This window comes from Pezoporus occidentalis, unplaced genomic scaffold (assembly GCF_034315485.1).
Source record: "Pezoporus occidentalis ecotype Australia unplaced genomic scaffold, CSIRO_AGI_Poc_V1 ctg224, whole genome shotgun sequence".
Classification (NCBI taxonomy): Eukaryota; Metazoa; Chordata; class Aves; order Psittaciformes; family Psittacidae; genus Pezoporus; species Pezoporus occidentalis.
Genome location: NW_026914117.1, coordinates 1,553,375 through 1,625,463, shown reverse-complemented (window position 1 = coordinate 1,625,463; position 72,089 = coordinate 1,553,375). Strand labels below are relative to the sequence as shown.

The window sequence follows — 72,089 nt, the reverse complement described above, 5'->3', positions numbered from 1 at the left end:
CAGTTATATTGCCTTCCCTCATGTTTCTTATCAGTTTTCTGAGGTCTTAATACAAGAATTTTGAGTAATTGGTCACAGCTCTTTTATGTGTTTCATCACTGCATGCATCCAAACAGAAAAATACTATATTGCAGATGAACAGCTTTCCAACCTCAAGAATGCCGAATTTCTTTCTGTAAAAACTCTTTGCTTACACCTGCTCAGTTCTGTAATACTGCTCAGCCTCAGGCAACCTTCTGGTAGGTCCCTTGTGTCTGAGTCATAATGAAAAAGATGATGAATTAATTTTGCCTTTTACTCCCCAGGATTTCAGGTGTTAAATTACAACTATTAAAATTATTTCAAACAGGACTTGCCCATATGTATTTTGTTTCTCTAACAAGAAAGGGAAACCATTCCTTTCATAAGTGCATAAATGAAACCTGATATAATATGTCACAAATTGAAAAATACATTCAGTATGATTTCCACCAAACAGAAATATCTTCAAAAACACTCTCACAACAAATTTAATATTGCTATCAGCTCTAGTTAGAGATTTAAGTAAGTCACTCTAAAATCTGTTAATGGGTATAGAGTCCAGGAAACAACATGTACACTTTTCCAGACAAAGCTGCCTGGTATTTTCATCTCTAGCTGAGAGACTCAGAGTAGCTGAAGAACTAGGACTTTGAGACACCAGTTACTCTTAAAACAATATTTGCAGTTTCAGGTTGGTCCACTTCTGAAAGAAGTTGGAGTAGAAAACCCAGCTGATCATTGCCACAGCTGGAAAAATGGGTCACTGATCTCCAATACAATGACAGGTTGGAGCTCTCTGTAATGTTTTCAGATCCTGGTAACATGTGGAAGGAAATAAAGAATTAGCTCAGAGAACTCTCTGAGTACTCTGGGAGGTCAAGAACTAGTAAGTTTGTAGTGTAAATGAAGTTCAGCTGACCTAACTGTCACTCAAAGTCACGAGAATAAAATTCCTTAACACCAATGTAGCATTAAGAAGCAGACATCTATTACGGTGCCAGATGCATGGAGGGTACCTTCACATAATGCACATGCCTATTCTGATAGGTTTCTTGCTTATAAGCATTCATCTCATACATATACATTATAATTCCCAGAAATCTCATACATATTATAATTTATTCCTAGAACTAATTAACATAGGTTACCCACTGGAGCATGCTACAGTTTGAGTGAGGGTCCCAAGGGTCTTTGGGACCCCTGGTGGTTGTATCTTTGTTGATCTTCTGTTGAACTTGTTATCTTCTGTTTATGGTCTTAGGTTGCCCTCTCTTCTGACTTGGTGAGGAATGGTTCCCAGTTCACTGAGCTGGAAAGGCATTTTGTAAAGAGTGCTTCCTAGTTCAGTGAGCTGTCTTGTTCCTTCTTGACACATATATGTTTTTCTTTAGCTAAAGTTTAACTTGGTTTGTCTAAGCTGGTAAAATGAGTCCTCTGCTATCATAACCAGAACTATTCCTTATGCTAGACTTGAACTTACCTATCTTTAGAGCCAACATAACCCTACTAGATGTTATTACTCCAACATTACACTCACTGAAATCTTAGCATACTGCATAACTCCAGATTTAATTTGAAGACCACCATCTTTCCTCAAGATTTTCCAAATTATGGCACAGTACACTGAAAACTGGAGACATGATAAACACTTTTACAACCAAGGAGGTCTTTACATTCCACTCAGATTTATACTAGAAGTCCCCCTCTGCAGTTCTGTGATCCAGATGCTAACCTGGAACACAGAAATTTTGATTAGTATCTCTGCTCCAGTAGGAATTTAGGCTAATAACTTTGTATCTCCTTGTCTTAACTACCCCTTCTGTAGGTACCTTAAAGAAAGGGGGCAAAAATGCTTCCTGGGAACTGTTATATTGTCAGCTGGTTGGATACTTTCAGGCGCATTTACAGAAGTGGCTTCAATCATGTGATCTTAAATAATACAGGAAATCATGGATTATAAAACATTTCACTTCACTATCCTTAACAGTATTTAGTCCAGTTTAACAGATTCCTCTTCACGCTGTTATCTTAGCATTTCATAATACAGTACAAAGTGTGAATTTAATTAATAATTTGATTAATATTTCATCAAAGGCTTATTAGGAAAAATATAAAGGAAAGACTAAATCTAGCGGCTGATCTTAAGATACAAGAACAAGTCCACTTTGTAAAGCATTCACCACTGTCTTTTGTTTTTATTCTTCTGCTCATTTAATTAGTTTCATTCTCCTTTGTATATTTCAACTTATTCTAAAATCACTGTTATGCTTATGATATTTTCTACAGGAAAAATCCAGGGCCATGCAATTAATATTACCAAAACACAAGTGAGGATAAATTCAGTATGCCCTCAAACTCCTAATACCAGCTATTTCCTAATTTTTGAGACATTGACTGTTGATATGGGTTTAGTTGAATCCATTTGGATAACACGTATTCTCTGGTACATAGAGATGCTCTATGTGTTATGCCAACTCTATGTCTCCAGTGAAAATATATTACTAAAGTCATTATTTAATAATCAATCAGATTCTAATCACAATTTTTGTATTTCCAGCCTCTTAAGAATTTATGCTTTTCAATATTTACCAAGTAGTTACATAATTTTTACATAGAAAGTCCCAGTGGAAAAAAAAAAAATGTATACAGAAGCAAGACCTTAATTTCTCACCATTCTAGTTAATAATTCTGTCTTCCTGCTTTATTTTTGCATTGCACAGAATCTGTCAGTTTGGGTGAAGGCTTTCAAGAGCATATATATATATATATTCTCTTGAATATATATTCAAGAGCATATATTCAAGAGCATATGGTTTACAGCATACAACTCATTTTCAAAATCTGCCTAGATGTCTTTTAAATTCAGAGTACAATTTGCATTTGCGATTTAAACTGACAGCTCCTATTTTCAGATCTTCAGTGTGCTTTAAATCACTTTAACCTCACTATCTCAGAGTATTATTTTTCCCTTGTTCTTTCTCTCTTCACCCTAAATCATAGAAGGCTGCTATTTCTTTGAATTCATTAGTCTAGCCTTTCCACATAGCCATGTGCACTCTTAAAATTAAATCCATACTTGATTATCCTGGTGCTATGCCTCACTGAAAATAGGCATAGATGGTGAAGTGGAACAGAAGATCAATAGAACATCTATCTGTGCTGTTAGTAAAGTACCTCATGTACTATGCATATCTGCTGTACGTCAAGCAGCACTGTAAAAGACAAAAAATAATTCTCCAATTGTCTCAAATAGACATTAATCACTTTGCTTTAAATAATCATTTTCACTTGTCACAAAACCACCCAATACTGATGCTAGGCATACAGCTTAGAAACAGAGAAAGATGGATACACATAAACACTAACACCTTTTCACACTATGAACTCACTTTGTATCCTTTTCTTACTGAAAGATTCATTCTCCAACTTAATAGCTGTACACATCCTATCCCATAATGGATAAAAGAACTCCAGAAGATCCTGAAAAAGTGACTCCTAAAGTCTCTTACTCTAAATGACAAAAGGCTCTTCATGATTTCTGTTTCCAAGCCATATCACCATGTGAGCATGACTTCGATCCCAAACTATAGAACCCTTTCTTCCCAAAGATTTGAGATCATGGTAAGAATCAGCCTAAATTATACGTTATGTCTGCTTCTTTAGAATCATGCTGGTTCTACCTTTACCTTCATTGCTTTAAAGGACCTTGGGAAAATACAAAAAAAATTTCTAAATCTTGCAATTTGAGCATTTAATATATCTGCATACATAAAGAAGTATGACACCTTGCATGTTTCGTATGATTTTTTTTCTCTCCCATGAGCCTCTGATACACAGGTGTGAACTCCAGAAACTCGTAATGAGGAGAAAAGCAGGCTGGCTTTGCCACAAGAAAATACCATAGGCAGACTTAACATTTGACTCAGCGAAATAGGGCTGGATGTGCTCTGTATTCTCCTCCAGAATTGTTCTCCCAGTTTCGCACCTTTCATAGTTCACTTCCTAGGTTTGCTATCTGTAGCCTTGTTGGTAAGTGTGCACAGCATTTGACACTTCAGCTGATGTTACAAAATGCTGCAAGGAGTTGATGCCATCTACATTCACAAACATTGTAAAAATGTAAAAAGATAACACTTCTCAAAATAAATCTTTTTGTATCTCGTTATGTACACCTGAAATCTCACAGGGCTTTACCTAACACATTAGATAGCATTTGCTAAGTTTAGAGGGCCAGATTATCAGTAAGAAATTTGATTTGGAGATTTTCAGCAAGATCAAATACATGGCTCTTTCATGTCCAGACTTCAAGCAGTCAGATTTTCAGAAGCTCATTACAGATGGAATCATTTATTCTGCTGAAAACAAATGAGGTTTAAGATCCAAAATCAGTTTGAAGGTCACTGCCCACATTTATCATCTCTTAAAGGTCTTCCCGAAATCCATTAAAACGCAGCTTTTCTAGATGTTTTCTGAGGTGAATACAATAAATGAACACTCAGTACAAGTCGGCACTTCCAGATGACTTATCATAATATTTAAATCATTTCAGTAAGTTTCCCTTTCCCTACCCAAGGCAAAACAGTAGAATGGAATTGGGATGAACAATGTAAGTATACATGGAAAAGATAGAAATGTGGGTTTTTTTTGTGAGATTTTACTAAGAAGCAAACATTTAACTTTCTTATAAGTGAGGAAATCACTGAAGAGTGCTATTAATCATCTCCTCCTAGTAAATTTGCTTTCCTGAAGTACCGCCTCAGGAGCACAAAGCCCACAGACAAAACACTAGAAGTATGAAAGAACTGCTGTAAATAGAGTGTTCAAATAAACACCCAAACTGCACTTGATAACTCAATTTGAAAGATCACTTATACCCTGTAAATATATACATTTTCAAGTGTAATGGAGATGTCTTCTCAAATAAAGTCTGTACATATGTCGTGGTTTAAACCCAGTCAGGTAGCTTGTTCACTCACTCCCAGTGAGTGGTGCCGAGCTGACAACAATCGAGGTCCGTGTCCGTCTCCCCCCCCTGCCTCCCCGCACCGGGGCTCTCCCCTTCCCCGCTCCCGGAGGAACGGGGAGGAGGATCGAGAGAGTGCAACTCCTACGGGTTAAGACAAAAACAGTCCAGCAACAAATCACCACCGCTACTATCAGCTACAACAATGATAAGGGAAAATAACAAGGGAAGAGAATACGATACCACCGGCCAAGAGAAACGAGCTCCACCCGGAAACCCCTGTCCTTCCGGGTCACTCCCAGTTACCCCTCACCCCGGGCATGACGTGCTGTGGTATGGAATACCTCCCCGGCTAGCCCGGGTCAGGCGCCCTGTCTCTGCTTCCTCACAGCCTCCCCTCCTCCCTGGCAGAGCATGAGCCTCACAGAGTCCTTGGTCAGGGTAAACATCACTTAGCAACAACCGAGAACATCGGCTTCACCAACACTGTTCTCAAACTGGAAGTCAAAACACAGCACTGTACCAGTTAACACAAAGGAAAAACATAACTGCTACTGCGGAACCCAGGACATTATCCACCCCTTATTCCATACCATTCACGTCGTGCTCAGATCCCACATTTTTCAATACACCATCGCTCTCCCACATATATACATCCATATACATACAAACCAAGAGGAAAAATCATTTTCTTAGTGCATGGACCAATCCCTATAATGCTGCCGAGTCCATTCGGTCCATGATGTTCAAAGTTCATTCTCTGTTGGGATGATGGCTGGAGGGAAGTCAGGGCCAGTCGCTGGTGACCTGGAGACATCTAGTTGATGGGCTATAAAAGCATTACACAGCAGGCAACAGCATACAATTGAGTTCACTGGCTGTTTTCCCCTAAAATCAAATCCCCTTGAGGTATACATCGGACTTCCCCATCTTCCCGCATTACCCACCAAGTATATCCAGGTCCCTGAGCAAAAGCAATCCCACGAGTGGGTTTGCCTTTACCTGAAGCAGGAATTACCCAGACTGTCTTTCCCAGCAAATTCTTCATATGCACCACGGGAACTTTGTCCCCCTCTACAATATGTAACAGTTCTGACTGGGCTGGGCCAGCCCTGTTGGCAGATCCTCTGGTGTTGACCAACCAGGTGGCCTTTGGTAAGTGTGTATCCCAATGCTTGAAAGTTCCCCCACCCATTGCTCTCAGTGTAGTTTTTAACAGCCCATTGTACCGTTCGATTTTCCCAGAGGCTGGTGCATGGTAGGGGATGTGATATACCCACTCAATGCCATGCTCTTTGGCCCAAATATCTATAAGGTTATTCCGGAAATGAGTCCCATTGTCTGACTCAATTCTCTCTGGGGTGCCGTGTCGCCACAAAATTTGTTTCTCAAGGCCCAGGATGGTGTTCCGGGCAGTGGCATGGGGCACGGCGTATGTTTCCAGCCACCCGGTGGTTGCTTCCACCATGGTAAGCACATGGCGCTTGCCTTGGCGGGTTGGTGGCAGTGTGATATAGTCAATCTGCCAGGCCTCCCCATATTTATACTTCAACCATCGTCCTCCATACCAAAGAGGCTTTAACCTCTTGGCTTGTTTAATTGGAGCACATGTTTCACACTCATGAATAACCTGGGCAATAGTGTCCATTGTTAAGTCCACCCCTCGGTCACGGGCCCATCTATATGTTGCATCTCTGCCCTGATGGCCTGAAGTGTCATGGGCCCACCGGGCCAAAAATAATTCACCTTTACGTTGCCAATCTAAGTCCATCTGAGCCACTTCAATCTTAGCCGCTTTATCCACTTGTTGGTTGTTCTGGTGTTCCTCAGTGGCCCGACTCTTGGGTACATGGGCATCTACATGACGTACCTTCACCACCAGGTTCTGCACCCTGGCAGCAATATCTTTCCACAGTGCAGCAGCCCAGATGGGTTTACCTCTGCGTTGCCAGTTGCTCTGCTTCCACTGCTTCAACCACCCCCACAGGGCATTTGCCACCATCCATGAGTCAGTATAGAGATAAAGTACTGGCCACTTTTCTCGTTCAGCAATGTCCAGGGCCAGCTGGATGGCTTTCACCTCGGCAAACTGACTCGATTCACCCTCTCCGTCAGCAGTTTCTGCAACTTGTCGTCCAGGACTCCATACAGCTGCCTTCCATCTCCAATGTTTTCCCACAATACGGCAAGAGCCATCAGTAAACAAGGCATACTGCTTTTCACTTTCTGACAGTTTATTATATGGTGGGGCCTCTTCAGCGCGCATCACCTCCTCCTCTGGTGACATTCCGAAATCTTTGCCCTCTGGCCAGTCCATGATGACTTCTAGAATGCCTGGACGACTGGGATTTCCTATTCGAGTTCGTTGTGTAATTAGTGCAGCCCATTTACTCCATGTAGCATCGGTTGCATGATGTGTAGAGGAGACCCTGCCTTTGAACATCCAGCCCAGCACGGGCAGCCGGGGTGCCAGAAGGAGCTGTGCTTCAGTGCCAATCACTTCCGAAGCAGCTCGAACCCCTTCATAGGCTGCCAGTATTTCTTTCTCAGTTGGGGTATAGCTGGCCTCAGATCCTTTATATCCCCGACTCCAAAAGCCGAGGGGTCGACCTCGAGTCTCCCCTGGAGCTTTCTGCCAGAGGCTCCAGGTAGGACCGTTCTCCCCAGCTGCAGTGTACAGTACATTTTTTACATCTGGTCCGGTCCGGACTGGTCCAAGGGCTACTGCATGAACTATCTCGCGTTTAATTTGCTCAAAGGCTTGTTGCTGCTCAGGGCCCCATTTAAAATCATTCTTCTTCCGGGTCACATGATAGAGAGGGCTTACAATCGAACTGTAATTTGGGATGTGCATTCTCCAGAACCCCACTGCACCCAAGAAAGCTTGCGTTTCTTTCTTATTAGTTGGCGGAGACATTGCTGTTATCTTGTTGATCACATCTGTGGGGATCTGTCTACGTCCATCTTGCCATTTTATTCCCAAAAATTGAATCTCCTGTGCAGGTCCCTTGACCTTACTCCGTTTTATGGCAAAACCGGCTTTCAGCAGGATTTGGATTATTTTCCTCCCTTTCTCAAAGACTTCTTCCGCTGTATCGCCCCACACAATAATGTCATCAATGTATTGCAGGTGTTCTGGAGCTTGCCCCTGTTCCAGTGCTGTCTGGATCAGTCCATGGCAGATGGTAGGGCTGTGTTTCCACCCCTGGGGCAGTCGGTTCCAAGTGAACTGGACACCCCTCCAAGTAAAAGCAAACTGTGGCCTGCACTCTGCTGCCAAAGGGATTGAGAAAAATGCATTGGCAATATCAATCGTGGCATACCACTTGGCTGCCTTTGACTCTAGTTCATACTGAAGTTCTAGCATGTCCGGTACGGCAGCACTCAATGGTGGTGTGACTTCATTCAGGCCACGATAGTCTACTGTTAGTCTCCATTCTCCATTAGACTTTCGCACTGGCCATATGGGGCTATTGAAGGGTGAGCAGGTCCTGCTGATCACCCCCTGACTCTCCAGTCTACGGATCAGCTGATGGATGGGAATCAGGGAGTCTCGGTTGGTGCGATATTGCCGCCGGTGCACTGTTGTGGTCGCAATTGGCACTTGTTGTTCTTCAACTTTCAGCAACCCCACAGCAGAGGGATCTTCTGAGAGACCAGGCAAGGTGGACAGCTGCTCAATTTCCTCAGTCTCCAAAGCAGCAATACCAAAAGCCCACCGGTACCCTTTTGGGTCTTTGAAGTACCCTCTCTTGAGGTAGTCTATGCCGAGAATGCATGGAGCCTCTGGACCAGTCACAATAGGGTGCTTTTGCCATTCCCTCCCAGTCAGGCTGATTTCAGCCTCCAGCACAGTCAACTCTTGGGATCCTCCTGTTACTCCAGAAATATAGATGGGTTCCACCCCTTGACAGCTTGATGGCATCAGGGTACACTGTGCACCGGTATCTACTAGAGCCTTATACTTCTGTGGGACTGATGTGCCAGGCCATCTGATCCACACAGTCCAGTAAATCCGATTGTCCCCTACCTCCACCTGGCTGGAGGCAGGGCCCCTCTAACAGTCGTCACAGCATTGGACACTTAAGTCGTGTTGAAAGGGATTATTCTTCTTTATCACAGGAGCTGGAGTAAAATCAGCTCTTCCACTCCATCTGGGAAACTGATCACCAGAGACTGAAGCCGTAGCTCTCATGGGACGATCAGTCTTGGCCCTTGCTCCCCTCTTCAGTTCACTCACCCGTTCCTCCAAAGCTGAAGTAGGTTTTCCATCCCACTTTGTCATGTCTTCTCCGTGATCCAGCAGGTAAAACCATAGGGTACCCCGTGGCGTATACCTCCTGTATCTCCTCTCTTGAACAATAGGACGCCTTTTGTTAATAGCTGAGATGTGTGTTGGTACACGTGAGGAGCCGGATAAATCAGATAGATTGTCCTTCAATTGTTCGATGTCCTGGGACAGTTTTTTCACAGCTGAGATGATGGAAGGGGTGAGATTGTCTTCGAACTCTCGGAGTTTATGAACCATTTCATCCACTGTTAGTGGTACTATGTCATTCCAGGTTACTGTTGCCAATGAATGGGCATATGATGACGGTGCATTCCGTGTAAGTTTTCGCCACATGGGTCGTGTACATTCAACTTCATCTGGATCTATAGGTGTATCCCCGTTATTCGGCTTGATGTGATAGATCATCTCTACGATGGCCGATTCCCTCAGAGACTGGATGCCTTTGTCTATAGTATTCCACTTGGCCGAACGACTCGTAACATCGTCCTTGTACGGAAACCTTTCTTTCACAGCTGCCAAGAGCCTCCTCCAAAGGCTGAGGGACTTTTTCTCTCTTGCAATTGCTTTGTCAATTCCCCCTTCTCTAGCAAGTGATCCCAGCTGCTTGGCTTCTGTACCTTCTAGTTCGTGACCATCAGCCCCATTGTCCCAGCATCGGAGTAACCAGGTGATGATGTGCTCCCCTGGTTGACGGGTAAAATCTTTTCGCATATTCCGCAGCTCGGTTGAGGTCCGAGGTCGAGAAGTTACCTCTTCTTCTTCTTCTTCGTCATGTGATGATGACTCCTGATCAGATTCTGGACCGGGTGGTGAATTCATTGGTTCTTCATCTCGCTTCACCCTTTTTGCCTCCTTTTTGCTTGTTCTCTTGCGTACAGGGGCAACTGATATTGGTACGAATTGGTCCTCTGGTTTGGCTGCAGTGATTATCACTGTGGTTTGAGTAGCAACTGTACTTGTTACTGGGGGTGGTGTAGCTACTGTGCTTGGAGCTGGGGTAACCGCGCTGTCTGTTGCAGTTGAAGTTTGAGCAGCTGCTGTACTTGCCACTGGGACAGCTGTGCTGTTCATTGCAGCCAAAGTTTGAGTAGCGACTGTTGCTTTGCCCTCAGATCCGCCGACATTCTTTTCCTTTTGAAGGTGCTGGATAGTGTTGAACAAGGCCCTGTAAGCATAGGCCAAGCCCCAGCACGTTGCCATGATTTGTCCATCTCTGGTATGGCCAGAATGACCACACACCTCATTTAAGTGTTTTACTAATTCTTCTGGATTTTGCAGTTGTTCAGTAGTGAAATTCCAAAGTACTGGAGGGGCCCACTGACCTAGATACTTGCCCATACTATCCCACACACCCTGCCACTCATGGCTGTCCAGCCTCAGGGAAAATCTCTCGGTCCTCCTACATCGTCGTTTGACCCCAGACAAGACCCAAACCTGAATCTGCTTAACTCTTGAAATCAGTAGTGGGTAAAACACACTCTGTATGCGTGTTAGCATGGTGATTCCCATCACCATCAGCAAACAAGTCTCAACAGCATTAAAAGGCCATTCAAAAAATTCAAAACTCTCAAATGTAAATGGTCTGGGGGGACGACTAGGAGGGTAAAAGGATGTCTCCTTCCCAGGTTGAGCACCTGAGAAGGAGAAAAAAGATGTGTAATTGCTAAGCACCTCCATCATATACCTCCCAAAGTATAAAGGTGGTGACCACACTGGGAACGTAAGCCAGATCAATTTCATGATCAATGATTCTATTGTATTACAAGTCATTACCATAAAGTACAATGGGATAAAAACCTTAGCCCAAGCCCCATACTTGAAAAACACTAATACAGCAAGTACCGGATGGACGTAAGATATCATATACTGAAACTGTGAGATCAAGAGGAACAACCTTGAGAGCCAATAAATCAGCATTGTGACGAGTGACTATCAATCCAGTCAGATCTGTTCTTATCTCAACCCTTCGTGCCCCACGTTGGGCGCCAAAAAGAACTGTCGTGGTTTAAACCCAGTCAGGTAGCTTGTTCACTCACTCCCAGTGAGTGGTGCCAAGCTGACAACAATCGAGGTCCGTGTCCGTCTCCCCCCGCGCCTCCCCGCACCGGGGCTCTCCCCTTCCCCGCTCCCGGAGGAACGGGGAGGAGGATCGAGAGAGTGCAACTCCTACGGGTTGAGACAAAAACAGTCCAGCAACAAATCACCACCGCTACTATCAGCTACAACAATGATAAGGGAAAATAACAAGGGAAGAGAATACGATACCACCGGCCAAGAGAAACGAGCTCCACCCGGAAACCCCTGTCCTTCCGGGTCACTCCCAGTTACCCCTCACCCCGGGCATGACGTGCTGTGGTATGGAATACCTCCCCGGCTAGCCCGGGTCAGGCGCCCCGTCTCTGCTTCCTCACAGCCTCCCCTCCTCCCTGGCAGAGCATGAGCCTCACAGAGTCCTTGGTCAGGGTAAACATCACTTAGCAACAACCGAGAACATCGGCTTCACCAACACTGTTCTCAAACTGGAAGTCAAAACACAGCACTGTACCAGTTAACACAAAGGAAAAACATGACTGCTACTGCGGAACCCAGGACAACATATAAAAAATAATTGCAAAGCATAACACTCTAATATCCCATGCCAAGTCAAAGCTAACAAGTTATGAAGAGACTGAAACTTCCCACTCTCCATCCCACAAGCCCACAGGAAGAAGATGCATTCAGTTTACTTTTTCAAGAAATGTTATTAACCTGATCAATCTTACTACTGCCTGTTCTTTCCTTGGCTTTACCCATTTTTGTAAATGAATTATTATCTTCAGAGACAGCATATTATAAAGGTATGTGAAAGTAGTACTGCTACAATAAATCTCTAAGAGATATTTTGCTGTGAAAAAGCCCTAAGTAGTAGGACATGAAAGACAGGCAGCTTCTCAGATGCTGCACCAAGCTTGAATTATTTAAACCAGATGAAATAGTCTAAAAAATGAATTAGATGAGATGTAGCAAGGTCAGAGATAATACAGATGCAGGAAGATGGTTATTAAGTCTCCTTTAATCATTTGAAAAGAATAACTTGATTCTGTTATTCTGTTATTGACTTTTGAGGCACTTCACATTCATTAACTTAGCAATCTTACAACTGTTACCGAAAGCAACAAATATGCCTCTATACCTCATATAGCATCAGCCAGACAAGTTGCACTGAAGGTCTCACTAAGCTAGTTTGCCCTCAGTGGAAAGCTGGTTCTCTCCATAAGGGAACACACTTAGCTGTGTTTCTATGAATATCCTTTTACAGTAATATCATCTCATGGGCTACAATTTAAGACATTAACAAGAAAAAGAAGACCCTTGAGCCAGATCCTGCTGTCACTTGTGCTACTGCCTCTCAGTACTCTCATTTTGTACTTGGGTAGCTCAAAAGCTGCAGCAGCTTTCACATCTCATCCCTTCTCACCACAGAGTAAACAGCTTCAAGTCTCTTGCAAAAAATCTGCAAAGGCAGTACTTCCCTCTTGAACAGGAGGGCTGAGAGAATCAGTCTTCACTGGGTGACATATGATTGGGATATAACACTACTTACACTCCAGGCATTTTTGTAAGGTGATGCAATTATCTACTGTCCCAGTCTGTAAGCCTTATGTAACTGCAATAGAGCAGGCTTGAGCCTATTGATTAGATAATTATTTATATTTTAAAGGTACTTTACTATAGAAAGTCATTTAAAAAAATCCTATTTCTGTGTGGGGGAAAAAAATCTATTTAATATATTTTAACTTAAGTAAAACAACCAGTTTGAGCAAAATTAAGTAATATGTCTAATAAAATAATAAAATGCAATTTAAAGCTACTGTGAGCTGCATAAAATATGGAATAGGAGCTTGCATTTTTTATTGGAGATCATTAATCTTGTTAATGATGTATTGAATATCACTGCGCATTATTAAAATTGATCCTAGCGGTTTCATATGCTTTAGCAACCTCTTTCAACACCTATGTTCAACTGACAGTATTTCTCCAGTCCATTCTCTGCAACATTGAAGGGAATACTGCAGCAGATGTGATTTGTGGCTGGAAATTATTTAAAATTTTCAACATTGTTCTGAACATGAATATTTATCTCTCCCCCTGTATGGGTAAGGGAATGTATGAATACTCCCCTTATCCATATAGGGACAGAATAAGTTACCTATGTATATTAACTGTCAGCTTTGCTTTTTGTATCTTGCTGTCCTGAGTTTGGCTGCAATTTCAGTTTAGATGTAAAGCATTACAGTGATTCATACATACATATACAAAAGAATTTCTGTCCCAAGTAAAGTTTAAACACACACCATATTTCCCTAAGGGTTTCCAGCAATGCAGAAGAACTCTTTGATTAGCTCCTTTCAAAAGAGGTTTGATTTCATGTGCTGCCTTGGCCTGACTGTGGCTTTATGCCTTCCCTACTGAAACTACCTTACAGCCTTCAAAATAGATCTGCATGTGTACCTTCAGCACAAAGCTAAAGGATGCCACCTGGGATAAACTAATACCCCTTCTGTAATAAAGCTTTCTGACATTCTAACCCACACCAGCTTACACTATTCCAAAGACAGTATCCCCATTTTCTACAAAACCACATTGGAATAAATGCCTATCTACTGTGTTTGTTCATTTTTTGCAGACAGCACTAAAGTATGTGATGTGCTGCAATATAAAAAGGAGAAGGAGCACATTATAGTCCACATTCTCCTGTATTATCAACATATCAAATATAATCCAACACAATAAATACAAGCTTGAAAGAAACAATGTTTACAATACAAACACAAATACTAGATGGAGGGCTGTATAATGTAACCAGCGTTCCATATTAATGTAAACCGCTCCAAAAACAAGACAGGCAAAATAAATTTGATTTTAAATGAAAGAGAAAAAGCTGACTGGTGTTTAACGTTTTTGTTATCCAACCTGTCATACATATATTTGTTTCTTTTGAATAAAGTTTAGTGACTGAATAGTAGAAGTGAACATACCTGTACATTTATAATTCCTTGTTTAAATGAAAAAATGGATATATTTAGTGACAACCTGAACACACTTATACACAAATTAGGGTTCATTAGTACACATTAAAATTAATTATTTCAAGCCTTATTTCTAAGTGAGACAGAAGTAGTTGGGAGTATCATTAAATACTATTACCAACTCACAATTTTAGGAGAAGCAAAAAGGAGAACTGGGAAAACAGCTTTCCCCTAAAAAAGGACAGAATTTGTAATAAAGACAACCACAAACTTCTTCAGATAAAATTTCACTACAGGAAATACACTATTAACTGTATCATAATGTATTTAACTCCAGCGGTAGTTGGATAAATAGCTCTACTAGTTTACATTAAAAAAAACCCAACCCCAAAAAAACTCAAAAAAAAACCCTCACAAAACCAAAAAAACAACCAACCAAAAAAAACCCCAGTAACACCCCCCCCAAAAAAAAAAACAAAACCCCAAGAAACAGTGTATTTATTACAACTGTAAGCTATATACCATAAAATGTGATTATTTTATTAAGCAAAGCATTGGTCTTTATAGCTTTGTCATACTGACTATGAAATACCATTTTATGTAAAGTCCTTTGATTTCTCTAATTTCTCCAAGCTGTTCCTGTTCCCTTAATCGGGCAAAGTCTTCACATGCCCCAGGTGTTTCTAACCAAAAATGAAACAAGAAAACAGCTCAATCTAATTTATCTCACAAACGATTTATCATTCATACTCTCATTTATCATGTTCCTAGGGCACCCAAGAATTAAATAACTAAAGATGGAAATTAATAATTAAAACATCAAGGTAGATTTCATAGCAAATCAACTTCTCTCTTACCTCAGAGCTTTCTAACTCACTACTGCATTTTAAGTGGGGCTTTTTCTCATTGTTTTTGCTTATAAAAGTTAAGAATCCTGACAAAAGTTGGAGTCAGTGATGTTCAGTGGAAGGTATGCCATGACCATTTATTTGTAGATGACTCAACCAGTGGAAATAAACAATACTCATTTATTTTAGAAATACAGGAATAAATCAAATGTTTGCAAGAGTAGCCTAAATATGATGGAAACAAGCAAAAGCTGCACACTTGTTGCAATTGTTTGCAAGGAAGGATTCACATTTCACTAAAATACTACATTATATATGCTTGAGATTAATCCTATTACTCTTTGGCTGGAATCTTGATGCTGCTCCCATTTAGCGGATAACATATTAAATAATATTTTTATATGGTTCATAAAGCAAATGAAATATCTTCTATATATGTTGCATAGTTTCTTGTATGTTTGTCACAGTATAGGACAGGGAAGCTGCTGGCTTTGAAGTAAAAGCATTTTCCAGCTGGTAAGTAGCTGCAGGCTGCAGTGTGCGCAAGCCTTCCCCTTCACATGGGATCACTAGTAGGAATAATCACAGTGCTCTAATAGATTAACTCATTTGGTTTACATTATTACACTTAATGAGCACTGTATTAAAAAAAAAAAAAGCTAGAAAGTGTGGCATAAGCTTATCTTCTTTCTGAAAGATTTCTTCCGGATGTAACTGCATCTTTATGCCATTCAGCACTGAGTCAGAGGTATAATTTTTTCTCAGTCTCTATTCTTTTCTAGTTTAATTAATATGATCACATGGCCTATCAGAAATTACCTGTGCAATATACATGAATTGCCTTTTTCAGTCCGTAGTCTTATTTTGTGTAGGAGTTGAAGGCATTATGCAACAACACACAGTGTTAAAATAGGGTAGAATTTTTCAGGGTATTAATCTGCTGGAATAATTTATCAAATCTTTTCTGATTTTTATAACTTTGTTCTTTTGTTCCATTTCCAGCTGTAGGATTCCAAAATGCTTTTGCCTATGGCTGCTTTCAGTACTGGTTCTCCAGGCAGCCTTATTCCAGCCTTTTAGCTGGGGAAGCCAAAAAAGTGGAGAAGGAAGAGAAGTCTGAAGCTGTTGAAAAAAAGTCTGTGAAAGCTCAGCACAAAATTCTGTGATCTTAAACAGTGAAAGGTCTCACCTCATTTGAAGGCAGCTGTCTGGAGATGTGAAGGATGGCAGAGAGACTAAGCAAGTGAGTAGATGTAGGTTGTAGGTGAGTGTTTCATTGGTGAAAACCCTGATTCTGTAGGCAGAGTCCTTGGGAGACACATTTTGTGTATGTAAAGCTTGCAATGGTTCCAAAAAAAAATTAACTTAAAAGAAACTACAGCTTTAGAGTTTTGTAGTTTTTTTTTTGTTTTGTTTTGTTTTTTGTTTTGTTTTTTAAATATTGTTGCAGCTTCCAGAGGTTTAAGTGGAAAATGTAGGGAGGGTCTGGAGGGAAACTAGAGAAGCCAGTCATGACCTTAAGTACTTTTTATTTTGAAGATGTAATCCCCACTTTGTATCTCCCAGACAGACATTTTGCCATAACAGCTTCTGCAAAGGCAGATACCTTGGGCAGTCTTGCATTATTTTTATTTTATAATTAATCATTAGCTAATGCCCTTTCTAAAATAAAAATCAGGAACAACAGCTGGGTTATTTACCTTTGACATGCTGTTATACTAGGCACACAGAATACCTTACTTCTTGTCACTAATAATATCAAAAGATGTAAGGAGAGAAAACAATACACATTTAGCTACATGCTAAATGTCATGTCCAGTACAAATGAAAGTGCCATAAACATTTGGAAAAAGATATAAATAAGAACAGCTTCACTGACAAATGCTTTCAGTGGGTCATCATGAAGAATGAAATTTAAAGCGTGGTTAGTATTCATGGATAGAGGCTCAGGAAATATTTCTATAGAACTGTCAAAATATTTTATGAATTTCTCTTTGCAAGTCACCTATTTACCTCCATGTTTTTTATATTTTAGTTCCTCAAAAAGCAATTGAAAAAGAGGTAGAATGCATTATATACATATACATCTGCAGGAAGACCTGAGCCCCTAAAAGCATCAGTCCCAATCATGTCACTGACCACTTTAGCCCAGTAAATGTATTTCAACCATAAAGCACATGGAAGTTGAAGTAAATTACGTCTCGATTTAATATGTTGATCCCATGAGAAATATTAGACTATAAAATATGTAAGAGAGGCACTGATTTGAAAACCACACCAAATAATCACATACGAGTGTCCAACTATAAAGATGGTGAGGCACTGCCACAGGCTGCCCAGAGAAACTGTGGCTCCCGCATCCCTGGCAGAGTTCAAAGCCATATTTCACGATGATTGGAAAAAGGTGATTAGTACACGTGGCACAGGATACTCCCTGGAAGTGCTTTAAAGTCCCTTCCATAAAAAAAACATTTTCTGATTCTATGACTATAATTTTGCATACAGCTGTGGTCCAGCCAACCCCAGGGACTGGCACATCACTGTCCATGGCAGTTTCTATGCTGCCAAAAGCACATCCTTTCCGTGGCTTCGAAGTGCGGAGCGTCTGTCAGGACAGAAGGGCTTTTGGGGTTGCCACCAGTCTAGGTGGCACTTTGGGGATGCTTTTCCCAAAACATATCGGCCGGGGGGCTGAGGAGTCTCTGCAGCACAGAGCAGCCTAGGCTCCTGGTCCCAAGCTCTGGCTCAGTCCTTTACAACCCCTGCAACAGCAGGCAAGACAGCATCCATGTTTCAGCAGTTTATTGTGAGTTGGCCTGCCCAGTGGTGGTAGACCTGTGATGACTTCTCAGATCATGGGGCAGGCGGCAGCCAATGGCCAGGACACCCCCGCATGGGAGCAAGCTGGCAGAAAGATCAGTATCTCCTCCGTGATCGAGATTGGCGACCTGGTGGGGAACAGAGCTGGCCGTGAGCATGAGCTATGCACCCCGTTCCCTCCTCCTTGCCACCCCTCCATGGCCCAGAGCTGCGGTGCCCAGGACATCCTTGTGGTGCTTGGACACACAGGCTGACCCCTGCTGTCAGTCCCACCTCTGCGTCGTTTACTCTGGCTGTTGCGGCTCTGCCGGCGCCTGGAGACTCGTTGCCCCCGGCGGCTAGAGCGGCTTCTCCTCTGGCGCCTGGAACGGTATCCCCTCCGGCGGCTGCTCTGCCGGCGGATCGGAGGCGGCTGCCGCTCTGCTGGTACCTGGCCATGCTGCTTGCTGCTGTGCTTGACTATGCAGGGCTTTGCCACAGCCTGCACGAGATATAGCTGGGGGTGACTGTGACATGCAGTGACATCATATAGTTGGGTGGCGATGCAAAGGGAATCAGTGCACCCACCATCCACCCACCTATCCAAACCATTCCTAAGGTGGAGGAAGAGGGGCTTTGCCCCAGAAACCCTGCCCAGTGACATTCTCCAACGAGCAGTGAGTTGGAGAAAAAGCTCTCCCTGTTCCACCCCATGTTCAGAAACCAGATCTTGTGCAGGAGCTTGGCACCCCAAAGGCCCCTGCTCAGTCTCACATCCCAGGCACAGCCATGCTACTGAGCACAGCTGGCTCCCAGCGCTGCTGGATGATGCTGCTTCTTTCTTCAGTCTTTCAGGGAAAGAAAATCAAATTGAGTTGCCTTGCTCAGTGTCTTTCCAGCATCAGGAATATTCCCAGAGCAGGTTAAGTGCTTTGAAGTGCTTTAATAAAACTAAATGATCCTTGAGGATTTACAAACATTATAAATATTTTTGTGGAAATTAAGGTGAGGGAACATGCACATGAGATTGTGTTTCATGTAGAATGTGCCAAGGGGATCTCTTCCAGTAGGTTCCACAGTTACAAGTACCTTCTGATGGTCTGTTTCTTCTCACCCGCCTGTGCAGTGACACCTGAAAAAAAGGAGACCCCTGCGTCATGATGCAGGATGTGTTTACACAGACACTATTATCTCTGCTTCCAAGGTACTATGAGATGAAGAGGTCTTGGAACTTCTAGATGTGAAACACACTGTGAGACGGACGAGCTTATGCCCCTTGGTGCCATATCTCACCGCTGTTCAGCACGTCCTGCTGACCTCGAGAAAGGAATGACTTGATTGGGAAGAGTGAAACATATTGTGCAGAAATCCCCTCTAAAGGGCAATACTCGGTCCTGCCATGTGCTCCTGTTCCCAGGAACGGTCAGAACTTTGAGTGACTTGGTCTAGTAGAAGGTGTCCCTTGCTTGTTGCATAGGCTTGTTACTGGATGAACTATAAGGTCCCTTCCGACCCAAATCGTTCTCTCATTCTACGACAGCTGTTGTGGTGCCAACCCCAGCCACAAGTGCACCCTTGTCCATGGCAGGTTTTATGCTGGCAAAAGCACAAAACTTCTCCATGTCTTCCAAGTGTGGAGTGTCTGTTGGGACAGAAGGGCTTTTGGGGTTGCCACCAGTCTAGGTGGCACTTTGGGGATGCTTTTCCCAAAACATATCGGCCGGGGGGCTGAGGAGTCTCTGCAGCACAGAGCAGCCTAGGCTCCTGGTCCCAAGCTCTGGCTCAGTCCTTTACAACCCCTGCAACAGCAGGCAAGACAGCATCCATGTTTCAGCAGTTTATTGTGAGTTGGCCTGCCCAGTGGTGGTAGACCTGTGATGACTTCTCAGATCATGGGGCAGGCGGCAGCCAATGGCCAGGACACCCCCGCATGGGAGCAAGCTGGCAGAAAGATCAGTATCTCCTCCGTGATCGAGATTGGCGACCTGGTGGGGAACAGAGCTGGCCGTGAGCATGAGCTATGCACCCCGTTCCCTCCTCCTTGCCACCCCTCCATGGCCCAGAGCTGCGGTGCCCAGGACATCCTTGTGGTGCTTGGACACACAGGCTGACCCCTGCTGTCAGTCCCACCTCTGCGTCGTTTACTCTGGCTGTTGCGGCTCTGCCGGCGCCTGGAGACTCGTTGCCCCCGGCGGCTAGAGCGGCTTCTCCTCTGGCGCCTGGAACGGTATCCCCTCCGGCGGCTGCTCTGCCGGCGTCTGGATCGGAGGCGGCTGCCGCTCTGCTGGTACCTGGCCATGCTGCTTGCTGCTGTGCTTGACTATGCAGGGCTTTGCCACAGCCTGCACGAGATATAGCTGGGGGTGACTGTGACATGCAGTGACATCATATAGTTGGGTGGCGATGCAAAGGGAATCAGTGCACCCACCATCCACCCACCTATCCAAACCATTCCTAAGGTGGAGGAAGAGGGGCTTTGCCCCAGAAACCCTGCCCAGTGACATTCTCCAACGAGCAGTGAGTTGGAGAAAAAGCTCTCCCTGTTCCACCCCATGTTCAGAAACCAGATCTTGTGCAGGAGCTTGGCACCCCAAAGGCCCCTGCTCAGTCTCACATCCCAGGCACAGCCATGCTACTGAGCACAGCTGGCTCCCAGCGCTGCTGGATGATGCTGCTTCTTTCTTCAGTCTTTCAGGGAAAGAAAATCAAATTGAGTTGCCTTGCTCAGTGTCTTTCCAGCATCAGGAATATTCCCAGAGCAGGTTAAGTGCTTTGAAGTGCTTTAATAAAACTAAATGATCCTTGAGGATTTACAAACATTATAAATATTTTTGTGGAAATTAAGGTGAGGGAACATGCACATGAGATTGTGTTTCATGTAGAATGTGCCAAGGGGATCTCTTCCAGTAGGTTCCACAGTTACAAGTACCTTCTGATGGTCTGTTTCTTCTCACCCGCCTGTGCAGTGACACCTGAAAAAAAGGAGACCCCTGCGTCATGATGCAGGATGTGTTTACACAGACACTATTATCTCTGCTTCCAAGGTACTATGAGATGAAGAGGTCTTGGAACTTCTAGATGTGAAACACACTGTGAGACGGACGAGCTTATGCCCCTTGGTGCCATATCTCACCGCTGTTCAGCACGTCCTGCTGACCTCGAGAAAGGAATGACTTGATTGGGAAGAGTGAAACATATTGTGCAGAAATCCCCTCTAAAGGGCAATACTCGGTCCTGCCATGTGCTCCTGTTCCCAGGAACGGTCAGAACTTTGAGTGACTTGGTCTAGTAGAAGGTGTCCCTTGCTTGTTGCATAGGCTTGTTACTGGATGAACTATAAGGTCCCTTCCGACCCAAATCGTTCTCTCATTCTACGACAGCTGTTGTGGTGCCAACCCCAGCCACAAGTGCACCCTTGTCCATGGCAGGTTTTATGCTGGCAAAAGCACAAAACTTCTCCATGTCTTCCAAGTGTGGAGTGTCTGTTGGGACAGAAGGGCTTTTGGGGTTGCCACCAGTCTAGGTGGCACTTTGGGGATGCTTTTCCCAAAACATATCGGCCGGGGGGCTGAGGAGTCTCTGCAGCACAGAGCAGCCTAGGCTCCTGGTCCCAAGCTCTGGCTCAGTCCTTTACAACCCCTGCAACAGCAGGCAAGACAGCATCCATGTTTCAGCAGTTTATTGTGAGTTGGCCTGCCCAGCGGTGGTAGACCTGTGATGACTTCTCAGATCATGGGGCAGGCGGCAGCCAATGGCCAGGACACCCCCGCATGGGAGCAAGCTGGCAGAAAGATCAGTATCTCCTCCGTGATCGAGATTGGCGACCTGGTGGGGAACAGAGCTGGCCGTGAGCATGAGCTATGCACCCCGTTCCCTCCTCCTTGCCACCCCTCCATGGCCCAGAGCTGCGGTGCCCAGGACATCCTTGCGGTGCCCGTGGACACACATTGACCCCTGCAGTTACTCCCACCTCTGTGTTGCCTTCTCTGGTTGTAGCAGCTCTGCCGGCGCTTGGAGCAATTCTGCCTGCTGCAGCTAGATCAGAGTTTCTTCCGGCGCCTTGAGTGGTAGCCGCTCTGGTGTCTTTTCCTTTGGTATCTGCATTGCAGGCGGCTGCTCTGGTGGGTGGTGCTGCTCCGCTGGTACCTGGCCATGTTTTTTCCTTCTGTGCTTGGATTTGTGGGTTTCTGCAAAAGCCTTCAGAAGATTAAGGTTTGGGATGATAGTGATGTGCAATGACGTCATGGAGCTGGGTGATGATGCAAAGGCGATCAGTCCATCAGTCATCCATCCTTCCATCCATCCATTCATCAGTGCATCCTTCCACTGTTCAATCAACCCATCCTGAAGATGAATTACAAGTGGGTTTGCCCCACTCACCTTGCTCTGTGACATTATCTCACCACTGGTAATATGCGGACAAACTTCCCCCTATTCCTCCTCCATCTACCCAAACCAGACCTAACCGCAGGGTTCCGCTTCTTGAAAGGCTCTTACTCAGTCCTGCATCCAAAGCACAACCTTGGTAGTCCAAAGCACTACCGCTGCCCACTCCAGTTTAACTAAATGATGCTCTTTCTTCCTTCATCATTTTAGCAAAAGACAGCCAAACTGAGATGATTGCTCAGTGTCATCCCAGCATCAGGAATATTTCCAGAGCAGGTTCTTTTAAGTGTTTGAAGTGTTTTATAACAATAAATATTACTGGAGGCTTACAAACACTATTAATAGTTTTGTGGAAACTGTCTTTGCGGCTTCTTCCAGACACTGTCTTCTCTTTTTAAACGTGCCTCATATTATTCAAGAGTAGCTAGCATCCCTAGCCCCAAAGCATCTTTAGTTTATTTATCCAAATGGGCACATAATAAATATATTTAGACTTTGAGTCTTCATGTCATTGAAGGACACAAAAAGAGAAAAAAAGGAAGCACAAAAAGGCAGGATCAATATAAATATGGGTTCATTCAAGGTAAATTTGTTGGAGGAATCCCCTTGTAATTAAATACCATGCTTGCATTACGAGAATGCATGCGTGGGAAGATGCAGTGTGGGTGAGAATAGTTAGGCTGAGCAGATATGTCCTGATACAGGCATAACTGAGGCCAGATGGTGGTTAAGCATTCTTGTGTATCTTTTTATGCTTAGCTAGGTCACAAAGTAAACCTAGTATTGTTTAAATTTTCTTCAGCTTTTCATGGTTGAATTGTATTTGATTTTGTTAGAAAAAGAGTGAAATTTTACATTAAAATAATTATATAGAGCAACAGAAATGACTATATCTGAAAAGTTTTCGAATCCATAGTAGACTTCTGTATATTAAAAGAATGTTGTAACTTTGCTGTGGTAGCCTCAGCAGTAGAAACTAGCATAACAATGAGAAGGACACAGGATGTCTGGCCTAAGACCTTGTGGTTTAGAACAAGGAAGCTTTGTCTAACTGTGTGTCTTGATAATACAGACGTTCATAATTTTTGTATTGCTTACAAGGAAGCTTTGTCTAGAAATAGAAACCATGTATCTTAAGCAGCAGAAAATTTCATCTCTGCAATATTGGTAGCTTTGTGAAATCATTGCAACATAAAAGGACAAGCCAAGTGAAGAAGTGAGAATGCTGACATCCACATAATGGTTGGGGCCTGTCCAAAGAACAGAAAGGTGAAACGGAGAGGAAGACTCCTTACTTCATCGGGACGACCACCAGAGGGGGCTGCGCAAGCGCAGAAGAGGCTGATGTCGTAATGGACTAATAAAGTAATCCTTGATGCGTATGTATTAGTCAATGATGTAATCTGTGTTGAATATGTATTAGTTGCGAAATTTTTAGCGTATAAATTGCGAACGCGATGTGACGGGGTCGAAGCCAGATTTGGGCTCATGCCCCTGGTTTCCCAGCGCTGCAATAAATCACCTCATATAACCATTCCGGTGGTTATGTGTCAGTTCTTATGCTAACAATTTCATGTAGCTTTGGTCAAGGCAATCGAATTGTTTGGGTTACGCATATTTTTCAGCTGCTGTTGGGTGTTGAGCTGGTGTATTGCCGTTGCTACTAGATGCTTTTGCCGACGGGCAGCTCCAGAGAGGAGCCTTCAACCCCGCTGCGAAGGGAACCCCCGCGTCCAGGAGCCCCCGTTCTGAGCGGAGCGAGCCGCCGACGGCGCCCCGAGCCCTCGCCAGGCCTTGCCCAGGAGCCGGCAGCGCCGCTGAGGCGCGCAGGGACTCACAGGGGGCGGTGCCAGGAGGGACGACCCCGGCCTGAGCGGGTAAAACCCGCCTCAGGGAGCGCGGGAATTGCGCGGGGCGCGGCAGTTGGAGGGAGTGAGCGCGCTCGCCTCAGGGCCAGGGCCCGGTCCGGGAGCTCCGCTCTGGCTGCCCCGGCGGTGGCAGCGCAGGCATCCAGACAGAGCCGGTGAGAGGGGAGGCTGCGGAGCAGATGCTCGGAGTGTAGAGAGTGCCTGCACCGGTCTGGTGAGGGAACGGTGCACAATGGGCAGGGCTGCACTCGGTGGAGATGCGCCTGCAGCAGGGACTGAGCTGCGGGACGGTGTCGGTAGCTAAAAGATGCCAGGGGAGCAGAGAGGAAGCTGGTCTGCTTCACCTGGGCCCAAACTGTGAAGGGGCCACAAGCATCCATCACAGCACATCCAGAAAAGGAGGGCATTAATCCTGGACATTGGGAGCTAGTAACAAAACAAGCAAACTGTCATAGTTTAAGCCCAGCTGGCAACCCAGAACCACACAGCTGCTCACTCACTCCCCTTTTTCCCCCCACTCCCAGAGGGATGGGGAGCAGAACTGAAAGAATAACTCGCGCGGGTTGAGATAAGAACAGTCCAATAACTAAGGTATAACAAATCACTACCGCTACCACCAATAATAATAATGATAAAGGAAATAACAAGGGAAGAGAATACAACTGCTCACTACCTGTCAACCGATACCCAGCCCCATCCAAGCAGTGATCTAGGCTTTCTGGGTAACTGCCTCCAGTTTTACATCCTGGGCATGACATGCTGTGGTACGGCATACCTCTTTGGCTAGTTTGGGTCAGGTATCCTGTCTCTGCTTCCTCCTGGTTTCCCCTCCTCCTTGGCAGAGCATGAGACTCAGAAAGTCCTTGGTCAGAGTAAACATTACTTAGCACCAGCTAAAAATACCGGTGTTATCAGTGCTGTTCCCAGGCTGAAAGTCAAAACCACAGCACTGCACCAGCTACTAAGAAGGAGAAAAATGACTGCTACTGCTGAACCCTGGACATTAACTAATCCAATTAAGGGCTTCTGTGGTTTTTATTTTGCTGGTTTATTTATGTGGGTGGTAGGATTTCAGGCACTATACAGCATCAAAGTGAGGTGAGTTTGATTTGTTCCATCTTTTCTGTCCCCTCCTACCATGTTAGGACCCAGCTGATCTTCACAGAGTAGTGTTGTCTTACAAATACACCAGCAAGCTAGAAGCTAATCACTAACTTCAGATTCTTGATGGCTGATTTAATTATAAACCTGGTTAAATCTGTGACTATATTGAGTATTCACAAAACTCAAAATGCTACCCAGCTTTTTTCTTCAAGTGCTTGGGTTTTTCCTTTCAAAAGATCAAGGAAACCTTTGCCAAGCTAACTACAGGTAATAACAGCTTTTTTTGAACCCAGCATTCTGTGGTTAGAGCACTCTGTCAGCAGATTTTGTGTGTAGAGCTGGTTTTCTTTCTAAAATATTTAATTTGTAAAGCCTGTTATGGCTTTCATGTACCTGTCTTGCTTGATTTGCTTAGGGGTCAAATATAGAAGACAGTCTTTCTGAAACATGAAATCCAAGCTTTCCTGACAGTCTGGACAGGGATGAATGCTCCTTCCAAGCGAGCAGTCATATTCAAATTTAACCTCACACATTTTCTTGCTGGTGGAGTTGCTGGGTGACATCCTTCACTCACTGGCTGGGTTGGGGGCAGGTATTCACTCAGGGTTAATGGGAGGGATAAGCAAGTCTTCAACTTCACAAGTGTTTGTGAGGTACCAGACAGCACAGCACAGCCTGCTGTCTGTCCAAATTAATTTTTACTAGATTAAAGATGCCTTTAGTTTATAACTGTCTCTTTTCTAGTAAGTGTGCAGAGTTGAGGTGACTGCAAGGAAAAGGACTTGCCAAGTATGGGTCTTAGTTCTGGGGGCTTTTTGCTTTCATCACAAAGTGAGGTTTTTTTTCTTATTTTTAATGTGATTCTATTTTGGTTTGATACAGACTAAAATGATGATGGTTTATGGATTTATTTTTCAGAACATAAGGGAAATGGATTGAATGACTTTAGATGGATTAGTGACTTCTAGCAGCAGAAATGGAAATGGCACCGTTATAAGCCAAGCAGCTGTGAAGCAAAGAGAGAAGAATGTATATTTTCCAAGCCACTTGATCAGTTTTAAGCTAATGTAAGTGTATCCCCATTTCTTTTGTGGGGAATAAAAGTTTTCCTCATGGTTTTAGGAGTTATTTGGGTTATGAGATGAGAACAGTGCAAATCTATGCAATATTATCTTGAAGAGGAGATCAACATGTGCTGGGAGATGAGCAGACTTCCCTGGCGCTCCATGACAAATGGCGCTCCATGACAAATATTATCTCCTTACCTTTCAGAGAGTGTCACTTACCTTTCATCAGCAATTTTAGGATGCAAGATAGATGTTGTAATTTCTGTAATTGTATTAGCTTGGTTATTGTTGTGTACATTATTCAAATCCATTATTTAATTTACTTAGAAGAATAGGTTAGGGACTAGCTTTACAAGGTATACTCATAAACAAAAACAAGAGATGCTATGTTTTGTTTTGTGTATTGAATCTCTTTTCTGCCAAGTGAGAGCAAGGAATTAATTTCCAAATCCCAGGCCCTCTGAAGGGTTGAAGCAAATAGTTAAGGATATTAGATATTTTCAGGTTGACCACACAGTGTTTGTGCAACTTAGTTAAAAAATGCATCTATACTTTTCTGAAAATTCTACATTTTGCAGCCCATCCCATCCTTTCCACACTGGAGGTGGGTCCATCCCTCTCCTTTCCCATGAGTGGAATAGGTGTCTAGTCAAAAAAATTGTTTCTGGAAAATTTCAAGGCAGCCTCTTGGAGGCCTTCTTCCAAAACACAGCCCTATCAGGTACATTGAGGCAGAGAATTAGCGTGAACTTGAACTGAAATGTGCATCTTAGGAAAGGCTGGTCTTAGGAGCCGTCAATGTGAGAAATGAGGGAGGTGCTTCAGGGCAGAGGTCTGGATGACAAGGTCTTCTCAACTTTAAACTGTCTTTAGGATCCACCCAGAGCCAAGTCTGAAACTGTTTTGACACACTGACCTCAAGTTTCGTGTTTGCTTCACTTTGAGTTTCTATATCTTTAAAATGGGGGATAATAACAACCCCTCACTTACCTGTCTCACAAAGGTTTGAGGTGTTCAGTGTTATACATATAGTAATTTGAACATGAAAAACAAAAGGAATGTTCATTGCTAATAATTTAAGTCCATACAGAAATGAAATTGTAGTAAATAAATGATAGATGTACCAGATACTTGATAGATACACTGCATGGAAAGTTAATACCCTTTGAATGTTTCAGAAATCAGATCTTGATACTTAAGGAAGTTTCAGCTCTTTGTTTCATTTTCTGCCCAGCCTCTGTAGAAGGTGACAAGCTGAAGTATTATTCCAATAATCTTCTTGTTTATCACTGTTTATAAAAAGGGCTTCTGGCTAAATGTTCATTAGAATTTTTTTATGTCCCATCTACTATATATCATGACTTTATGGATTTCCTAAATAAAATGACCCATTTAAAATTTTTTAAGACTATGTGAAAAGCATCACATGCTGGAAAATTGTCTATGTGCTGGATGCAACAAAAGCAAATCTTCTTCTTTTCATTTGAAAGGGAATGGCAAAATAATAAATTGTGACTGGTGACATTTCCCTAGGCTACCACCTATTTGTAACAGACTTATTTAAAAGCTGCATTGGCCGTATCCATTTATCTTTTCTCCTGGTCAGTTATGCTGTTTGCATTCAAATCAATCCCTTAATCAAGCCCGTTGATAATTGCAGCAGTGCAAGGGATATATTTGTCATGGAAATGTAATGAAGGCACTTTGTTCCAGTGCAGCCAAGTCTAATATGGTTCTGCCACAGTGGACTGTTAATGTGTTTGTGTGTAGTTTATTTTCCTAATCTACACTCTCAGACACAGGCATGCTTGGATCTCACTGATGGCGTTGGATGGGCAACACACTAGCATTGAGACTACTGTCTTCAGGATTTACCACAGTGTCTCTTGACATTGCTAACTACATGAAATTTCAACAGACTTTGTGTAGATAGCTCTGTCATTCCAAAGAGAAGCAAGCAGAACTAGACCTTGCATGGGCTCATTAAATGTACATTACCACATAGAGTGGAAATGAGAAGAGATGGGGTCCCAAGTGCAGTACAGACCTGGGCAGAGAATTAATTATAGCACTGTGGAGGCTTTCTGGAATTTAAATTGCTGGTAAAATTTGATATGCTAGGACAGACAACATTTTCATCTGATCAGTCTCCATGAAATATGCTGGAAATGCATCTATCTATCATCTGTTATAATTGAAAAATCAACAGTTGTGTTTAGAAAGCAGTATTGCTGTTCAAAGTCTCTGTTGCCCCTGACTTCAGAAACTGGGTGTCGTGGTTTAAACCCTAGCCAGACAGCTTGTTCACTCACTCCCAGTGAGTGGTGCCGGGCTGACAGCAATCGAGCCCCCCCCCCTCCCCTTCCCCGCTCCTGGAGGAACGGGGAGGAGGATCAAAAGAGTGCAACTCCCATGGGTTGAGACAAGAACAGTCCAGCAACCAATGTACAACACAAATCACCACCGCTACTACCAACGACAACAATGATAAGAGAAAATAACAAGGGAAGAGAATACAATACCACCAGCCAAGAAATGAGTCCGACCGCGAAGCCTGTGTCCTTCTGGGTAGCTTCCAGTTACCCCCCACCCTGGGCACAATGTGCTGTGGTATGGAATACCTCTTTGGCTACCCTGGGTCAGGTGCCCCGTCTCTGCTTCCTCATGGCTTCTCCTCCTCCCTGGCAGATCACGAGCCTCACAAAGTCCTTGGTCAGGGTAAACATCACTTAGCAACAACCGAAAACATCGGTATCACCAGCACTGTTCCCAGGCTGGAAGTCAAAACACAACGCTGCATCAGCTACCACGAAGGAGAAAAATGACTGCTACTGCTGAACCCAGGACAGTATCCACCCCTTATTCCATACCATTCACGTCATGCTCAGATCCCATATTTTCAATACACCATCGCTCTCCCACGTATATACATCCATATACACACAGACCAAGAGAAAAAAAATCATTTTCTTAGTGCATGGACCAATCCCTATAATGCTGCCGAGTCCATTCGGTCCATGATGTCAGGCTCCATCTCTTGTAACAATCTTTCAGGGCAGGAAAGGCTGTGTGCAGTATTGGATCATTGCCTACTGATGCTGGTCGTTCCTTTACTGTGGAACTCATCCGGTTCTATCAAAGTTCATTCTCTGTTGGGATGATGGCTGGAGGGAAGTCAGGACTAGTTGCTGATGGCCTGGAGACATCTAGTTGATGGGCTATAAAAGTATTACACAGCAGGCAACAGCATACAATTAAGTTCATTGGCTGTTTTCCCCTAAAATCAAATCCCCTTGAGGTATACATCGGACTTCCCCATCTTCCTGCATTACCCACCAAGTATATCCAGGTCCCTGAGCAAAAGCAATCCCACGAGTGGGTTTGCCTTTACCTGAAGCAGGAATAACCCAGACTGTCTTCCCCAGCAAATTCTTCATATGCACCACGGGAACTTTGCCCCCCTCTACAATTTGTAAAAGTTCTGACTGGGCTGGGCCAGCCCTGTTGGCAGATCCTCTGGTGTTGACCAACCAGTTGGCCTTTGGTAAGTGTGTATCCCAATGCTTGAAAGTTCCCCCACCCATTGCTCTCAGTGTAGTTTTTAACAGCCCATTGTACCATTCGATTTTCCCAGAGGCTGGTGCATGGTAGGGGATGTGATATACCCACTCAATGCCATGCTCTTTGGCCCAAATATCGATAAGGTATTCCAGAAATGAGTCTCATTGTCTGACTCAGTTCTCTCTGGGGTGCCATGTCGCCACAAAATCTGTTTCTCAAGGCCCAGGATAGTGTTCCGGGCAGTGGCATGGGGCACAGCGTATGTTTCCAGCCACCCGGTGGTTGCTTCCACCATGGTAAGCACATGGCGCTTGCCTTGGAGGGTTGCTGGCAGTGTGATATAGTCAATCTGCCAGGTCTCCCCATATTTGTACTTCAACCATCCTCCTCCATACCAAAGAGGCTTTAACCGTTTGGCTTGTTTAAGTGCAGCACATGTTTCACACTCATGAATAACCTGGGCAATAGTGTCCATTGTTAAGTCCACCCCTCGATCACGGGCCCATCTATACGTTGCATCTCTGCTCTGATCACCTGAAGTGTCATGGGCCCACCAGGCCAAAAATAATTCACCTTTATGTTGCCAATCTAAGTCCATCTGAGCCACTTCAACCTTAGCTGCTTTATCCACTTGTTGGTTGTTCTGGTGCTCCTCAGTGGCCCGACTCTTGGGTACATGGGCATCTACATGACGTACCTTCACCACCAGGTTCTGCACCCGGGCAGCAATATCTTTCCGCAGTGCAGAAGCCCAGGTGGGTTTACCTCTGCATTGCCAGTTGCTCTGCTTCCATTGCTTCAACCACCCCCACAGGGCATTTGCCACCATCCATGAGTCAGTATAGAGATAAAGTACTGGCCACGTTTCTCGTTCAGCAATGTCCAGGGCCAGCTGGATGGCTTTCACCTCGGCAAACTGGCTCGATTTACCCTCTCCTTCAGCAGTTTCTGCAGCTTGTCGTCGAGGACTCCATACAGCTGCCTTCCATCTCCAATGCTTTCCCACAATACGGCAGGACCCATCAGTAAACAAGGCATACTGCTTTTCACTGTCTGACATTTTATTATATGGTAGGGCCTCTTCATCACCTTCTCCTCTGGTGACATTCCAAAATCTTTGCCCTCTGGCCAGTCCATGATGACTTCTAGAATGCCTGGACGACTGAGATTTCCTATTCGAGTTTGTTGTGTAATTAGTGCATCCCATTTACTCCATGTAGCATTGGTTGCATGATGTGTAGAGGAGACCCTGCCTTTGAACATCCAGCCCAGCACGGGCAACCGGGGTGCCAGGAGGAGCTGTGCTTCAGTGCCAATCACTTCCGAAGCAGCTCGAACCCCTTCATAGGCTGCCAGTATCTTTTACTCAGTTGGGGTATAGCTGGCCTCAGATCCTTTGTATCCCCGACTCCAAAAGCCGAGGGGTGAACCTCAAGTCTCTCCTGGAGCTTTATGCCAGAGGCTCCAGGTAGGACGTTCTCCCCAGCTGCAGTGCACAGTACATTTTTTACATCTGGCACGGTCCGGACTGGTCCAAGGGCTACTGCATGAGCTAGCTCGTGTTTAATTTGCTCAAAGGCTTGTTGTTGCTCAGGGCCCCATTTGAAATCATTCTTCTTTCGGGTCACATGATACAGAGGGCTTACAATTAAACTGCAATTTGGGATGTGCATTCTCCAGAACCCCACAGCACCCAAGAAAGCTTGTGTTTCTTTCTTATTAGTTGGTGGAGACATTGCTGTTATCTTGTTGATCACATCTGTGGGGATCTGTCTATGTCTATCTTGCCATTTTATTCCCAAAACCTGAATCTCCTGTGCAGGTCCCTTGACCTTACTCCGTTTTATGGCAAAACCAGTTTTCAGCAGGATTTGGATTATTTTCCTCCCTTTCTGAAAGACTTCTTCCCCTGTATCGCCCCACACAATAGCATCATCAATGTATTGCAGGCGTTCTGGAGCTTGCCCCTGTTCCAGTGCAGTCTGGATCAGTCCATGGCAAATGGTAGGACTGTGTTTCCACCCCTGGGGCAGTCGGTTCCAAGTGAACTGGACACCCCTCCAAGTAAAAGCAAACTGTGGCCTGCACTCTGCTGCCAAAGGAATTGAGAAAAATGCATTGGCAATATCAATTGTGGCATACCACTTAGCTGCCTTTGACTCCAGTTCATACTGAAGTACTGCTGCATGTCCAGCACTGCAGCACTCAATGGTGGTGTGACTTCATTCAGGCCACGATAGTCTACTGTTAGTCTCCATTCTCCATTAGACTTTCTCACTGGCCATATGGGGCTATTAAAGGGCGAGCGGGTCCTGCTGATCACTCCCTGACTCTCCAGTCTATGGATCAGCTGATGGATGGGAATCAGGGAGTCTCGGTTGGTGCGATATTGCCGCCGGTGCACTGTTGTGGTCGCAATTGGCACTTGTTGTTCTTCGACTTTCAGCAACCCCACAACATAAGGATCCTCTGAGAGACCAGGCAAGGTGGACAGCTGCTCAATTTCCTCAGTCTCCAAAGCAGCAATACAAAAAGCCCATCGGTACCCTTTTGGGTCTTTCAAGTACCCTCTCATGTGGTAGTCTATACCGAGGATGCAAGGAGCCTCTGGACCAGTCACAATAGGGTGCTTTTGCCATTCCCTCCCAGTCAGGCTGATTTCAGCCTCCAGCACAGTCAACTCTCGGGATCCTCCTGTCACTCCAGAAATACAGATGGGTTCCACCCCTTGACAGCTTGACGGCATCAGGGTACACTGTGCACCGGTATCTACTAGAGCCTTATACTTCTGTGGGACTGATGTGTCAGGCCATCTGATCCACGCAGTCCAGTAAATCCGATTGTCCCCTACCTCCACCTGGCTGGAGGCAGGGCCCCTCTAATGGTCGTCACAGCGTTGGACACTTAAGTCATGGTGAAAGGGATTATTCTTTGTTATCACAGGAGCTGGAGTAAAATCAGCTCTTCCACTCCATCTGGGAAACTGTTGACCAGAGACTGAAGCCGTAGCTCTCATGGGATGATCAGTCTTGGCCCTTACTCCCCTCTTCAATTCACTCACCTGTTCCTCCAAAGCTGAAGTAGGTTTTCCATCCCACTTTGTCATGTCTTCTCCGTGATCCTGCAGGTAAAACCATAGGGTACCCTGTGGCGTATACCTCCTGTATCTCCTCTCTCGAACAATAGGACGCCTTTTGTTAATACCTGAAACATGTGTTGGTACACGTGAGGAGCTGGATAAATCAGATAGATCGTCCCTCAGTTGTTTGAGGTCCTGGGACAGTTTTTCCAGAGCTGAGATGATGGAAGGGGTGAGATTGTATTCGAACTCTCGGTGTTTATGAACCATTTCATCCACTGTTAGTGGCACTTTGTCATTCCAGGTTACTGTTGCCAATGAATGGGCATATGATGACGGTGCATTCCGTGTAAGTTTTCTCCACATGGGTCGTGTACATTCAACTTCATCTAGATCTATGGGTATATCCCCGTTATTCGGCTTGATGTGATAGATTATCTCTACGATGGCTGATTCCCTCAGAGACTGGATGCCTTTGTCTATAGTAGTCCACTTGGCCGAACGACTCATAACATCATCCTTGCATGGAAACCTTTCTTTCACAGCTGCCAAGAGCCGCATCCAAAGACTGAGGGACTTTTTCTCTCTTGCAATTGCTTTGTCAATTCCCCCTTCTCTAGCAAGTGATCCCAGCTGCTTGGCTTCTGTACCTTCTAGTTTGTGACCATCGGCCCCATTGTCCCAGCATTGGAGCAACCAGGTGATGTTGTGCTCCCGTGGTTGATGGGTAAAATCTTTTCGCATATTCTGTAGCTCGGTTGAGGTCCAAGGTCGAGAAGTTACCTCTTCTTCTTCTTCTTCGTCATGTGATGATGACTCCTGATCAGATTCTGGACCGGGTGGTGAATACATTGTTTCTTCATCTCACTTCACCCTTCTTGCCTCTTTTTTGCTTTTTCTCTTGGGTACAGGGGCAACCAATATTGCTACGAATTGGTCCTCTGGTTTGGCTGCAGTGATTATCACTGTGGTTTGAGTAGCAACTGTACTTGTTGCTGGGGGTGGTGTAGCTGCTGTGCTTGGAGCTGGGGTAACTGCACTGTCTGATGCAGTCGAAGTTTGAGCAGCTGCTGTACTTGCCACTGGGGTAGCTGCGCTGTTCATTGCAGCCAAAGTTTGAGTAGCGACTGTACTTGTCGCTGGGGGTGGTGAAGCTGCTGTGCCTGGAGCTGGAGTAGCTGCGCTGACTGTTGCTTTGCCCTCAGATCTGCTGACATTCTTTTCCTTTTGAAGGTGCTGGATAGTGTTGAGCAAGGTCCTGTAAGCATAGGCCAAGCCCCAGCACATTGCCATGATTTGTCCGTCTCTGGTATGGCCAGAATGACCACACACCTCATTTAAGTGTTTTACTAATTCTTCTGGATTTTGCAGTTGTTCAGTGGTGAAATTCCAAAGTACTGGAGGGGCCCACTGACCTAGATACTTTCCCATACTATCCCACACACCCTGCCACTCATGACTGTCCAGCCTCAGGGAAAATCTCTTGGTCCCCCTACATCGTTGTTTGACCCCAGACAAGACCCAAACCTGACTCAGCTTAACTCTTGAAATCAGTCGTGGGCAAAACACACTCTGTATGTGTGCCAGCATGGTGATCCCCATCACGACCAGCAAACAAGTCTCAACAGCATTAAAAGGCCACTCAAAAACTTCAAAACTCTCAACTGCAAAGGGTCTGGGGTAGGACTGGGAGGATAAAAGAATGTCTCTTGTTGACACGGGAGTCACGGACAATGCAGAGACGATCAATGTGATCAAGTAATTGCCAAATTTATTACAAAGCCTTAACTCCTTATATACTATTTCTTACATGCAGTTACAGTGATTTGGCATATTATGATTTGATACATGTCTTGAAGACCCTTAGTGACTAACATATAATTGGTTAAGCACAGGTGTGAGAACTTGACCTCGAAAGCTTGCCAACAGTGCACAGTTCTCATTAACTCAGTGAATTCCAGCTTCTTCTTATCTTGCTTGCTTAAGCTTCTTTGGGCCTCTCATGGCCTTGCTGTATCTTTCAGGATTATTCAGAGTTTATGTACCAATTATGCATTCTCCCGTGAGAACACTGTCTCCACAGTCTCCTTCACAGGTTGAGCACCTGAGAAGGACAAAAAAGATGTGTAATTGCTAAGCACTTCTATTATATACCTCCCAAAGTATAAAGGTGGTGACCACACTGGGAACATAAGCCAGATCAGTTTCATGATCAATGATTCTATTGTATTACAAGTATTACTTGTATTGTATTACAAGTCATTACCATAAAGTACAATGAGACAAAAACCTTAGCCCAAGCCCCACACTTGTAACAGAAAGATGCTTACAACTGTCTTTGAGCAACAAAAATGTATTGCTTTGATAAAGTTGGTGATCTGCAACTGTTAATTTGGGTTTAGTGAGCTGAAGCAGGTGGAGCCATAAAGCCAGCATGCCATTTCTGACTCCTTCATTTTTCTTTGAAAGGTGTGTTATGTGGGCCCAGCTGGCACAGAGGTCCAGGGGGATTCAAAATAGAGCCTGTACATCTTTTGCAACAGCTCTTGTCCAATTTGCTGACTGCACAGTGCAATGAAAGGAAGGATATGCCATCCTCCCGGTCTCATCTAATGAGAGCAGTATCTCTTGCCTCCAGACTGTACACATAGATGATGCTAAAATATCTTCCAGTTTGTGGTGTTCATCTGTTCCTCTCTTGTGCTGTAAGAGAGCTAGTTAAAACAGGTCTTGCCTTAGCTGCATCCTCTACCAGTCACCAAAGTGTAAGTACATTTTAGTTCCTTATAAGGGAGTTCAGCAGTGTACATCAGTATTCCAGTTAAAGGAATTAATGTGTATAGATTCCTCAGTGTCCTTTTGAAATTTCCCACTGCAGCTTTAATACTGAACACTGTACGCTCTTTTGTACATGAAGTCTGGTTCCTAATTAAAACCCGTCATTGTAGATAATGACTGTTTTGGGGAAAAAACACATTTTCATTGCAGAAAAACAGCTAGCCCAATTCTACAAACAGCATACAGTTCCTCAAAATATGTTGTCATGTATAACATCAGAACACAAGCTTAAGTGAATGTGATGAAACTGAGCTTACAGATATTAATTCAAAAGAAATGGATATTGAAACCATTTATTTTTGATGATTCAGTTTATTAGCGCATACTTCTTGTGCAGCCAAGCCTAAAATAAAACTATACTGAAGTTCTGATACATCACTTAGTGAGAGAGTTCTTTGAACTGCAATTCAGCTCAGCAATGTTCCCTAACTGCCTCAATTCCAATTTGTCTTTCAATTCACCAGGCTTCACCCTCCTCCCCTCTGCCATGTATTCTCTGGGGATCCTAAACAATCTACAAAAATTCCATTTTATTGCCCGAGTAATAGTGTTATTCGAGGCTTCAGATTGTTTAGGAGCATCTGAAGCAAAACACTTAGCAAGTGCTGAAACTTCAAAATAGTTAAATGAAAGCAGTGTCCTTGCTTTTTCTGTTTCAGACTAAAGCTGAAATTCTGCTGAATTTTTACTTTCCTGACAAGTGCCTGGGTTCAGGTTTATGCAAGAAGCCCAGATTTAAACACAGTTCCAGGTTAGATATATGTGCAAGATCTCTAATGGGCAGGGTCAAATATATCTCTATGGCAGACATGAGCAAAACACCAATTCCCTCAAGAGCCTTTTATGCCAATTATGGTATCAAACAGAAAACCTGGATATTGATGTAACAACTGGGCCTGACTTTTCCAATTGTCTGGGACAACTCAGCACTGTCCTAATGACGTTTTTTTTTCCATTTTTTTTTGTTTTATAAACCAAGTCCTGAGCAAAGTCTGTATTACTAACACAGAATGCAAGTAAGAGCTGTTGGTAGGACTTCAGTGTCTCACTTGCAATGTGGTGACCTAATATCTGTGGGTTTTGAGGAAGCAGAATAAAAGCTAGTTCTAATACCAAGATGGGAATACAAGCTGCCTTAAATTGTAATCTAAACCTAAATTTTGCAAAAATTTCAGGAAAAATAAGGGAAAAGGTAATTAGTTGTCTGCAATAACTGCCCCTGTAGTATCAAATGCACTGCATATAGAGTGCCTTTTGGAGACTGCAGCCCTCTTGTCATTTGCTGCATTTGTTTTAGGGATAGTGATCCCTCAAAGAGCCTAAAATGGTCTTAGTCACAGATCAGTGGCTGAACTGTTGTACTTGGTCTCTCTGAATGGATGCACCAGAAAGAGGACTATTGGAGACGAATGATAGTAATTTTTCATAGTCAGAAACAGCCAGCTGATGTGACGTTGTTGGTTCGCTCTTCAGTTACTTCATTTTGTTACGAGTATTAGAGTAGAATATAAAGCTTTATTAATGGTGAAAAGACTTGTATACCAATTTTAGTTTGTACTTCTGTCGAAATAATGCTAGCAAGTCAACTAATAGTAGACTGTAAGAGCTTAATATTCTGCTATTATGTTAATCTCCAGACACGTTTTCATGAGCCATAAATCAAGTGTTTTCTCTGCACCTCTCAGACAGCAAGGGTCAAATCTGAACAAAACCTATAGGAAAAAACTATAGGAATTTCAGGACCGGTTGTATGATGCCACTAATGGGCTACTCATTTCACAGTAATTTATTGTTTATAAGCACTAGTCTATTGCTTTTGCTGCCCTGTATCATGAGAATTAACAATTTTGGCTTGTGCTTTTGCCAACAGAATGAACCCACTTTCACAGTCCATTGTGAAAGTAAGTTAGTTAAACATGTAAGTAGGTTAAAGTTACTTAGGTTTATATAGCTTGTTTTTCAGGTACTTAAATATTGGTCAGTATTGGCAAGATGACAATGTAGTGTGTTTTTCAATCCAGAAAAGTGCATTAAAACAAATTCTAAGAGATTTATATCCTTAAGACCCATCTCGGTCTACTGTTCCCAGTGAGCTCATGATGCTTAATCTATGATAAATGGTGACTTTATACTTTAGTGCTTGCTTACTCACCAATTATCCGTTTCATACCTGGAATTAAAAGCTGCCTGTGCTATAAATAGTATGTGCACTCATGCAAAGACGTTGTAGGTCATTAGTAACAACTTAAAAATCACATTGTAATATACTTTAAAACGGGTATCAGCAAATCCTTTACTATCTCAGCTGAATGGATTTCTTATGAATAGCAGTCCATTTCTTGTTTTAACCTGTACCATTGGAATTATTAAGCTTGATTTATCCCAACCGCCCCCAATAGAATGAAAGGAGTGACGCTGTGACTAGGGAAAGCCAGACGCTGAGATGTTACTCATCTGTATTGCTCCAAGTTGGACAAATTAAAACTATTTCTATTCAGATTTATGATCTGTTTAACATCTAGAGGATTACACAAGTAGGTGGTTACACAGAATAGACATTTTCCGTGCTCAAGATTGGAGCATCCCGACATGTAGGAAGTCAAGGAAGAGGGCCAAGAGACCTACGTGGCTAAATAGGGAATTGCTGGGTATGCTCAAGTGGAAGAGGAGAGTTTACAGGTCATGGAAGGAGGGGCTGGCCACTTGGGAGGAATATAAGGCTGCTGCTAGAGGATGTAGGAAGGCAACTAGGAGGACTAAGGCCTCCTTAGAATTAAACCTGGCGAGAAGGGTCAAGGACAGCAAAAAGAGCTTTTTCAAATACATGGCAGATAAAACTAACACCAGAGGCAATGTAGGCCCACTGATGAACGGGATGGGTGCCCTGGTGACAGAAGATACAGAGATGGCAGAGTTACTGAATGCCTTCTTTGTCTCTGTCTACTCTGCTGCAGGCAGCCCTGAAGAGCCCTGTACCCCTGAGACCTTAGATGAAGTCAGGTCAATGGAGCGGTTTGCCTTAGTCGATGAGGAATGGGTTAGAGATCAGTTGAGCAATCTGGACATCCATAAATCCATGGGTCCAGATGGGATGCACCCACAGGTGCTGAGGGAACTGGCGGAAGTCATTGCTAGACCACTCTCCATCATCTTTACCAAGTCTTGGGAAACGGGAGAGGTGCCTGAGAACTGGAGGAAAGCAAATGTCACTCCAGTCTTCAAAAAGGGCAAGAAGGAGGACCCGGGTAACTATAGACCGGTCAGCCTCACCTCCATCCCTGGGAAAGTGATGGAACACCTTATCCTTGGTGCCATCTTAAGGCATATCAAGGATAAGAGGGTTATGAGGGGCAGTCAACATGGCTTCACCAAGGGGAAATCATGTTTGACCAATCTCTTAGCCTTTTATGAGGAAATAACACAGTGGATGGATGATGGCAGAGCGGTGGATGTGGTCTACCTTGACTTCAGCAAAGCGTTTGACACAGTCTCCCACAGCATCCTCACGGCTAAATTGAGGAAGTGTGGACTGAATGATCAGGTAGTGAGGTGGACTGTGAACTGTCTGAAGGAGAGAAGCCAGAGAATTGTAGTCTATGGGGCTGAGTCTAGTTGGAGGCCTGTAACTAGTGGAGTGCCTCAAGGGTCAGTACCAGGACCAGTATTATTTAATATATTCATCAACGATTTAGATGAGGGAATTGAGCGTACTATCAGCAAGTTTGCTGATGACACTAAGCTGGGAGGAGTGGCTGACACGCCAGAAGGATGTGCTGCCATCCAGCAAGACCTGGACAGGCTGGAGAGTTGGGCAGGGAATAACTTGATGAAATATAACAAGGGAAAGTGTAGAGTCCTGCATCTGGGCAGGAACAACTCCAGGTTCCAGTATAGGTTGGGAAACGACCTGTTAGAGAGCAGTGTAGGGGAGAGGGACCTGGGGGTCCTAGTGGACGACAGGATGACCATGAGCCAACACTGTGCCCTTGTGGCCAAGAAGGCCAATGGCATCCTGGGGTGTATTAGAAGGGGGGTGGTTAGTAGGTCGAGAGAGGTCCTCCTTCCCCTCTACTCTGCCCTGGTGAGACCGCATCTGGAATATTGTGTCCAGTTCTGGGCCCCTCAGTTCAAGAAGGACAGGGAGCTGCTGGAGAGAGTCCAGCGCAGGGCAACGAAGATGATTAAGGGAGTGGAGCATCTCCCTTATGAGGAAAGACTGAGGGAGCTGGGTCTCTATAGTTTGGAGAAGAGGAGACTGAGGGGTGACCTTATAAGTGTCTATAAGTATATAAAGGGGGAGTGTCATGAGGATGGAGCCAGGCTCTACTCAGTGGCAAACAATGATAGGACAAGGGGTAATGGGTACAAACTGGAACACAAGAGGTTCCACTTAAACTTGAGAAGAAACTTCTTCTCAGTGAGGGTGAGGGAACACTGGAACAGGCTGCCCAGGGAGGTTGTGGAGTCTCCTTCCCTGAAGACATTCAAAACCTGCCTGGACACATTCCTGTGTAACATTATCTAGGTGTTCCTGCTCCGGCAGGGGGATTGGACTAGATGATCTTTCGAGGTCCCTTCCAATCTCTAGCATACTGTGACATCTGATTGCCTTGTGCTCCCTTCCTGTGTCAGATCTCAGCCACCTGTGAGGGAGATAATGGCTTGTGCTCTTTCAGATATGCACATGCAGCCCTCTCTGGGTCAGTGCTAATGTGGAGCAGTCAACTCATGGAGAAATCAGTGTTTCATATATTGCATAGCTGATTTTCCACACTGAAAACCCCTTTTTGTTTACCTAAGGTATTAGTTCCTTTCCTTATGACTAGGAGGGTTATTATGATACCTTTCAGTAAATGTTAACCATTGATTCAAAGAAAACTCCAGGAGTAAACTTGCCAACAAAGTTTTCAAGTTGACAAGCAGGTATTCGTTATTGCGGCGCCAGGAGACATGAGGGATAGCTCCTCCTAACGTATGTCCCTGTATTGGTACACAAGCCATCCTTATATATTCCCTGGACATACATATTCATGAGGCTACGTATGGATTACATTATTTTCCAGACAGTTCCCCACATGTGTACAAAATTGTGGTGGTGGTCTCTGAGGGTTGTTTACTTCTTCCAACAATCTTCATCACTTCTGGCAGCCTCTGAAGCACGCACAGTAGATGCTTATACCAGCTTAATTGGTCTGTTAACACCACAGACATAACAGTCCTCCTGTCCTTCTACTTATCAATTAGTTTAACTGCAGCCCATCCCTGACACCTGCCATTTCCAGATACTCTTTATCCTTGCATCCTGTTCTTCTAGCATGTTTCTCTTACATTCATTTTGTACTAAGGTCATAGGGCCTAAAACTACATCAACTATAATGGTTTATCTTACACAAGAATTCTCAGTATTTTCTCTAGCTGTACTCTGTTGTTTTTTTTTTCTGTGTATCATGCACCTCGGTAGTTTTCCATTGCTACTGTTACAAAGCCATCAAACTTAGCATTACTTAAAACTGATTCTAAAGGTTTATATATTCCATTTTGCAATTTTATGCCCCCCCCCCCCCCCCCCCCCTTGTCTCACCATCAGAATTAATATCAAGCACACTGGATAGCACCTGGAGGAAAACAAGCTCTGAAATGCTGTGGAATGATTCTCTAACATGATGGGTAAATACCTCCCCTGGAAAATAAGCAAGAGAAAAGCAAGTCATGCTGCAGTATCCATGGGTCATTCTTTCTTGTAGACAAGTGGAAGATAAGATTGCCTGTGTCTTTGGGGTAACTGTTGAGTGGCTTTTTTGTTTCTTAATACAGCAGGTTGATCTTCCAGGAGAGCTCACTATTTAGGGAGTCTTTTGGCTACAGAAAAGGTAACCTACCATATTCAAATGGAGTAACCCAATTTTTCCACATTTTCCATGATAATATAGAATTTGGAATGTTTATAAGAAGTGCTGACAAACACAGAACAAAATGTTAGATAGTCTTTGAAGTAAAATTAATTTTTGTTAGGTATATTACCATGTACCAGGACCAAGGTGATGATAGGCTCAGTGCCATGCTTTGCACACCCTGAGGCTGCTCTGCAGTGAGCAGTTGGACAGCATAGAGATAACCGCACAGAAGAAAATGTGTTCCCAGTGTACATAGGCTGTATTTTCCAGCTCAGAAAAGGAAATGGTCCCTTTTTCTGAACAGCGCTTCTGTTTTTAACACTGGGAGAGGCTAAAGCTATTAGCAGCTTAGGGAACTGGAGCTGAATATTGTGCAAGCACTCATCTATCTGTTCAGGCAAACTGTTCTCCTTACAACATCACTCCTCCGGTAGCTCTCTTTCATCTCTATTTGCGCACCTGCGTGCTGTCCACACCTGCAGTTCCTGACTTGCAGCTTTCTCCTACTTCCCCTTGCCTGCCTTTAGTATGGCAGAGATGCTCAAGGCACCAGCTCAGACACAAGCCTTGCAGCCTCAGGCCACCTCTGCAGGCACAGAAGACAATTGATGTTGGCTGTAACCTGCTGTAGGAAAACAGAATCGCCATCTTGCCCAGAGCCGGCATGTTGTGTGGCTGGGGTGCTTGGCAATGGTCAGCAGGACAACTTTATTGTCACGTCTGCACTAAGTAAATGAGGTCCTCATAATCTGTGCTGTATGGCTCCCTGCACAATGTAGTGGTGATTCATTGGCATTGTGTGAATAAGATGCAGGGACTCCTTAACCCAGAAGAGATCACATAATTTATTTAGTGGAAGTCTCATATACCCTGTAATGCACCCATATCTGGGTACAGGCACTGTATCCTTTGGAACCACTAAGATGGTTCCAAAGAGTTTTTTAATATATTCAGCTGAAAACAGAGTTAAAGTGGGCACACTGAGAACTGCTCTAGCATACATAGCGGCATCCATTTATTCTGTAGTTTTGACTTGGAGCAAAACTAGGAGTGGTACTGCAGCATGTGGACTAAAAGCTAATGATTATTATGCAGATTGTGATTCTCTTTGCATTAGTTCTGTGAAGATCTTACCCAGAGAAATGCCAGCTGGGGTAGCAACAGGCTAGAAATTTGTTTTCTTTTCAGTCATATCAAACCTAGATCTGATTCTTTCAGCCACGCAACAGTGATGCCCCTTTATATGAAGGCCCTCTAACGTATAGGTATTTAGGACATATTCTTTATCCTGCTGCAGCAAAGACGCAGCCAGCATTACAAGGTGCCTAATAAGAGAAAACGGGTTTCTGCTCATCTTACTTCCAGTTCTTAGAAATCCCTGTCAGTGCAGTAGCAACGGATCATTTCCGTAACAAAAGATAGTATAACTGGCTGTCGTGGTTTAAACCCAGTCAGACATAAATCATGCAGTCGCTCTCTCACTCCCCCTCCACACCCCCCTTCTTGCCCTCCCCCTGCTCCTGGAGGGATGGGAGGAGAATCAAAAGAATGCAACTTCCCCGGGTTGAAATAAGAACAGTTTAGTAACTAAAGTATAACACAAATCACTACTGCGACTACCAATAATAATAATGATAAAGGAAATAACAAGGAAAGAAAGTACAACACCTCACTACCCGCCGACTGATAACTCGCCCCACCCTGCCTGACCAAGCACCGACCGATACCTAGTGCAACCCCGCAGTTCCCTAGCCCTTCCGGGTAACCCTCAGTTACATCCTGGGCATAACGTGCTGAGGTATGGAACACTTCTTTGGCTAGTTTGGGTCAGATGTCCTGTCTCTGCTTCCTCTTGGCTTCCCCTCCTCCCTGGCAGAACATGAGGCTCACAAAGTTGTTGGTCAGACTAAAACATTTGAGCGGTAACTAAAAACATCAGTGTTATCAGCACTGTTCCCAGGCCAAAAATCAAAAACACAGTGCTGCACCAGCTACCAAGAATGAGAAAAAATGACTGCTACTGCTGAACCCAGGACACCTATGAGGGGGTTTGACATCACAAAACCTTGGCATTTCTATTTCCAGCCAACCCATTATCTTAAAGGGGAGTGAAGGGCAGATACCGGAAAACAGTGCAGATGTAGTTTCATTTGCTGAGATGGGATTAAGAAGAAAATGAACTATTCTTGCTTTTGAGAATATCTTCCTCACCTGAAGGGTAACTTTGTACTTCTGAGGAACTGTTGTGGTTTAAGCCCAGCTTGTAACTCAGGACCACACAGCCACTTTTTCAATTCCCTGCTCCATCCTCCTTCTCCCAGAGGGATGGGGAGGAGAATTGAATGAATGTAAATCCCACAGGTTGAGATAAAAACTGTCCAGTAACTAAGGTACAATACAAAACTACTACTACTACCACCAATAATAATAACAATAAGGGAAATAACAAAGGGAGGGAATATAAAACTGAAAGGGCAAAAAGAAAAGAAAACAATAAACATAAGTGATGCACAATACAATTGCTCACAACCCACCAACTGCTACCCAGCCCCACCCGAGAAGCAATCTGGGCCTTCTGGGTAATTCCCCCCAGTTCATATACTGGGTATGATGTGCTGCAGTACAGAATACCCCTTTGGCCGGTTTGCATCAGGTGTCCTGTCTCTGCTTCCTCCCACATTCTTGTGCCCATTTTCTCTGGCAGAGCATGAGAGACTGAAAAGTCCTTAATCAGAGTAAGCATTACTTAGCAACGACTAAAAACACTGATGTGTTATCAGCATTGTTCTCAGACTAAAGGCAAAACACAGCACTGCACCAGCTACTAAGAAGGAGAAAAATAACTGTTAAGCTGAACACAGGACAAGAACACAGTTGATCTTTCCTTTCAGTCCACATGTGCAGCACTGATGGAGGTAGCTGGGACACCTGCCTGCAGTAGTGGTGCAGAGAAATTTGCCACCACACAGACAAGCCGCTTATCTTGTGTTAGAGAAACCTCATTTACAATTTGGGAAATATAAACTGGCAGTTAACCCACAGATAACTGTTTAGGGAAGCCTAATAGTATGGGGTGCTAAGAATGTGCTTTGGCTTAATCTGAATCTTTGCCCCTGCAAATGTTGGAATATTTGCAGTAGATGTCTTTCCACATGGGGTAAATGCTATAAACTCTTTTTTTTTTTCAAGCATTTGGTATATGTAGGTTTGAATAAAGCCGTTCATGCTCTGAAATTATACTGTTCTGGAAGGTTTCTGCTGTCTATATTTAGTTGAAAAAAAATTTATTTTTTTTTTTTTTTGTTACTACTGTTTTGGTTATTGTGTGTCAGCAGCAGACTTGTGTTTCCTGTTAGCCTGGCTTCCTGGCTTACTGAGGCAGCTGAAAGTGGGGTCTGAAAGCTACAGGGGCCAGCTGCCTTAGCTTCACCAGCTTTGCCAGCTGGAGCAATATCATAGGCTTTATTCTATCCAACGTGGAGTTTTATAAGAGACAAGGCAGCAGGATAGGAAGCAGGGAAGAAATGGCATAAAGGAGGAGAAACCACTAATCTTCAGGTGAGTAGCGCTGCAGTTTCTCCATGCTGTTTGTTTTCTTTAAAGATGGGGGTGCATATAGTGTTCAGGAAAGTGAGGAACAGTAATCAGACCTCCTGCTGTTGTGACTAGGGTCAAGGCTTTGCCTGTGTGCCCCCAAGTGGGGGGCATGGTCCAGGTAATACTGGGGCTCTGAAGCGCCTCATATTCCCATGGCCGCACCATAAGACCGTCTTGGCCCCAAACAAACAAGGGCCTCGCCTGCACAATGTCTCCAAAGGCCTAATGTCTTTATAGATGTGGGTGAGGATGCTTTCCCACTGCCTTCCAGTGAAGTTTCCTGATGTTGCCCGCTGGTTACCACAAGCTGACCTTGAAGTAAGGTGAAGCCCCAGAGCAGGTTGACATAATGGAGCTACAGGATGGTGAAAATATTCAGACCTTTTCTGAGCAACCCTGCGGGAGTCAACCCCTGGCTCCCAGTCTCAATTTATGCCCAGAAAAATCGCCCAGCTGATAAAATTCTCTGGAGCAACAGTGACATCTTGTGGGTTAATTTTAAGTGTGCTGTATATGGAAATGTTCATACCAGTCTCCTTCACCTTGCCTTGGGTGGAAAACAGCAGCCTGAATTAAAACGGCATCAACAGCCATGTGCTTAGCATACCCCTAGACCTGATGGTAAAATATCTGATGGATGGCTAAAGAGCTTATAAAGTCTTATGCCAAAGCCTCGCATGGAAATTCAGGTAGCAGGATCATTTTTGTAAATAGTATTTTAATTGGAAACTGATTGGTAAGTGGTTATTGCATGTATTTCATTAAGAAGACACATAGGAAGCTTACTTGTACATGGACAACAGGAGGCTGAAGTTTTGTTAACATGTATTTTTGAAGATGCCAATGTCCTAGTTTTAATTTGTGAGAAGGCATCAGATGAATGTTGATTCAGGTCTCCATTCTCATCACAGTACACACATTTTTATTTTCATTTTCATCACTGAGCATAACCTTTCTACTGTGTTTGCCAATCTGCTTGCAAGGCTTCATTTGTTTCCAATCTAATTCTCCTTTTTTTTTTTTTTTTTTTTTATCCTGGCATATTGAATCTGTTGCTCCGGAGGATTTTTCAGTCCAGCTGGGCTTCAGTTATTCTCTGATTTCCCAAGGCTCCATTTTGAGTCCTACTGTGATTTGCATTTGTAGACTTTCAATGGGTAAGCATTATAGCTTCTCAAACGCTGTACTGTCACATCCTTTCCAATGGCACTTGACTCCTGCTGATTTTGTAAAAAAGCATGTTTTGCATAATATTCTGCATGACATTAAATTACGGAGATCTTTAAAAAACCCTCTATTCGAGAGAAAAGCGAGCTGCTATTAATTAGCTGTCTGATGCCCAGACTCATGTTGATAGTGATGGTTTCCCTTAGTTATGGTTTTATTAATCCATAGGAAAACATGCCATTATAGATATTAAAAATTGATTTCAAAAGAATACTGCCAGCTTGAAAAGCGGCAATCAGTCTTTTGAATTATCAAGCTTTTAATAGAATCGTTTTAAAAAGCAAAGTTCTAGATTTGTCTAAAATATTTTTGCCAGCAAAGTTGAAGATAACCTCTCCATGTGTGTTAGCACATACTTCTGCACACAAATACTGGAATGCCTGCTTCAGAAAGCTTTGAAATCTCTTTTTTTGAACATACAGAAACTTCAGGAGTGGATGAGGTTTCTAAAGAAGAATTTCTCAGGATGGTTGAAGTCCTTTCCACTTATTTCTCCTCAAAATGTGCCTACTCAGACCTATGCACATAAAAACATGCCCACAGGTTTCTGCACGTACATGCAAGATCTTTAATGTTTTTTTGAAAATTAATGTTAACAACATGCATCACCTCTTATTACTCATTTCCTTGCATCACCCTTGTTTTAAAATACAATTCCTCCTTTGCCCTAAATACATCGTATTGTCCAGGATTAAGGACTGCCCTCGTGCACGTACCCACTGGGAGTTGAAACCTTGTAATGAGAGATGTTGCTTCCTCACAAGGTTTCTGTGGGGTCTGAGCCATATTTTGCCTTTTTACCCCTGCTGAAAAAGAGATAACCAAGATTTTCTGTATTGCCACATACCACCTTTCTTTTAAAAACAGCAACATTGACAAGGAGTTTCCTGGAATCATAGCTTTAAAATGAATAAATAGGAAAGAAGGCTCACAACCCAATAATCTACTGATCTTCTGAAGTGATAATTCATCACAGTGCCATCTGTTTAGAAACATTATAAATCAAATGCCTTCCCTGTACCTATAATGATATCTATAACAAAGTGATCTTTTTAAATCTATTAAAAAGAAATTAAGGGAGATAGCAATCCAGCAATCTTGCAGTTTCAGAACTGCATTCTGTTGGACATTAAAAATCAATTAATAAAATAATATACTTGTAGTTTGTCATTACTATTTTTAGTGCAATCAATGTTTTTCTTATATAAATTTCAAAGAATTGTGAGGTCTGTTCTTCTAGTGATACATGCATATTAACAGGGCAAAGAGGTACATGCCAGAGCACAATATACTGCTACACTATCACTTATAATTTACTTTCTTTGAAGGAAAATAATTTGTACTGTGATTCATTTTGCAATACAGTCCAAATGCTGAGGTTTTTTTGCAGGTTCTTCTGGCCTAGAGTATATATTCACCAGTTTTCCTACCTATGCTTTTGCATGCTTACTAGACCAGGAGCATAATTGCATTACTGGAGTTTATTAGGTGTAGAAGTACCTTTAATACGCTGAATGTTCTTTATGGGAGAGTAGTTACAGACTTATATGGGTTATACCCATGTGTTGCTGATTTGCAGCAAAAAATACATTAATACATACATGCTCATTAATACCTTTTATCAGTTGCAAAGACAGAAGAATTTTCTGAAAATGGTTCTTTTAGATCTTGTACTTTCTTTCCTTTAATAGTTTGATTACAAGGTTTAGGAGAACTTTCTTCCAAGGGAGACTAAGTGCAGTTTCTTCAGAAATGCTGTCAGTGCAGCAGCCATCTGGAGCATAGCTCTGTGCACACAGCAGTGGTTAAACTGGCTCTTCCTGTGCCATGAAGTTACCTGTGTTCCTGCCCTTTCCTTCCTTTAAGCTGTGATCTGAGAAATGCCTTTGTTTAAAATCCAGCAGAATTATGAGTAAAGATGTTGCCCATGTGCTTGCAGTTTCTCAAAGGTCGGTCCAGCTGGCAAGCTTTCCCTAGGTTAGGGATGATTAGCACCAGAAACTTTGAATTTGATTTTAGTGATTTTTAATGACTTGCAAGCTAACTGGAAAATTCAGGTATGTTTTCCTAAATTTGTGAGTTTCTAGTTATGCTGCTGTGCTTCAAATTTTAAGTTCATAAATGTTTTTCAACAAATCACTCTCACCTTCTTATGTTCTAAACATTTGTAATATGTGGTGCTGAGACACTTTTAACACATTTTACCCTGGAACTGAGGTAAGTTTAGAATTTTTCCAGGTATAGCTGAGAAAAAAAAGCACTTCCATTGAAAATGCAGTGGATTACAACAGCTCCTGATATTTAAAAAACCCCAGAAGACTGACAGAAGATCCTATCCTGGAGATCTTGTTAAGGCTCCTTAATAATTTGCCTCGTTTTTGAAAAAAGCAAAGTGCTTGACAGCTAGTGGAATGACATTTAACAAAACAGTGATGGAAAGCAGCAGAGAACCTGTGAGTTTCTGAAATGCAAAATGGTGATTGCTTCTAATTACATGCTTGGCAAAACTGGAGAGTCACTCTTTTCATGGCATTTTCTAAATATGACATTGATCTAAAATTTTAGGTACACAACTGAGTGACAGAACTTTCTTATTACAAACTTTAAGACATTTTATTGCATTTTAATTAAAGACAATCCTAAACTGCTTTTGTTCCAAAACACCAGCTCTACCAAGAGGGCAGTAGCAATGACATTTGCCAGTCCAGCAGCTTAGCTGGAAAGGTGAGGCAGCCTTGTGCTCAGTGCAGAAAGGCAGGCAAAAAAGAGGTAGCCCCTCTTTCCCCAGTACAATCTTCTAGACATAAAATCTGGAAAATTAGAAAATAATTTTCAACAGTAATGGCCATGATCATCTGTCAGAAGAAAATGCAGGTATTTTTTGCTGTGTTTAAAAGTAGTACAGTCTAGCTGTAAGGTTTTGGGGATGGTGAGGCTCTAGTTTTTAAATGAAGACAGATGTGTCATTTAAATAGTGGAAAGCATGAGGTATCGCTATGTATTTTTCTATGTATGCCAGCTGGTATTTGTTTCTGGGAGGGGAGTGGGAAAGATGTTTCTTTAGCATTGCTTGCAGAGTTATAAACTGGGAGAAATACAGGCTCAGTATAGCACTGAATGAGAGCACAGACATTTGCTGTACCTGTGAGTGGTGGGTGTTCTCTCACTAACAGAAACAAGTGGCATGTTTTCACGGTTGCTTCATCTTCTTTTTTGAAAGTGCTTTCTTGGGAAATAAAGAGTGAAAAGCAGTACAGACTGATGCATCTTTGGCATTTACAATAAAAAAGACACCAAGTGGGACAAATCCTGCATATCATCCTTGGCAAATTAATTCCTCTGTGGCTTGGCCATGCATACAAACAAGGTAAGATGTGTCCTGCTGTGTAAGCACCTTTCTTGACAGGTCAGCAGGCATTTGCATTCACCATGTACACAGGCCCTCTTACAATTTATTTATTTTTCACTTAAAATAGACAAAACACAGCAATTCTTTCCTCATGGCCTGATGGTCTCTTGCATTCCAACAGTATTTGTTTCCTCCTCTTTGTTTCTATCTGTTAACAACTACTAAGAGGCATAAAATAGTTTACTGACAGAATTTTCTATGTATGTTATGCATTTATACGTATCTGTTGTAGGGATTGAGTTTTGCTTATGGGAAAGGCAGAAGTACTTTAGAATGACGAAAAAGAAAGCTGAGGTCTCTTGTGTGTCTCCAGATATGCTGTCTTTCAAACCTAGGTGGTGGAACTACTGCAGTTGAACGTGGTGGTGGTTGTTGAGGAGAGATAAAGACGGCTCCTTGGAAGGCCTTTAAGTGATCCTGCAGGTGTTGGTCATACTCTGTGCAGGGCGGGGCAGAAATCAAGAAGGCTTTGAAGAGACATTATAGTGCTAGAAGAAATAGTTGTTACTAGTTCATTCACATTTTCTGGAGAGAATTTGAACCCAAGCTATATAAGGTAGAAAAGAAGAGGGGGAAATTGTGGATGAAAATGAGAAATCAAGGACTTTCTGGAAAAGAAAAAGATTGTGGAATATTTTAATTGATTAGTTTGTTGAGGAGGGAGAACCAATTGGCTCACTTTTGAATCCTTTCGCTAACCATTGGTGCAGCAAGTTTTCCTTTGGCATCTGGTCAAAGACTATCACTTAATTCAGTTTCATTTATTCATTTCACATAATTATGACAGTGGATTATGATGACTTCAGAGTTCAAAGCTGCTTATTTGCTACAGTTGTCTACAAGGTTACTGTGGGGTGTACTTTCAGAGACTGAGTTTTTCTAAAAAACAGGATCACTGAGTGGAGTCAACCTGCATTTAGCAACAGAGTAATTTTTTTTTTAATTTTTTTTCTCAGTTACTGGGTGATCACTTGTCACTACACGGAACTGGCAAGCAGGAAGACCCAAGAAAGATGGAACAAGAGGAGCAGTTGAAATCCCCAACCAGACATACCCTGCAAAGCCTACCCAGTATGGAAGGGCACTGAGTCATGCACAGCCTTCGGCTGAGAGTTTTGGAGAACACAGCGGGAGACAGAACTACAGAGCAGCAAGCAGTAGCTGTAGACCCCGCCAGGTACCTTACCTTACACAGGGAGTGATCTGTGTCTGAGTGTCTAATAGCACACTCTAATACTTGTGGAAAACGTGTTTCATTTAAAAAATTGGTTTTATTTACTCTTTAGAGAAAAGTACAAGAAACAGTACTCTATCTTCTCTGAATCCAGTAGCAGAATATTAATTGGCCTCACTGTGAACAGCATCAGGCCTTTCTGTTCAAATACTGGAATCATGCCACAAGAACATAGAGAAAGTCTATCACTGACATATTTTGTGAAGAAAGACATTCCAGTTTCTGAAGCAAGCACCTAAGCCGTCTTCTGCAAGAAGCTGAGTGATGCTCCCTGTCAGGAGTGCACCCCAGCTAAGCACTCTCAGTGTAGGTAAGAACCCCAAGACTCTCTCTTTTGATGTCAGTAACTTGTGTAATGCATTGCCTTGTGCTGCTGCTTTGCCTAAGAAATGTACTATGAATATTTTGACTCATGGTGGTTTTTGTAATATTTATGCATATAATGTATCTGTGAGAGTCACCCTGAGCATGGTGCAGGCTGAAAAGAGCAGATAAACAGCATTAGTGCCTGCAATGTGTGCAGCACTCTTCCAGGTGCTTCACTGCAGTTTATCACTACCCTGCACATAGAAAAGATATAAATGGTGCAACTTCACTCATCAGTTGGTTTCTTAATGATACCTCTAGGAAGGAGAAAGAAGTGTAATGCAGGATCTCAACTAAAACACATGCTTTTAGACTTCAGCAGCAATAAATATTCTAGAGACATAAATAGGATCATTTAAACCGCTTGAACTCTCCTCACCTGCTTAAACAAAGCAGAAGACTGAGAAAATAGCAGACAAAACTAGTGCTGATAAATGATGCTATTATATAATGAGCAGTGCATACAGTTCTGGTCTTCAAGTGTTAACATGTTGAGGGAAGAAAGTATAGACAAGTATGGCAAGGTTGCCAAAAGTGTGGTATACGTCTGTGTGAGCAAAGACTAAATAGGCTAAGACTTTTAAACTCAGCATAAAAAGATGAATGGGAGGTATGGGTAGAAGTTACAGGGGAAGAGGGGCTGTAATTGATGTCTACAGTTCTGCAAGTGCCATAGAAATTTAGCAAGGCCTATGTTTTGTCTGCCTTTCATTAGGTGAACCTAGGAGGCATCAAATGAAATGATCAATTGGACCTTTCAAAACTAGCCAAAGCATGGAATACTTTTGTGTATCTTGTTAAATAATTTGCTACAGGGCCTTGTGAATGTCCAAATGCTGCATGGTAATCAGTTAAATATTGTTTACACAAGATTACAAAAGAAAGGGATACAACACTTTATTAAAAGAAAAACAAAAACAAAATCAAACAAAAAAGCCCTACAAAATCCCCACAAACCAACCGCAACCAATCAGAATACATCAAGTCCACCTCAAACTTAGGATGTCTGATTTGCAGACTGCTGCAGGAGGGGCAATACTGGGTAAGTGTCATACAGCTTTATGACTTCCTTCATGAATGCATCTTGCATAAAACATCTAATGTTCAGCTATGTTATTCTCAGGGTAGAATCCATACTGGCTTGATCCTGTTTAGCAGAACAAAGGTTAGCACTTGTGAGACAGATGAAGCAAACAGAGACTTGCCCTTTTATACAAAAACAGGGCAAGTTTGCCTTTAGAAGTGAGGAGTTTCTTGTGTTTATAACAACTCCCTGTCCTTTGGTTGCTGCTTTTCTCCTTTTTCTTTTTTTTATTTTTTAATTTTTAACATAAAGCAGTATTTCTTCCTAGTCCACAGTACAGGAAATAGGAGATTCTTAGTGGATAAAAGCTGGGTGGTTACCTGCTGTCTTCAGCCTTGCTCTGTAGTATATTGTTTGTGCAAATACTCTACCAGGGCACCTCAACAAGCTGCAGATTGGAGAAATCCTTTTATCTCATCTGTGGTTTGTAAACCACTCACTCCCACTAAGAAGCCAGACTTCATGAAAATCATCCCACTCAGATGAATAGAATGACTTGTGTAATTAACAACCTCAGGAAGAGGCAAATTCAGATACTGGCACAAAATAATTATTGCCGTTAACCACTTGTTAGATGTTGTAACCTTTTAATTTCATTTAGTTGTTTTCTTGCTGCTAGTGTTATCCTAACCACTGTGTTGTTGCAACAATTTTCCCTTATTTTTGCTGCATGTGATACAATCCCTTGCTGTCAGATTAGGCACTGACATTAAGATCATATAAATTTGACTAACAAGGACTAGAGAGGTAGTTCAGTAGCTGTCTGCAGCACACTAGTGGTGCATCTTTCCTCATCTTTGCCGCTTTTTCCAGAGCCACGACGATGCCATTGTTAGTGCTGACAAATAAAGAGGCAGGAGTATAATTGTTGTTGATGGTGGGCAAGAAAAGGCTGCTTTTCTCATTTTCAGGAGAGAGCATTTGCCAGACAGAAATACGAATTCTCTCCTGTTCCCCCAGGGACTATCAAAGGTTGGACATGCAGATGCAACAGCCACACACTGTGGCGTGGGCCTGCGGGAATATATATGGCTCCTGACATGATTATCTTTTCACAAGGTATTGTTAAAGATTCTGTGAGCTGGCTATGTTTTAAGAGGGGGCCATTAAACACCATCAATAATTGGGCTTCCTTAGCCCACACATCATTAGACCAACTTGTGGAAGGATCATTCTTTTTATTTCAATGAGAGACTTCGCATGAGGCAGCAGTGTGGATTTGCAGCCCAGAAAGCCAACCATATCCTAGGCTGCATCAAAAGAAGTGTGACCAGCAGGTCGAAGGAGGTGATCTTGCCCCTCTATTCTGCTCTTGTGAGACCTCACCTGGAGTATATTGTGTACAGTTCCGGTGCCCTCAACATAAAAAAGACATGGAACAGACAGAGGAGGGCCATGGGGATGATCGGGGGGGTTGGAGCACCTCCCGTATGAAGATAGGCTGAGAAAGTTGGGACTGTTCAGCCTGGAGAAGAGAAGGCTGCTTGGAGACCTCATAGCAGCCTTCCAGTATCTGAAGGGGGCCTATAAAAATTCTGGGGAGGGACTTTTCATTGGGACTGTAGTGATAGGACAAGGGGTAACGGGTTCAAACTTAAACAGTGGAAGTTTAGATTGGATATAAGGAGGAAGTTCTTTACTATGAGGGTGGTGAGGCACTGGAATGGATTGCTCAAGGAAGTTGTGAATGCTCCATCCCTGGTGGTATTCAAGGCTAGGTTGGACAGAGTCTTAGAAACATAGAATCATGGCATAGTTAGGGTTGGAAAGGACCTTAAGATCATCTGGTTCCAGCCCCCCTGCCATGGGCAGGGACACCGCACACTAAACTATGTCACCCAAGGCTTGAAAACCACCAGGGATGGAGCATTCACAGCTTCCCTGGGCAACCTATTCCGGTAACTAACCACCCTCATAGTAAAGAACTTCTTTCCATAGTGAAGGACTTCTTCCTTATATCCAATCTAAACTTCCCCTGTTTAAGTTTGAACCCATTACCCCTTGTCCTATCACTACAGTCCCTAATGAAGAGTCCCTCTCCAGCATCCCTATAGGCCACCTTCAGATACTGGAAGGCTGCTATGAGGTCTCCACACAGACTTCTCTTCTCCAGGCTGAACACCTCCAACTTCCTCAGCCTGTCTTCATATGGGAGGCGCTCCAGTCCCCTGATCATCCTCGTGGCCCTTCTCTGGACTTGTTCCAACAGTTCCATGTCCTTTTTATGTTGAGGACACCAGAACTGCACACAATACTCCAGGTGAGGTCTCATGAGAGCAGAGTAGAGGGGCAGGATCACCTCCTTTGACCTGCTGGTCACTCTCCTTTTGATGCAGTCCAGGACATGGTTGGCTTTCTGGGCTGTGAGCTCACACTGAAGCCGGCTCATGTTCATTTTCTCATCAAGCAACACCCCTAAGTCCTTCTCCCCAGGGCTACTCTTGGTCTCTTCTGTGCCAAACCTGCAGCTGTGCCTGGGATTTCTCCAACCCAGGTGTAGGACCTTGCACTTGTCATGATTAAAGTTCATGAGTTTGGCATCAGCCCAACTCCCAGCCATGTCAAGGTCCATCTGGATGGCATTCCTTCCCTCCAGCTTGGGTGATATGGTTTAGTGTGAGGTGTCCCTGCCCTTCGCAGGGAGGTTGGAACTAGATGATCTTAAGGTCCTTTCCAACCCTAACTATTCTATGATTCTATGAGTCAATGGTGGTGAGACTCCAGCTAATACTTGTGACAGCATTGGCATCAAACAGGCAACAGTGCTGAACTAGGCTACAGGGACAAAGTCTTAATATGATGGGCACATAGCAAGACCCTTTTTTTCCCACCCCAGAACACCATGTTTTGTTTTCCTTTCCATTCACATCTGATTTTCTTCTTTTCCTCTCTCTTTTAAGGTCCGTATTTGATAAAATATGTCTGTTTCTGCAGCAGGCATACTGCCTCCTCCTCTGGATTCATATTTTGCCAGCCCAACGTCTCTACCACTTCCCAGCCAGGTCAGAATATTGGGGGTGCTGCATGAGGAGAGTGCGGTTATCAGCATCTCCGGGGATCCAAAATGAGCCACTGTGAAATGGGCTGCTCCTACTAGCACGGGGACTGACATACCAAAGTGTACTCCCAATGCATCAGCAGTGTAGTTTGCCTGGACAATGTGTCAGGCAAAATTTGTTAGGTTTTTCGCAGCTCTGTTTTCTCTATCCCCAAGAGTGTCTTTGCTAAGAGAAACCATTGATTTTTGCCATCCAGCATACACACATATAAATATGATTCATTCCACCCCATTCCTCAGAGTAACTTTTGTGAGCTGTTATTCCCGCTAAAATGAGCTTTTTCATCGTTCTCTATTTCTACCTAGCACACACAATAAAATTACCAGAAGTGAAATAAACTTCCCTTGGCTTGAGAAGAAATTTTATGTGGTTGAAGGTGACACTTTCTGAAGAAGTAACAGCTAGCTTTATGTTATATTAATTTGTATGTAAACTGAGCACCAGATTTATTTGGTGTAAATACAGGGTCAAGAGAAGCAAGCATAATTGGTTTGAACCAAAAGTCTACTTCATACTTTTTACTTTAGTATCAGATGATGGTATCCATTAAAGGCCAGAATCTCCTACACTAAGTATGAAAAATCTGGCTACAAAAAATAAGGGCTTACTCAGTTGTAGAAACAAATGCTTCTGTGCATTGGGAATTTTCCAAAGTGTCTACTCGTTCAAGTTTGGTTAATAGATTAAAGCAAGTGCAACATTTTGATAAATATTTGTTAAGCGCACATATTTTGTCTGTTAAATTGATGAACATGAATGTATACTAAGTAAGTAAGGATTCTACAAAGCAAAACAAAATTTAGCTCAGCAAGACTTAGTAAGGAAATACTGGTGTATTTTTCTGGAGAAAAGGTAGGTAGAATTAAAAATTGCGTATTTTGCACTTCTCCAAAGCCATGGCAGGATGATAAGACTGCACCATGTACATGGCATTATCCTGTTTTTCCTCATTTCCACTTCTGCACAATGAAGAAACTGCAGCATCACACAGAATGTGAAGTGGCTGGACCTTGACACAAGACCTGTTTTTTTTTCCAAGCTTAACTAACTGGTACTGTGTGAGATGTAGCATGTTTTTCTAACTTGTATTTAAAGCCTTTCAGTGAAAAAAACTGTGAAGCTTCTTCTACGAAGTTCTCACTACCTTTACAATAAGGAAGTTTTCTCTAGTGTGTAACATCTGTTTCCATTGCTGCAGTTTGTGTTCTCTGTATGGATAATTAAAAATTGACTACTGTCACCTTCTTTGCAGCAGTCCTTAAGATTTTTCCTTTTTTTTTCTGTAGGCTAACAAACTGTGAGTGCACAGGCTTCTGGTAGGCTGCATTTTCAAGATGTTGGTTCATTCTCTGTTGGACTTGCTGCATTCAGCCACACCTTTTCTCAAAGAAGGACACCCCAAAGAAGAGAGGACTATCCTCCAGCTGATGCTAGAAGCACTGAGTACAGTAGGATTATTTGCTACATATTGCAAGCCACATTACAGACTAACTTGGCTAGCTTTTGCCTTTGCAAAAGTAGATTTAATATCAAGTTTCATCTAGATTTAGAATTTTTCTGAAGATCTGCTATCCACCTACTTGATATCTATCCTACATTTATGCACTTCTGCTGCCTAGATTTACAACTGAATGTTATATTCATAGATTCTTATACAATATTTTTTGTTTCAATTTCCCAGTGTGTGGAGTTTGTCTTTGGATAGGTCAACAGGACCATGTGACACACAGTCTTGGAGCTTATGTTATTTATGTATAGTACCTGAATGCATCTTTTCCCCCTTTGCTGTTTTCAGCGGTGTCACACTTCGTTCAGTTTTCAGAAAGGCAACTGGCCACAGCTCAAAATGTCAGAAGCTGGGGATATTTTTCAAGGTTCAGCAGGCATAACAGCCAATGCTTTCCAACAGCCTGCTAAAGGGAAGTAGTCAGAACTAAGTACTCCTTGATCTGTTCGTTTTCAATTAGAGATCTTTCCTCTTTTTCACTGTATTAACAACCTGCTACCAACTGACTTTCTGATACAAAAACCATTAAACAATTTGACCATCCGATGATAATTTGTTGCCAGCTTTCCTTTCCTGTTAATTACTGAATTTTGGATTTACTTTCATTTTAGATACTTATTTTTTGTCCCTTGTAGTTGCTTATAATTTGTCCCTTTGGCCACATTTTAACGATGGGGGCTTCTTTCTCTTACTTACATACTTACTTATACTTTATATAAGTGTACTTACATTATATTTACTTACCATTTAAAAAGCTAACAAATTCCACAGAAGGTGAAATGATAGAAATAAGGGATTTTTTTTTTCTTAAATAAGGTGTCATTGTGTATGTGAAATTGGAAGTTACACATGTGAAACAACTCATACATACACATATATCAAGTAGATCTAATTCAATTTCACAAATCTTCATCCTCAAGTAACTAATAATTTCACCCATGACTGTGGACTGTTAGAGTCTAATTGTCATACTGGAAAACTAAGAACTGAAATTAGGATTACTGTGCACAGAAGAAATAAGTTGAAAAATGCCCTCTCAGGTGAGAAACAGTATTCTCATAGATTTGACAGTAAGGTCCTGATATATCAAGAAATCCACATTAGTCAAAAAAAAAAAAAGGTGAAACAGAAGCTGATGGGGAGCATGTTTGGGCAAGCTAACAATAGTAGCTGTAAGGTGCACATTGTTTTACTGAATGGACTATCAAATGTTTAGACAAGATGAGGCCCATATTGGTGGACCTGGCATTCCTGGGGTAAAGGTTGGACTTGATGATCTTAAGGGTCTTTTCCAACCTAGCTGATTCTATGATTCTATGGGAGTTGTAATTAAAGGGATGTAGCAAGAAGGTGCTAGTTGAGAATCTGTCTAGCAGGAGCACTGGGAGCCCTGCAGATGTTATTTTAAAACCCCATATAATCCAAACCTTGCATTTCATAATGGAGAAATAAATATAATCTTATGCAAAGTATAACAAGGTTTTCTGAATAATTATCTGTAGTAAAAACTGTGTTCTGACATAGCAAAATTTCATAAACAAAGACCACTACAGACATTAGCTACTGAAGAAATCCCATGAAACTAATTAGATACTATGTGGAGATCTGAGTCATCATTTTACCTTATCAATGTGCCTCTCTTTCAGTTCAGTTAAACCTTCCAACAATTCACTTCCTTACTGAACAGTATAAAGGAAATGTGGAACGACACACAAGATTTCTCTACATCCTCATTGTGTTGCACTGCGAAGGTAAAGACACTTAAATTGTATTTCCCTGGATTCCCCCTATTAACTACTTGTCACCTAAGAGACACTAGGATATGTGTGGAGTCTTTTCACCTAAAATATACTGAGACATGTGTGGAGCCTTGTCACCTAAGGACACTGGGACACTTGTGAAGTCCTGCCCCTGGGACACATGCAGAATCTTGACACCGGGGCACGTGTGAAGTCTAGAAACCTAAGAGACACTGGGACATGTGTGGAGTCTTGTCACCTAAAGACACTGGGACACATGTGGAGTCTTGACACTGGGGCACATACTTAGTCTTGACAGTTAACTCCATGTTCTTCTTTGGGAAATTTGCAGCCCTGAGAGGCTCTAGTTGTTTTCTTTTGCAACTCTTGGAGCTTGAGGAACCCATTCAAGAACAATTACAGTTCTTTTTCTGGGTTTTAATTTTCTATTTTTCAATGTTTCCTTCTGTAACACCTAAAGAAAAAGGATATGGTATCTCAGAACAATGTGTTCTTATAGGAAGCAAGTAAGAAACCCAACACAATGTTTGGACCTTCTTTCACATTTCAGGACATGTACACCTACCAAGCCTACTTAAAAATACACCAGGAAGTCAGATTTTCACCTGCGCAGCCCTTCGCCTGAGTGCAGTGACAGAGATAAAACATGGCTCTATGTCACCCGCTGCTGCAGATCTCCAGACCTTCCCAAGTATAATTCTACCTTAAATTCTACTCTCGAATATTAATCTCCACTCTTGCTCCCTATGGAATGGGTTATGCTTTTTCTCTTTAATGGTGACATTATAACTATTTCTAGCTCCAGAATTCCTTTGTAAAAATTAAATTACTAAATATCAATATACTTAGAATTAGTAATAAATACTTCAATAATATTATGCAGTCACATGCTCTGGTTGCTAAGATAAGATTTAATAAGATTTAATGCATTGCAGAAAAGGAATGGAAGAAGCTGCAAGAGAGAATTTCATACTGTAGCTGTGATACGCAAAACTATTACAATTATGACCTGAGAACCGCTTATTTGCTTCAATATTGCGTGTGCTGATCTCTTCTACATTCTATGAGCATAATTTTATTTGTCCTTTAGCCTTAAGCGTTCCATACTGATCTGTCTTCCCTGCTTACTATAAAATATCATAAATTCAGAAACAGATTATGTATCAAACAGCAGCTACAAACTGGAACAGGGGCAGTTCTGTCCAAACATCAGGAAAAACTGATGAGGGCAACTGGGTACTGGCAGAGGTTGCCCAGAGATGATGGAGTCTCCATCCTTGGAGATGTCCAGAAGCCCTCTAGAAAAGGTCCTGGGCAGCCTGCTGTGGGAGAATGGGCAAGATGACCTCTAGAGTGGCCTTCAAACCTCAGCCATTCTCGGAATACATATCTGTAACTTACCAATAATGGAGACTGGCTCCATGTCTTCATAGATCGTACAAGAAAGAAATAAAGTAAATCAATTTATTTTAGACCTAATCTCATGAGAGAAAAGGATAGAGATAAGATCTGGGAACTAAAGCTCATTTCCCTTACTTTACAACCTCACTGAAGATGGTCCACAACAATATGTGGTCCAAAAGCTGAATTTTGCCAAGGTTAAAGTGGCAACACTGCAGAAAGTCAGGCCACACTGCCAGGGGGGAGAATGTCTAGTTTGCACTTGTTTTCTTGTCAGCCCTTTCATTGCAAGAATGTTAAAATTCACCAAAGTTTATTTAATTAAAACAGATCTTTTTGCATCTGCCACTGATGTTTTAGGAGAAAGGGGTCTTCTGGAGGACAATAAGGATCACTGACCCCACTCTACAGTCTCAGTAATGCTGTATCCCATCTGCTTTTTTTGAGTTTCTGATCCATTTTGACAGCATCTTACATATTCCTGTCTTAAAGGTCAAACCTGCTTCTTGCCAGTGATAACTGCTAAACGAAAATACCAGTGTTTTAGAAAAATTACCTCCATGATAGGTTAATCCCATCTTTATCAACTCAACTGGATAGGATGCTCTTGAAAAGTGAAGGGAGACATTCATCATAAGCATTTCTGAGTCTGTGAAAAGCCTAACTTAAGCTTCCGTTATAACAGACTGTAAAACTGATCAGTGCAGTATCTGGAAAATACTGGGGGATTGGCAAATGCCAAGTTTCCGCAGTCACCTTGGATTATTCTGTCAGGGAACTTGCTTGCATAACTGAATCTCCAAAGGTGCCCTCCAAAAAGATTTTAAAGGACCTTACTGAAAAAAGAGTTGCAAAAACAAGTACATTGTCATTTTTTAATATGTGTTTCTGGATCTTAAAATCACTTGAAAAAAGCCCTGAACAAACCCAGTGTATTTCAGGTAGGACTATAGAGGCATTGCTAGTTTAGCTGGTGTGTTCAAAGGGGATAAAGTATCATTTTGTGTTAGTTTGCTGTCATCAGGGTCACTCCATATATTCCCATCTGATTCTTTAGCAGATACAATTAATTTACTGTACAGTTTCAGGGGGATTGGGAGCCCACATGAACATCAGTTCAACCTTCCAGCATTTTTTTTTTTTTCTCCTGTCCTTCCTGTAACTTGCTTCTGCAACTGCTCGATTTTAAGGGACGGTAATAATTTGGCTGCCTTTCTGCCTTCTATTTCCTCTCTCAGGTCTTGTTTCTCTCTATTACATTTTTTGCCTATCTTCACAAGCTGCTTCTAGCAGGTGCCCAGCATTTTGTAAATCATTCCTTTTCCTTTATCATCCTTTAAAGGGCCCCATGCCAACTTAACTGTTCTTCCACAGTTCCTCTAATATGCCAGTTATTGCAAGCCTGCTTTTCTGAAAAGTTGGGAATTGGACTGATTCCATGTTTTTGAAAGCAATCAGGGATGCCACTTGCCATCCTGCTGACTATGCCTACTTGTGACATGGACTAGACCCTCTGGCTTTCTAAGCTCCCACCAGAGCCTAAGTGCACCTGGATATAGTCTTGGTCTCAGACTTGCTTAACATCTAAAGCTACAAGTGTCATTTAGCAGCAGTTTGCAGTTTTAGGGTGGATCTTAGGTGAGTCAATAAAATTTCCTACATTGCTATACCTGTCTATACACACATACACATAAATAAAGACACATAAAGACATACTAGTTAAAAATTCCCCCAAGTCGGTGAAGTATGTCTCATGCTTGGAATTTCTCAGTGGATGAGGGTGGAGTCTTGAGAAGTGGGGGACTTCAGCCTAGGCTCCATGTTTCAATGATGGTTCTCTAATTATCACAGACTTGAGAGTCTGTGACTACTGAGAGGTGTCCCACTCAAATGGAAATGCTGTTTGCTCCCCTCTGTGGTCCAGGAGAGCTCAAAGGTCCTCGCCTGGGACAACTAGCGTCACAAGATTATTTGCTTTAGCCAATAGTAAATCTCCATCCTGGTCATAACCTGAGTTGGTAATTACTAGAATTTTTTCAATACTCCAATAACAGTGATACTGTTCCACTCAGGCTATGATCAAGGGAAGGACTGTTCTAGGACTGTCATGGAATGATTGATTATCCCTTCTCTCACTTCCCACTGTAGGCAGGAAACAGGAGTCCCTGCTGTGACCCATGCTTCCCCCACTCTGTAGTCACCTAATAGTTCCTGATACTATCAAGAGATGCTTTACTAGAATTCATTACACAAAGGCCAAGGCCTGAGGGGAATTCCCTCAGATTATGGAGCAGCCCAGACATGTGGGGGGAAAGAATGCACCACCACACCCACAGTTCAAGAACTAAGGGTCACCAGATGAAATTATCACGTGACAGGTTGAAAATTTAGAGGTTGAAAAAACTTAACCCACTCAACATACCACCACAGGCTGCTGCTGCTGCAGGAAGCTTACTTGAATTCAGAGAACAACCAATCAGACATTCCTGGGAATTAAAAGAAAAATCAATACATACTGAACAGAAGTCTCTGCAATGACCCAGTAAATTTCTAATGAAAAGGGCACTGTGGCCTGGGAGAGACCAGACCAGTCTTTACAGTAAGGTGGTTGTACCCTTAAACTTTTCATACATCTCTTATGGGCCACTGCCAGAGGCTCATTCCTGAGTCAGGCAGACCCAGTGATATTGATGGCTATGTATTTTCCTTGCTTCTTGTGGCTGCATTTTACTGCTGTGACTTAGGATGGTGGACGACAGCAGGTAAATTACAGCTTTCATGTAGGAAAGCACATTCCTTTCATGCTGACTACGAAATAGTCCATCTGTTGGGAAAAAAAAAATACATTGTAATTTACATAAACATTCTTAAAAGATACTTTCCTTCCAGTATGTCTGTGCTTCTCAAAGTCAGATGAGTTTGGGAATACAGAATAGACCCTTAGGACCACCAAGTCCAACTGTTTAATATGCTTGCATTTTGCCATGATCAAAAGAGAACTTATATCAGATCTTATCTGAGTTTTTGAAATAAGCTGATGGAACTTCTCCATCCCTTCTTATATCCCAACTTAACATTTGTTTTCCACGTTTTGTCAGGATCTGAGTGGGGAACACAGACCATCTAAGCACGATTTGTTCCTATAAGTGGAAGGGAGCAAGAGCGGGAAGAGTGAAATTCATATTGAAAGGGATTTCTCTCGAAATTTTACATGCTTTTAAAGCTTCTAGAAATCACGGTGTAAAAGTAATCTAACTCTGTAAAGGATCAGTCTAAAATGGTATACAGAAAAAAATAACTATGCCACTTCATATGTAATCTTAACATAAACAATAAATAGAAATTATTCTTGATGAATGCAGTTAAGAAAGACTTACTGCCAGATCTGCTACTTTCTGCTGCAAAAACCAGTCATTGTAAATGCTGTAAAAACACTGAATACAATTTATAGATTCATTTTTATTATGTTAAGATGACACTAACGTGGAACCATGATTATTAATTATAACAGTGTAAAAAACATCTGTGACTTGGATTATCCTTATTGATAGGAAAGCTGTGCTGAAGGCTGCAGCAGTATATGAATAGTTTCATTCACCACTATATTACCCCAATTTTCAACCCATGAAACATAATATTACAGCAGCATGACTCTGAAGTGCCACTGTGGGGAGTCAGTTCTCTAGTTTGCGTTATCCCACAACAGTAAGTCTTACTCCTGGGTCAGGGTAACACCAGGCACAGCTATAGGTTGGACAGAGAAGTCATCCAGAGCAGCCCTGTGGAGAAGGACTTGGGGGTGTTGGTCAATGAGAAACTGAATGTGAGCCGTCTTCAGTGTGTGCTTGCAGCCCAGAAAGCCAACTGTATCCTGGGCTGCATCAAAAGGAGCGTGACCAGCAGGTCGAAGGAGGTGATCCTGCCCCTCTACTCGGCTCTTGTGAGACCTCACTTGGAGTATTGTGTACAGTTCTGATGTCCTCCACATAAAAAGGACATGGAATTGTTGGAACAAGTCCACAGGAGGACCATGAGGATGATCAGGGGACTGGAGCACCTCCTGTACAAAGACAGGCTGAGAAAGTTAGCCCTGTTCTGCCTGGAAAAAAGAAGCTGTGTGGAGACCTCATAGCAGCCTTCAGCATCTGAAGGGGGCCTACAAAGATGAGGGTGGTGAGGCACAGGAACAGGTTGACAAAAAAGTTGTGAATGCTCCATCCCTGGTGGTGTTCAAGGCCAGGCTGGATGGAGTCTTGGGTGACATGGTTTAGTGCGAGGTGTCCCTGCCCATGGCAGGGGGGTTGGAACTAGATGATCTTAATGTCCTTTCCAACCCTATTTTATGATTCTGTGTTGCATAAAGGATGACGGGTTGACCTCTGCATAGCTTTATGTTGTAAAGTGTTCTTACCACTATGATAAGCTGAGAAAGTTGGGGCTGTTCAGCCTGGAGAAGAGAAGGCTGCATGGACACCTCATAGCAGCCTTCCAGTATCTGAAGGGGGCTTATAAGGATGCTTAGGAGGGACTCTTCATTAGGGACTGTAGTGATAGGACAGGGGGTAATGGGTTCAAACTTAAACAGCAGAAGCTTAGATTGGATATAAGGAAGAAGTTTTTTACTGTAAGGGTGGTCAGTTACTGGAATGGGTTGCCCAGGGAAGTTGTGAATGCTCCATCCCTGGTGGTGTTCAAGGCCAGGTTAGAAGAGCCTTGGATGAGATGGTTTAGTGGGAGGTGTCCGTGCCCATGGCAGGGGGGTTGGAACTAGATAATCTTAAGGTCCTTTCCAACCCTAACTATTCTATGATTCTATGATTCTATTTGCGTTACTCTTTGTTCAATTTTGTCCCAGTTACACGTGGTCTTATGGTTGTCCAGCAGGTGCCCACTACATGTTAGAAAGGCAAATGGTGCCAGGCCACGTCACGCTCCTGGTAATAGGCCAGCACTGACAGTCTAAAGTGATTTTCTGTCCTTGTCTAAGTCAACTGCAAATTGGATGTGGGTTTTGATTTTGATAGGGGAATGAATTCATCCACCAAATGCTCTTCTGTGCGGTCTATCACAATTACTGATGGTCATCCTTTCATATTGCTTAGAGAACTGCTAAAACTAAAACCCTGACAAGTAGATCTTGTTAATCTATTTAAATAACTTTAGTATTCCTCCTTTTTTTTTCTTTCTTTTTTTTTTTTTGAGGAAATCCTAATTGACTTTGGTTTTGCATAACCAGAGTTAATATAAAATATGTCTCTTATGTCTCTTCAGACCACTTTCTGCCCTTGCATAAGTCATAAAACATAAAAACCCTATTTTTTTTAAATCTTTCTCCCTGCTGGTAACAAATGAAAGGAGAAAGTGAAAGATACTGTGAGTGAAGTTCAGTGAAGGCCAAATGCGGAGTTTTTCACTATCACCTTGGAAATAACGAGAAAGCATATTGTCCAAGAGATAGAAGATGAACTGATGAAGTTGCCCTGTGAGGAATGTATAAGGAATTATTATACATAGAACTTAAGTGAGTACTGAGGATATAACTTGGGGATCCACTACAGACATCTTCTAATATTATTAGAGATTATTAGTATTGCTATTATTATTGCTGTTATCATTATAACTCTCACCCTGGGGCTCAGGTCAGCAACAACAATTTCTGCAAGGTTATGATGAATGCTTCCTTTTCTGTTAAGTGGTGCTTAACACTCTTATTTCTGGGTGAAATAATTCCACTGGGAACTGTGAGGCAAAAAATTATGAGACCAATTTTCATTAAGACATCTTTCCCTTGTGAATGCAATGTCCACTCACAGCAGAGCAGGGGCAGCATCTCACTGTTTGCACTTCCAAAGCAAAAAGTGCTCCTGGTGCTGAACAAGACACTAGTTGAGTCTGTGTCTAGTTCAGGTGTCCTCGGTTCAGCTGTAACAGTCATTTTTCTCCTTCTTAGTAGCTGGTGCAGTGCTGTGTGTTCGGCTTTAGTCTGAAAACAATGCTGATAATACACCAATGTTTTCAGTTGTTGCTAAGTAATGCTTACTCTGATTAAAGACACCTGACACAAACTGGCCAAAGGGGTATTCCATACCACAGCATGTCATACCCAGTATATAAACTGGGGAGAGTTACCCGGAAGGCCCAGATCACTGCCTGGGTTGGGCTGGGTTGTGAGCAATTGTATTGTGGATCACTTATGTTTATAGTTTTCTTTTCCTTTTGCCCTTTCAGGTTTATATTCTCTTCCCTTGTTATTTCCCTTATCATTATTATTATTGGCAGTAGCAGTAGTGGTTTTGTGTTATACCTTAGTTACTGGACAGTTCTTATCTCAACCTGTGGGATTTCTTTCCATTCTCCTCCCCATCCCTCCGGGAGCAGGGGAGAAGAAGGGGCGGGGAGAGTGAGCAAGTGGCTCCGTGGTCCTGGGTTACTGGCTGGGCTTAAACCATGACAGTTCTTTTTGGCGCCCAACCTGTGGCTCGAAGGGTTGAGATAACAACAGATCTGACCAGAATGTGTTGAACTGCATTTGTGATAAGCATTCATCAGTTTGGATTAATAGTCACTCATCACAATGTTGATTTGTTTGCTCTCAAAGTTGTTGTGCTTGCTCTCAGAGTTTCAGCATGTCATGCCTTACTTGCAGCCAGTTTTTGCTGTTTTAGTGTTTGTCAGCTCTGGGGCCTGGGCTAAGGTTCTTGTTTCACTGTACCTTCTGGTAATGACTTGTAATACAATGGAATCATTGATCATGAAACCGGTCTGGCATGCGTTCTCAGTGAGGTCATACCTATATAATGGGAATTTTTAGCAAGTACATATCTTTTTTTTCCTCCTTGGGGGGTCAACCTATGAAGGAGACATTCCCTCACGCCCTCTGCTCCCCCACCAGGCTATTTACAGCAGCATTTGAGAATTCTAAAGGATTTGGATGGCCTTTGGATACCCTTGAAACCTGCCTGCTACTTTTGCTGGGAATCAGCATGTTGCCACAAATACAGAATGTGTTTTACCCATGGCCATACCACATTGAGAATGCCCTGCTTCATCTAATCTTGAAAGTTAAGCAGGGTTAGGCTTGGGTCTTATCTGAGGTTAAATGAAGATCTACGAAGACCACCAAGAGATTTTTCCCAAGGCTGGACAGTCATGAGTGGCAGGTACACCAACCCTGGTGACAGACACTGCAGCCACTCCAACCATAGTGACAGACACTGCAGCCACTCCAACCATAGTGACAGACACTGCAGCCACTCCAACTGTAGTGGCAGACACTGCAGCCACTCCAACCACAGTGATACACACTGCAGCTAAACCAAAGAACCAATGTGTGCCAGTATCAGTTGCTCCTATAAGCAGGAGGAAAGAGAAACGAGCCCTGAGCCTTTGGAGGTAGATCTTGACAGCTGTGAAGGAAAGGTATCCCTACAATGACAATGTTATGTGTCGCTCAGCCAAGTGGACCATGACAGAGAGAGGCATCCAGTCCCTGAGGGAACCAGCCATTGTATAGATGATCTATTGTAGGCTGGATGCTGGGAATGCACCAGTAGATTCAGATGAAGTCGAATGTACATGATCCAGGTGGTGGAAACTTACACGGAGTGTACCATCATCATATGCCTACTCATTGGCATCAATGACGTGGAGTGAGGCTGTACCACAAACAGTGGATGAAGTAACTCATCAACTCAGCAATTTCAAAGACAATCTCACCCCTTCCATCATCAGCCTGAGAACAACTGGCAAAAATAGTCTATTGTGACTGGCCCAGAGGCTTCATGCATCTTTGGCATAGACTACCTCAGGAGAGGGTACTTCAAAGTCCCAAGAGGGTACCAGTGGGCTTTTGGTATTGCTGCTTTGAAGGCAGAGGAAATTAAGCAGCTGTTCACCTTGCCTGGTCTTTCAGAGGATCCTTTTGGTGGGATTGCTGAAGGTTGAAGAACGAGAGCCAGTCATGACCACAACAGTGCACTGGTGGCAATATCGCCCCGAGACTCACTGATCCCCACTCATAAGCTGATCCATAGACTAGAGTGCCAAGGAGTGATCAGCAGGACCCACTCACCCTTTAGTAGCCCCATATGGCCAGTGCAAAGTTACTGGCTGGTCTTAAACTATGACATCAGGTCAGCCTAGCTCAGGAAAGAGGAAAGCAAACAGAAATATTTGCAGAGAAGGGCTAGTAGGATTTTAGATAGGAAAGACAGCCTGTGATTTTGAAAGACAGTCAGAAAGTTAAGTTTGATAGAGACAGTCCAAAAAAGGAATATGCATTCTTTTTAATACATATGTTGTAGGAAGCATGCAAGATAGAAGACAAGCTGGCAAATGAAATACAGTTTGGGAGGGGGAATCAGAAAAGCAGTTTGCTAATGTCTCTGGACTGGTTTTTCCTTCTTCCTCCATGATGAAGGAAAAAATTTTAAACTGAATCTTGAGGATCCTGTGGTAGGTGCAGCTTGGCACTGGTAGTGCCAGCATCCTACAGACTGGCTTTGGCTCCACAGAAGCAGCCTTTCATTTCTGTATGCTCTAAAATACAACTGTTGGTTAAGGGTTGTGTAGTCAGACATATATGTGCTCTGGTACATGCTCATGGCTGACTTGTGGTCGCATTCCAAGGGGAGTCTAGGACAGGGTCTCACCCGAATACTTTTTCTCTATAGGAAATTTCATCAGAATAAAGCTCTGAAGAATTTTTAGTATGAAACAGCCTCTTTCTTCCCTTATGTCAGGGACCTAAATGTGCCCCAGTTTTGGCAAGAAAGGGATTACAGCAATCTGTTTTCTTTTTCCCCTTATTGGAGGAAGCTGTAGAAAGAATCAAGCAAGGAGATGAAATTATTGTTTAAAATGACTGAAAATTAACCTTGCTCATAGTCTCAAAACTGAGAATCACAATCATTATATTTACATTCTCATGAATGTACATGAAGTTATTGTTTTGTACCAGGCTATGTATTTGTGAATTAACTTTATCAAATTTAAGTGTTTGTGATATCTCAGTGAGCATAAAATGTAGTTACATGGTTGCACTTGTTCAGAATAAGTGGATTCAATATTCATGAATGATTTTCAAGTTACTATGTGCATGAGCAACAATCACTAAGCCAGGCTTCCAGCTCCTCAACTCTCAGTTGACGCTTGGAATGTATGCACATGTGATAGCTGCTTTGGGCCAAGGTAAGAAACCCCTGCTCATTTACAGATGGGAATTCACCTGCAATTAGCAATTAGGAATAACGGTAAATGAAAAGGGACAATATCTAAAGTAGTCTTGGGAGGCAGACGCAGTCTTGGAAGGAAGATGCACGGACTGTGAGAATGAAGACCTTGGACCCACTGTAGGAGAGGATCTGGTTTGAGATCATCTTAAAAAATCTGAATGTGCACAAGTCCATGGGTCCTGATGAAATCCATCTGCGGGTCCTGAAGGAGCTGGCGAAAGAAGTTGCTAAGCCACTGGCCATCACATTTGAAAAATCATGGCAGTCAGGTGAAGCTCCCGACGACTGGAAAAAGGGAAATATAACCCCCATTTTCAAGAAGGGGAAAATGGATGACCTGGGGAATTAGAGACCAGTCAGTCTCACCTCTGTGCCTGGCAAAATCTTGGAGCAGATTCTCCTGGAAGGCATGCTAAGGCACATGAAAAACAACAAGGTGCTTGGTGACAGCCAGCATGGCTTCACTAAGGGGAAATCCTGCCTGACCAATTTGGTGGCCTTCTATGATGGGGCTACAGAACTTATGGACAGGGGTAGAGCAGTTGATGACATCTACCTGGACTTGTGTAAAGCATTCGACACTGTCCCACATGACATCATTGTCTCTAAGTTGGAGAGACATCAATTTTATGGATGGACCACTTGGTGGATAAAGAACTGGATGGATGGCCGCATGCAAAGAGTTGTGGTCAATGGCTCAATGTCCGGCTGGAGACCAGTAACGAGTGATGTCCCTCAGGGATCGGTGTTGGGACGGGTCTTATTTAACATCTTTGTCGCTGACATGGACAGTGGGATTGAGTGTGCCCTCAGCAAGTTTGCCGATGACACCAAGCTGTGTGGTTCGGTTGATACACTGGAGGGAAGGAATGCCATCCAGAGGGACCTCAACACGCTTGTGAGGTGGGCTGAATCCAACATTATGAAGTTTAACAAGTGCAAGGTCCTACAGCTGGGTCGGAGCAATCCCAGGCACAGCTACAGGTTGGGCAGAGAAGAGATTCATATCAGCCCTGTGGAGAAGGACTTGGGGGTGTTGGTCGATGAGAAAATGAACATGAGCCGGCAGTGTGCACTCGCAGCCCAGAAAGCCAGTTGTATCCTGGGCTGCATCAAAAGGAGAGTGACCAGCAGGTCAAAGGAGGTGATCCTGCCCCTCTACTCTGCTCTCATGAGACCTCACCTGGAGTATTGTGTGCAGTTCTGGTGTCCTCAACATAAAAAGGACATGGAACTGTTGGAACAAGTCCAGAGAAGGGCCACGAGGATGATCAGGGGGCTGGAGCACCTCCCATGTGAAGACAGGCTGAGGAAGTTGGAGGTGTTCAGCCTGGAGAAGAGAAGTCTGCGTGGAGACCTCATAGCAGCCTTCCAGTATCTGAAGGTGGCCTATAGGGATGCTGGAGAGGGACTCTTCATTAGGGACTGTAGTGATAGGACAAGGGGTAATGGGTTAAAACTTAAACAGGGGAAGTTTAGGTTGGATGTAAGAAGGAAGTTCTTTCCTGTTAGGGTGGTGAGGCACTGGAATAGGTTGCCCAGGGAGTTTATGAATGCTCCATCCCTGGTGGTTTTCAAGACCAGGTTGGACGAGGCCTTGGGTGATATGGTTTAATGTGATGTGTCTGTGCCCATGGCAGGGGGGTTGGAACTAGATGATCTTAAGGTCCTTTCCAACCCTAACTATTCTATGATTCTAAAAAAGATCATGCTAATACTAACAACTGTCTAGTGAGATGAACCAGAAGCAGCCTGAAAAAGTAGAGGATGAAAACACTGAAAGTAAAATATGCCAAGACTGGCAAAAGTCAAAAGGGAAAAATTCAAGCAAGCAGAAGAAAACATAAACTGTGGAGATTAAAAGGTTATTTGATTTACCATGTAGTCATGAACTAAATATTTGGTCTTCCAAGAGACCTTGAGCTTACCTGCCCTTGTCCACGAATATCTGAAAGTTCACAAGGCAAAGTGGAATACTGTCTGAGCTGGTAGGAGCAGTACCTCAGGTTAGAGGAGATAATGCAGCTGGGGAAGTGTCCCCACACCTCTCTCGAGAAAGCGAAAGGCTGTGTGGTAAGGGTGCCCAGGGAGGTGGTTCATACAACCTGTTGCTGTCTGATTAAAAATCTTTACTTAAAGTCTCACCTGTTTGTTGATGTTAGATCAGATTATTACAAGAGGATGGAATGAGGAACATCCAAATTTAGGCTAGCTGTACATAGGCCAATAGCATGTCGTACAGATGTGCGAAACTCACAGGTTTTGCCTGCTTAATGACAGTCTGGATATATCTAAATTGTTCCACCAACCTTTAAATGTCAAGATCTTAAACGACACATTGGTTGATCCACAAGTAGGAATAAGACATTATAACCCCCATGGACTGCTACTGCCTTGTGCCCTAAGAAAGGACAATAAAAGCTGAAGTGATGAGCCCTGTTTTGGAGCTCATTTTACAGCAATATATATTTTCCACAAGTGAAA

At 43.0% G+C, this 72,089-nt stretch overlaps 2 long non-coding RNA genes across 6 annotated transcripts; one reads left to right on the top strand and one right to left on the bottom strand.

The window, feature by feature from the left end:
* Positions 1–17,921: 17,921 nt before the first annotated feature.
* On the bottom strand, positions 17,922–18,352 carry LOC134164778 (uncharacterized). The gene is made up of 2 exons (XR_009965260.1): positions 18,226–18,352; positions 17,922–18,080 (listed from the first exon to the last, which is right to left on the bottom strand). It is a non-coding gene; the product is annotated as an uncharacterized LOC134164778 (long non-coding RNA).
* A 7,411-nt stretch (positions 18,353–25,763) lies between these two features.
* LOC134164770 (uncharacterized) lies at positions 25,764–57,545 on the top strand. Of its 5 annotated transcripts, none has more exons than XR_009965250.1 (6): positions 44,045–46,482; positions 49,773–49,919; positions 50,918–51,138; positions 51,290–51,505; positions 53,606–53,704; positions 56,991–57,545. It is a non-coding gene; the product is annotated as an uncharacterized LOC134164770 (long non-coding RNA). The 5 variants fall into 5 exon arrangements; XR_009965249.1 differs by having other exon boundaries at positions 51,248–51,505; XR_009965247.1 differs by lacking the exon at positions 44,045–46,482 and adding an exon at positions 25,764–26,356 and having other exon boundaries at positions 50,918–51,505.
* The last annotated feature ends 14,544 nt before the right edge of the window (positions 57,546–72,089 follow it).